Source organism: Chenopodium album, chromosome 6 (genome assembly GCF_948465745.1).
Source record: "Chenopodium album chromosome 6, dcCheAlbu1.1, whole genome shotgun sequence".
Taxonomy (NCBI): Eukaryota; Viridiplantae; Streptophyta; class Magnoliopsida; order Caryophyllales; family Amaranthaceae; genus Chenopodium; species Chenopodium album.
This window is the reverse complement of record NC_137839.1, coordinates 64,729,304-64,801,392: the sequence shown is the minus strand read 5'-3', so window position 1 is coordinate 64,801,392 and position 72,089 is coordinate 64,729,304. Positions and strand designations below refer to the sequence as shown.

General features: G+C 37.4%; 1 protein-coding gene across 1 annotated transcript; it reads left to right on the top strand.

Annotated features, from left to right (window-relative positions):
- Window positions 1-29,859: 29,859 nt before the first annotated feature.
- Window positions 29,860-32,781, top strand: LOC145637060 (uncharacterized). The gene has a single exon (XM_081688574.1). The coding sequence runs from the start codon at window positions 29,860-29,862 to the stop codon at window positions 32,779-32,781; it is 2,922 nt and encodes a 973-aa protein (XP_081544700.1).
- The last annotated feature ends 39,308 nt before the right edge of the window (window positions 32,782-72,089 follow it).

Here is a 72,089-nt window from a genome sequence, read left to right as displayed (position 1 = left end):
CCCTCTGGACAACATTGAGAAGTATACTCCCAATTGCTTCGTGAGGAGGAAGAATCGCTTCCCTAAAATTGGGCGCCATGGGTGGAGAAAGGTCTTCGAATCTCGCGATTTTGCTATCAAGTGGGTCGTCCCATGGTGGAAAATAGAAAGGATGGTTGGTGTCAACAAGCAACCTTTCTATTTTCCAAGTTTGTCTCGTATGACTTATTATTACCCCTGCAAGGTAAAAAGACAATACGGCTTGCTTAAGAATATTCCTTCTGGGGATCTTCGTCCTCCCTATGAGTACCCTGTTTCCCAGGAAGTAGACAGATTTGATGCTTACTGGAGTGCTAGACCTTTATGGGAAGTGATTACTCAAAAGGTTCCTCCTTCTTTGCCCAATGATGTGAAGAAGTGGTTGTTGAAGAAGCCTTCAAAGGATTCGAAGAAAGATCAGGGTAAAACTGATGAGAAGAGTCATTTAGGTGACAGGGTGATTCTTGCCAAGGAACGCTTAGGTGCAAGAGTTGAATTCAAAACACCTGCAATGCCTAGGAAGAAAAGTGCTACAAAAGATAAAGGGAAAAAGAAAGCTGACACCACAGATAAAAAGGCTTGGGTGGAAAAGAAACATGGAGTACTAGCTGAAGGGGAGACTATCTACTCTAAGATTGAATGTAGGTCCTCTAAAGGATGCCTACTAGCTAAAGTTATGGATGAGGAGGAGGAGGTAGACAAAAACTGGAAAAGGGCTAGGAAAGAAAAGAAAGATTAGGAGCATTGCTTAATTCCAAATTATTAGACTTAGTTTAAAATTTTTTAAAGTTAATTTATTTCAGCTTTATTTAAATTCCATCAATAATGTAATTTTATTTTATTAATGAAATTTCAGCTTTTAATTAAATTATGAACTTTAAATTTGTTTTATTAAAGCAATGAAAACCGAAAAAAATTAATTTTCCAGAAGTTCTTTGAGTACAAAAGTCGAAAATTTTCCGAAAAACACCGAAATTTGCCCAGAATTTATTTGCAAATTGACGCCGCTTATTTGCAATTGGCGCCTGCTAGGGAAGTCTAGCGCCAGGCGCCAATTTCATCGGCTGGCGCTAATGGTTGTTGGCTGGCGCCAGAGCTTATTCTGCGACGCCAATATTTCGCCGATCTTCTGTCGAATTTCTAACTAATTCTGGGACGCGGGGATGTCAAAAAATAAGGTGGTCGCACCCGTAAATGGTTGCCTACGTATCCTTTCATAAGGAATCAGGCCAAACGTATCTCTCTTGAGTATCTTACTCAAGTAATTATGGGTAGTATTTCTTAAGTTGGTAAAGATTTGTCATGTTAGAGAAATCATTGCCATCCATATTAGTTAGTTTTACTGCACCTCCTGACAGGATTGTTTTGACAATGTAGGGTCCAGACCAATTAGGTCTAAATTATCCCCTTGGATCTAAAACATTTTTTCTTAGTGCTTTTAACACCAAGTCTCCTACTTTGATGTTTCTTGTCTTGACCTTCTTATTAAAATGCCTAGCCATACGAGTTTGATAACACTGAGTGTGATGTAGAGTTTCTAGTCGTTTCTCATCGAGTAGAATTAATTCTTCATATCTTGCCCTAGTCCATTCAACTTCATCGAGTTTACTCTCTAACGTAATGCGTAGAGATGGTATTTCTAGTTCGACCGGTTGTACGACATCCATTCCATATACCAAGGAAAATGGCGTATTTCTTGTTGATGTGCGAATTGACGTGCGGTAACCCCACAATGCGAAGTGAAGTTTGTCAGGCCAATCCTTATAATTCTCCGTCATTTTCTCGATGATAGCCTTTAGGTTTTTATTAGTTGCCTCAACTACTCCATTTGCTTAGGGCCTATGAGGGGAGGAATGATGATGTTGGATGCCGTATTTTTGTAGCAATTCTTCACATTCGGCTTGAAAGTGAGTTCCATTGTCACTTATCATTTCATGTGGGACTCCGTATCGACAAATAATATTTCTCTCGATAAAGAGTGCTACATGTTTTGAAGTGAGTTTAGCGTATGATTGCGCTTCGACCCACTTTGTGAAGTAATTGATTGCCACTAAGATATATTCGTGGCCTCCTGTTCCTGGGGGAGTGATTTTGCCGATTATGTCAATTCCCTATGTAGAGAATGGCCATGGTGATGTGTAGGTGTAGAGCAAGGATGGAGGGATATGTTGTAAATTTGCATAAATTTGGCACTTGGGGCATCTTTTTACGTATTGATGGCAATACCTATTCATTGTAGTCCAATAATATCCTTCTCGCATTATCTTTTGGACTAACATTTTGCCATTTATATGAGTGCCACAAATTCCTTCATGGACTATTCTCATTGCTCTTTGTGCATCCTTCTTTCCTACACATAAGAGAGCTCGACCCTTAGGTACCCTTTTATGTAGCTCGTTGTCTATGAGTACATATTGGGAAGCCAAAAGCCTTAATGCTCGTTTTGCTCGTTTGTCAGCATGAGGAGGGTATTCTCCTTTGGTAACATAATTGAGTATGTCTGTGTACCACAGTTCTTCTTCTTCTTGCCAAGGCGTGGGAATCCTAACCATTGAGGCTAATCTTGCCAAGGCGTCAGCAAATTGATTTTCCTCTCTAGGTAGATATGTGTATTCAACCTTCTCTATTTGATCGGTAAGAGTTTCCACATAGGTTTGGTAAGGGGCTAGACTTTCGCTCCTTACTTTCCACCTTTTAGATATCTGATTGATAATCAAAGAAGAGTCTCTGAATATCCTTAACTTTTTTACTCCCAATGCCAAAGCTGTTTCAAGGCCTACCCCGCATGCTTCATATTCAGCAGCATTGTTGGTAACGTCGAAATCAAGCTTTATGGAGATTGGAACATGCTCTTCTTTAGGTGATACTAGTAACACTCCAACGCCACATCCCTTTTGGTTTGAGGCTCCGTCGAAATATAAGGTCCAAGTATCATCTTCAGTAACCATTAGGTCTTCATTGTCTTGTATTGGCGTCGAGTCTTCTATTGGAAAATCTGCTAGAAAGTCTGACACCACGGATCCTTTGATAGCTTTTTGTAGCATGAACCTTACATCAAACTGGGCTAGATTGACTATCCATCTTGATATGCTTCCATTGAGTGTAGATTTCTCAAATAGATACTTGAGTGGATCTAATCGTGAGACTACGAAGACGGTATGCACTAGCATGTAATGTCTTAACTTGGTTGTGGCCCATACCAGGGCGAGGCACAACTTCTCGAGCGGTGTATAGCGTGCTTCGTATTCGAGCATCTTCTTTCTTAGGTAGTAGATTGCATTCTCTTTGCCTTCTACTTCTTGTGCTAGCATAGCTCCCATCGTCTCTTTGGTAACCGTCAAATATAACCTAAGAGGTATTCCGGGAAGTGCTGGTGCTAATACGGGAGGATTTGCGAGATAGGCTTTGATCTTTTCAAAGGCTTTTTGATACTCGTCATCCCATATTACTGGTACATTCTTCTTGAGTTTTTTGAAGATTGGTTCACATATTGTCGTCAATTTTGATATGAACCTACTTATGTATTGCAACCGGACAATAAATCCTCGAATCTGTTTCTCAGTCTTGAGCGGTGGCATTGACATGATTGCTTTGATCTTGGTTGGGTCTACCTCTATTACTCTAGAGCTTATGATGTAACCCAAAAGCTTGCATGAGGTGACTCCAAAAGCACACTTAGCTGGATTCAGCCTCATATTATATTTTCTTAGCCTTTCGAAAAATTTCCTTAAGGCTATTTGATGGCCTGGACAGTCTTTTGATTTTACAATCATGTCGTCGATATATACCTCGACTTATTTATGCATTATGTCATGGAGTAAGGCAGTTGCTGCACGTTGGTAAGTAGCGCCCGCATTTTTCAACCCGAATGGCATTACCGTGTAGCAGTATGTGCCCCACGGTGTTATAAAAGTTGTTTTCTCCATGTCTTCTTTTGCCATGAGAATCTGGTTGTAACTTGCATACCTATCCATGAACGAGAGAACCACGTTATTTGCCGTGTTATCTACCAGAATATCGATGTGTGGCAAAGGGAAGTCGTCCTTTGGACTTGCCTTATTTAGATCTCGATAGTCGACACACATTCTTACCCTTCCGTCTTTCTTCGGAACTAGGACGACGTTGGTGACCCATTCGTGGTATTTGGATACTTTGATGAAACCTGCAGTTATTTTTTTTTTAACTTCTTCTTTTATTTTGAGAGCTACGTCGGGTTTCATTCGACGTAACTTTTGTTTACGGGTTTCATTCCTGGAATTAGTGGTATAGTGTGTTGAGCTATTTCTCTATTAATGCCTGGCATATCTTCATATGACCAAGCAAATACATCGATAAATTATTTAAGTAAGTTAATTAAATCGGTTCTTTCTTGTTTATTCAGTGTTAATTCGATTTTAACTTCTCTTTTATGGGTTGAATCATTTGAGATATCAACTGTTTCAGTTTCTTCAATTACCGTTGTTTTCTTTTTGAGTGTTTCCATTGCTTTAATAATTTCTTTGTCTTTTTCATTGTTAGTTAAGCAATGCTCGTCATCTTGGGTTAGAGAAGAACATGAGAAGTAAGGAGAATGAGAAATATTATTATACTCTGAGATCATTACATCAAAGAGTGATATGTCCTCATGGACTGGATCACTAACTATTCTAGGAGAAGAAATAGGAGGGGGAGGTGCTATTACTAAAGATTTAGAAGACTCTAGGGGGAGAGACTCCGACTCAGACTCTGACTTAGACGACTCTTTAAACATCGGTCCTTGCCCTATCGTGATGGATATCTTCCTTCCGCTTGGAGTAGTCACCTTGATAGTCTTGCGCCACCCTTGTAGTGATCCTTCAGCTGGAGTGATTAGCTTCGAGGGATCGAAGCTTTCACTTTGTAGGACTGTTTTAATGAGCGAGGATTTATCCTCTTTATAAGTTGGCTCATTCTTTTCTCGCCCAACCAGTAATCCCATGACGTTAAAGTCAAAGCATGGGGGTGCTTTCTCCTTGTAGACAGGAGTTAGGATTTCATCAGTGAAGTAGCAATCCAAGAAAATCTCGAATCTCGAAAATCTCGATGGGGGTGCCGTTTACAACAAATGGCTCAGGAAATTCATGGCATGGATAATCCTCTCCTTCTTTTATAAATTGACCATTAAGCGTAAGAGGGTACTGATCCATTGGGATTGCTTTCTTTTGAATGCGAGCATCCCTACGTGCCTTTGACTTTTCCTGGGCTCGCTTGAGATCTTTCCGAGTCGGTTCAAAACCAAGTTCGAAAGTGTCTAACTTAGGGAGGCTAGGTGACTCTAGCGGTTTTGCCATTCCTTTCTTCTTTCCTAGGGTCATCCCAGGAAAATGTCCTTGTTTCTTCAGCATGGCAATTACAATCATGTTAGAATGGGGGTCATGAAAAATAGGGGTCCTTTCATCCTCCTGGATTAAGGAGACTTCTTCGTTAAAGCCCCATAAATCTTCATCATCCTCGTCGTGCTCCACATTAATGAACGGATTCTCTATAGATTTGATCCTCATAGGCGAAGCATCGATGGTGATTGGAATTCCCCCAACTATAGCTTTTACTTGTTGGTGGAGAGATGAAGGGACGACCTTTAGATCATGAAGCCAAGGGCGTCCCAACAACAAATTGAACGAAGCTTTAATGTCTACTACTTGGAAAGTAGTAGCATGTTCTATTGCTCATGTCGTTACATTAAGGGTAATTTTGCCAAGAGCTTGACGACGAGTGTTATCATAGGCCCTTATTCCTTGTGTAGACGGAGTTAAATGTTCGTCCCTTATGCCAAGCATCCTCACAGTTCTAAGTGGACAAACGTTGATGGCCGATCCATTATCTACAAGAGTCATAGGAACATTCATCCTCTTGCAAACTACTGTGAGGTTTAATGCCTTGTAATGTTTGTCACCTTCTGGGGGTAAATCTTTGTCAGAAAAAGTGATCAAATTAATTGGACTAGGAAGATCACTTGTGAGGAAGTTGGCTAATCCCTCAGGAGTAGTGTCAGAATCTATCCCAATTTTTTCCAAGGCATTCATTACAGCCAACCTATGTTCTCGAGATGTTGCAAAAAGTTTCCATATATTCATCTCAACTTTTGTTTTCTTAAACTGCTTAACAATATCATTGTCTTCAATGATAGGTATGGGAACTTGTTGTGTGGTTGGCATAGGTTGTGTTGAAACGAGAGGTTGCATTCTCCCGGACCTTGTGAGGACGTCTATTGATGGATCTTCTTTAACCCAAAAATCATCCATGGCATATGACACCAAAGGTGGAGGCCCTACCATGTCTTTTAAGTAGACGTCTTCTTCATCGCTGTCCCAAACTCCATTAATAGTTGCATCGTCTTCTTGTGGAACTTGGACTAGTTTCTTTTCATCAATCATTTTCTGAACCAAATCCTTGAATTTGAAACAGTTTTCTATAGTGTGACCCCCTGATTGATGATACTGACAGTAATATCTACCTTTTCTTTTCAATGATTTGAATGGTCTTGGTTCGAGAGGTTTGATCTCGCCACTCTCGGAGAGCATTTCGAACATTTGTGCATATGGGATCCCAATTGGAGTGTAAATTTTGTTACTCTTCTTGGGTTATTCAGTGACTTGTAAAGGAAAATGCTTTGCCTCATAAGTCGTTCTCACTGGTGTGAATTCCCTTTTAGGTTCATCTTTCGGAAGTGGAACCTCATCATATTTCTTTTGGGGTTCCTTTATAGCCTTGAGAGCTTCACGTAGTAGATGCGATACCTCCATCATAGACAGTGTGAGCAATTGTATTGCTTCGATCTAGGACTGTTTTCGGTGTTATTAGTCAATTGGGGTATGCCTAAAGTCGTACTAGGTCAATTCCGATTAAAATATTAGACTTTATTGACTCAAATTAATTAATTAATTAGGCAAAGTTTTTTAAGTCATTAATTTATTTAATCTCAATAAAAGTCAAAAAACGGTTAAGAGAAACATAGAATATATGCACAACAAATAATGCACAATTAGTCAAGTAGGCACAATATGATGCAATGAGTTTGCAACCTAACCATGGCTCTAGTTCTCTAAAGTTCGGGATATGGTTTAGTCAATAGAGGGTCCATGGTTAATTGTCCGGATGCACCGCGCGGAAGCCTAACCGTGAAGGGTTGGCGCGAGTGGATGGGACACAACGAGTTTTAGAAAAAAAATCGCTTCCATGGTTTGGTGAATTCAACCTCTCGGATGTACCCTTTATTGCACGGAGCGTTCAATCGGGTAGATGGAGCATGAATTCCCAGAGGGTTATGTCCATATGTAGAACACATATAGGTTTCGGAAAAGTGAGAAAAAAAAATTCAATCAGGAAGTAGGATCGAGCAAACAATACGAAAAACCAGTCGAAATTAGAATGCATATTTCTGGCTCGGTATTGGGGGAGATTGGCGCCATCAATTAGAGACTGGCGCCAGCTTTTAACTGTAGCGCCTGGAGCCAATACTGGAGTCTGGCGCTACGGCTAAAATGCTGGTGCCAAGCTCTGGCCCCTGGCGCTACTTCCCACATGCCTCAGCAGCTGTCTGTGCACGATAAAATTTTCCGGTTTCACACGGTGTTATTTCGGTCCTAGTTGTGAAAGATATTTCTCAAATTTCCTACGTGTAAAATCCTATGTTTTTAACTTATTACGGATGGTCTTTCCAATGAGATCTTTTTTTTTATGCATATGACAATAATGTTAATCAAAATTACGCACATGAAATACTTAGAACGTTTTGAGTCTCATCCACTCATTTTAAATCATTGCCGAAACAAATTCAGGAATTAAAATAGAAATCCTCCCTAATGAAGTCGCCAAAATCTGTAGGGAATAATTTCAAGCGTTAAACCCTTGCTTGAACTCCACTGTGATCATACACTAAAGTACGGTGGCGTCCAAAAGGGAAGAAGATAGAGGAAAAGAGTCGCCAACAAGTTTTAGGAACTTGTAAACCGATCACGAGGTGAAGGTTACACCCCTTAACGATCCAAGAGATCGTCAACTTCATAAGGTTTAGAACCAAATAAGGGTTCGGGGATGAAGGTTTAAATCCAACCTAAAAGAGATTGAACATGCCCTAATAATAGGCCTCTACTTTATTATGATCGTATTCATGTGCGCTTTCTAACTAACATGCAATCAATAGGATTAACCCTAAACCTGTTTATCTATGTTGATTGAATATTAATGCACAAACAAATATATTATTGGCGATCACTTGAAATTATAATCAAATTAACCCTAAACAAGATTATTAAATATCTTATTAAGCGTGCATAATCAATAATAATGAATAATCAATAAAAGGTGTGATCAAGCAATAAAAAAAAATATCAAGCAACATAATGAATAATCAATAATAATAATAATAATAATAATAATAATAATAATAATAATAATAATAATAATAATAATAATAATAATAATAATAATAATAATATTCATAATCATCATAAATTATAACAATTATAATCATAATCATGTTCATGTTAATATTAAAGCATAATAAAAATAGCAAAATCCTAGGCATGATACTAACAAGATTAATAACAAACCCTAGCCTGTCACTAAGCAATAAAAATCAAAGCTTTAACCCTAACATGATACTAACAATCATAAATATTAGGAAGAACATAGGAAACATCGCAGGAATCATAATAAGCATATTTGATATTATAACCTTTTCCCTAAACATGATACTAGTAATCATAATAACAATTTAAACATGATTTCTACATCATAATATAATTTAAAACCATTAAAGTACTTACTTTGATGCTTCGTACCTCTTTCTAATAACAATATACACACGTTAGTAACTTCAAGGAAAATAATAAAACAAACAATTAAATTAAATAATTGAAATAGAGATTTGGGACCAAACCCTCAGAAATTAAACCTTTCACGTCTAGGGCGAAGGCAACTTCGAATATGGTTAGGTGTTTCTAGATCTAGCGAATGCGGAATTTTCTATGTAAAAAGCAATTTTTAGAAAAAGGGAAAGAGAGAGAGATGGATGAATGATTAAGGAAATCTTGATGAGAATTAGCGAATGATTAAAGAGAATGAGAGAGAATTGAAAACTGATTGTAGGTGAATAAAAACGGAGTTTTTACGTCGTTATTTATAGAGAAAATCAGCCAAAAAGATAAAATTAACAAAGCAGAGTATTGGCGCAACCGAAATAGAGCTGGCGCCAACCCTGGCTAACTGGCACCAGGCACCAACACTAGCTCCAGGCGCCAGGCCTAGCTCCAGGCGCCAATGCCTGGAGTCAGGCGCCAAGCTTGTTTTTGACGCGCTTTCTCAAATCAGATAAGTTTTGCCGTACAGGAGGATAAAATCGTATATTTTCCTCAAAAATGCTATTTGATTTTAATTAAAACTCTAAAAAGTCAACAAAAGTCAATTTATCAATGCTAATTGAATTAGGAATGAAAAGAACCTTCTAGAAGAATCTAGAAGACTAAAACCATTCCTAATTGCATTAGGAATGATAAATCATATTAGGCCCTCCCCTAGATCATTGGGCCGCATATAAGGCTCAAATCGGGCACAGTTTAGTAAATTGGCCATAACTTCCTCAATATTCATCGGAATTGGGCTTATAATATATCGTTGGTAAGGTCTTTACAAACCCATCCAACTACACTACTATTGGACCCCTATCATGGACCAACCAAACTGGATTGGCTGTTTTCTTAAGAGAAGTTTTCAAAAACAGAGAGAAGAGAAAAGAAATTAAAAATATCCGCAACACTAAACTTTCCACACTTTCGCTTCATTCGATTGTGATTCGACGTGAAAGGTACTCATCACCGAGTTTGGTTTTAGGGAGACACAAATGAGTGTCTACAGTTAGCATTTGGGAACTCCTAAGTATTTCTAAACCACATAGGAATTCTCTTATGAATGCTTTAATGACTTTGTCTGTAAGCACAAACACAACCCCTCTGGATCTCGTTAGCTTGCTTACTAGCGAGAAATTCGACAAATCAATCATTTTCACTAATGATGACTTGCCTTCAAAAGACACTACCCATAACAATGCATATATAATACCTAACTGTGAGGTGCAAGGGATACAATATCCTTCTTACTTTGGTATACAATGTGCCAGCTGTAAACGTGTGCCCATTACGAACAGCAAAATATTTAGGCCTTAATCTAGAAAAAGATTTTCATTCAACAACACAAAGCATTAGGGCCTACGACAACTCGAGAATATCGGTGTGTGGAACTGTTAAGCTACCAGTCACCACAGGCCCAATTCAAAAGACGGTTGAATTCCATGTCATGGGTATTAAACCTACATAACCTTCTACTTGGATGTCCTTGGATACATGAGCTTATTGCAATACCATCCTCTCTTCATCAAATGATTAGGTTAAACTATCATGGCCTTCCTATGACTATACATGCTTCTCCACTCAATATAGCTATAAATGACCAATCACTTTTGGAAATAAACCATGATAATGATGAAGAGGACAGGTGGGGATTTCCCGCGGAGCCAATCTACACAATCAAAATGGAAGAGAGCCTTGAAGAATCATTCAATCTTGATCCATACTCCACTCGACGGATAGTAAAAAACATCTTGTTTAAGAGTAGTTACTTTATTGAGATGCCTTTGTGAATAGGAATGAATAAATCTCTTTTACTCCCTGTCCTAAAGAAAAGTCTCGCCTTTGGATTGGGATACAAACCAACCAAGTATGAACTAGAGTCTCATGATGCTAAAAACAAAGCACGTAGAGACAACAATAAAAAGGGGATAATCACTTTGCACTCATCTTACCAACAAACCCTTAATAGAAAATTAATTGGGGAAGGAGAAGATTACCCTTGCTATGACTTTCAAGAACCACTAGTTCTGGAAGTAATCAAGAAGCCTGGCGTAGACACCCATTTGTGTCTCCCCAAAACCAAACCCAGTGATGAGTACCTTTCACGTCGAATCATAATAGAATGAAGTGAAAGTGTGGAAAGTTTAGTGTTGCGGATAGTTTTAATTTCTTTTCTTTTCTCTCTGTTTTTGAAAACCTATTTTAAGAAAACAGCCAATCCAGTTTGGTTGGTCCATGATCTGGGTCCAATAGTAGTGTAGTTGGATAGGGCTTGAAAAGAGCTTTCCAACGATATATTATAAGCCCAATTCCAATGAATATTGAGGAAGTTATGGCCAAATTACTGAACTGGGCCTGGTTTGAGCCTTATATGCGGCCCAATGATCTAGACGAGGGCCTAATATAGATTTATCATTCCTAATACAATTAGGAATGGTTTTAGTCTTCTAGATTCTTCTAGAAGGTTCTTTTCATTCCTAATTCAATTAGCATTGATAAATTGACCTTTTGTTGACTTTTTAGAGTTTTAATCAGAATAAAAGAATGTTTTTGAGGAAAATACAATTTTATCCTCCTGTACGGCAATTTCTATCTGATTTTAGAAAACGCATCAATATTTTAGTCAGCGCCAAATGCAAAAATTAGCGCTTAACGCTAAGCTTGGCGCCTGACGCTAATGTCAGCGTCTGGCGCTAACCCTTGTTTTACGCTTCAGAACTCTGTTTTGATTTTTTATCTTTTTGGCTGATTTTCTCTATAAATAGCCCTCTAAAAACTTCGTTTTCATTCACCAATTCTCACCAACTCTCATCAACATTTTCTTGATTACTCTCTCTCTCTCTCTTCTAAACTAGCCTTTTCTCAAATACAAAATTCCGCATTCGCAAGACTTAGATACACCTAGCATAATTCGAAGTTGCCTTCGCCCTAGACGTGAAAGGTTTTAATTTCTGAGGGTTTGGTCCCAAATCTCTCTTTCAATTATTATTTAATTTAATTGTTTTATATTTTCCTTGAAGTTACTAACGTGTGTATTTTGTTATTAGAAAGAGGTACGAGGCATCCAAGTAAGTGCTTTTAATTGATTTATTTATATCATGATATAGAAATCATGTCTAGGTTGTTATTATGATTCCTAGTGTCATGTTAGGGCGTTTTGATCTTCCGAGTATCATGTTTAGGGTAACAACTATAATTTCTAATATCAACTATGCTTATTATGATTCCTGCGATGCTTTCTATTTTCTTTCCTATAGCATGTTAGTATCATGTTAGGGTTAAAGCTTTGATCTTTATTGCTTAGTAACATGCTAGGGTTTGTTATAAATCTTGTTAGTATCATACCTAGGATCTTGCTATTATTATGCTTTAACATGATTCATGATTATTTTTATAATTGTTTTTGATTATAATTATTATTATGATTATTTTTATAATTTTTTATAATAATTATTATGATGATTATTATTATGTTGCTTGATATTTATTGTTATTGCTTGATCACACCTTTTATGCATGTTTAAAGGGAATTATTACTTGTAATCACGCTTAATAAGATAATTAATAATCTTGTTCAGGGTTAATATGATTATAATTCAAGTGATCGCCAATAATAGATTTATTTGTGCATTAATATTCAACCAACATAGATAAACAGGTTTAGGGGTAATCCTCTTGATTGCATGTTAGTCAGAAAGCGAACATGAATACGATCAGAATAAAGTAGAGGCCTATTATTAGGGCAGGTTCAATCTTTTTTAGGTTGGATTTGTACCTTCATCCCCGAACTACCAGTCATGGTTCCGGACCTATTGGAGTTGACGATCTCCTGGATTGTTAAGGGGTGTAACCTTCACCTCTTGAACGGTTTAGAAGCTCCTAAAACTTGTTGGCGACTCTTTTGCTCTATCTTCTTTCCCTTTCGACGCCATCGTACTTTTGTGTATGATCATAGTGGGGTTCAAGTTTATGATAATGCTTGAAATATTCCCTACAGTTTTTTGGCGACTCCACTGGGGAGGATTTCTATTTTAATTCCTAAAATTTATTTCGGCAATGATTAAGAATGAGTTGATGAGACTCGTAAATGTTCTAAGTATTTCATGTGCGTAATTTGATTAATATTATTGTCTTATTCATAAAAAAGATCTCATTGGAAAGACCATCCGTAATGAGTTAAAAACATAGGATTTTTACACATAGGAAATTTGAGGAATATCTTTTACAACTAGAACCGAAATAACACTGCGCGAAACTGGAAAATTTTATCGAGCATAGAAAGTTGCTGAGGCATGTAGGAATTAGCGTCAGCGAACAGAAGTTAGCGCCAGCATTTTGACTTTAGCGCCAGACGATAGCTCTGTTGCCAGGCGCTAAAGCCAAAAGTTGGCGCCAACCTCTGTTTGCTGGCGCAAAATTCTTCTAATACCGAGCCCGAAATATGCGTTCTAATTTCGACCAGTTTTTAGCACTGTTTGCTCGATCCTACTTCCTGATTGAGTTTTTCTCACTTTTCTGAAACCCATATGTGTTCTACATATGGACATAACCCTCTGGGAATTCATGCTCCATCTACCTGATAGAACGCTCTGAGCAACAAAGTGTACATCCGAGAATGTTGAATTCACCAAACCATGGAAGCAAGTTTTTCTAAACTTCCGGTGTCCTATCCACTCGCGCCAACCCTTCACGGTTAGGCTTTTGCGCGGTGCATCCGGACAATTAACCATGGACCCTCTTTGACTAACCCATATCGCGAAATTTAGAGAACTAGAGCCGTGGTTAGGTTGCAAATTCATTGCATCATGTTATGACTACTTGACTACTTGTGCATACTTATTATGTGACTAAACTAACTGTTTGGTTTGACTTGTTCTTAAGCCTATATAAAATAATTAATGACTAAAGGACTTTGTTTAATTAATTAATTAATTAATTAATTGGAGCTAATAAATATGTCTAAAATCGAGTCATAGTCCCTTTAAGTCAACCTGGTTTTTTTATTCCCATATACTGCACAAGCGTCAACTTGTTTTGGTCATAGCCGGAGTTTTAGGAAGAACTACGAGGCATACAACATATGGTTCTGTAGCTCCGAGTGTTATCTTTAATTTGGCGTTGGTTTCATCCCAATCATAGTCACAGATCAAAAGTTATGACTTAAATACCACAGCCACATGGTCATGAAACGAGTCTTAAAATGTCACCTACACTCACTAGTCTTAGCACACACTTTGAGTATATATCACCATGACCATGTCTTAGGTTTATGCATGAGTCGGTTTTTTCCGTCATTTGAGTTGGGGGTACATTCTATTCCTAATTTTCCACATCTCTCCATCTACATGCTTTCTCCATGTCACCACCCTCATTTTTCTACCTTCTTCTATCCATTGCATGTTGAATAGACTTGAGTCAAATAATAAACAATGAATATCCCTAATTTCCCTTTCCACAGTACTTGGTCAAGGAGAGAAGGGCGATTAATCAAGGACAACATCTTTATTCAAGTCTTATTTTTTGATAAACCGATTCATCAAAAGAGGAAGGCTAAAAAGATAATGACAACTCAAGAGGAAGTTAATGAACTTAGGAGTCAATTGACTGACGTGACTGAGGTGTTAAAGGCTTTAACCCTCAAAATTGATGACCCTGTAAAGCAACAACAAATGAACCTCATGCATGAAAGCTTGAGCAAGCTATCTAGTGACTATAAATTTCAGGGCATTAGTTCACAAGGGGTCTTGGCGGACAAAGAACTTCTTCCGCATAAGTTCAATGCCAAAGACATCCCAAAATTCAAGGCAACAGCTAATCCTTACCTTCACTTAAGAGCCTTTGAAACTATGATTAACATTAAGGGGATTTATAAGAAAGTCTTTCGTCATTCCTTGTTTTCCTTATCTCTTGAAACCGTATGTCAACAATGGTTCTTCTCCTTGGACAAAGAGAAAACCTCTACCTGAGAATTGATGGTAAACGCTTTCATTGATAGGTACAAGTGCAATATTCAAGTTGAAACCGATTATAGACAACTTGAGATGCTAAGACAAAAAGAGAATGAAGGCTTTACTTCTTTCTTTAATAAATGGAGGGAAACTTCCGCTAAGATGATTGAGGTCCCCGCCGAAAAAGAGTCTGTGAGGATGTTTATCAAGAATCTCCAAGAAAAGTATTCAAAGCACTTAAAATATCAACACAACTTGAATACTTTTAGAGCCGTCTATGACATAGGTATCGAGATCGAAGACGACATCGCAAAGCAAAAAGCTACTAACAATAGTAACCACAATGGCTGGAAAAGAAAGAAGAACGACAATCCTTCTTCTTCCTAACACGCCCACTCTAGTAATAATGTTAGTACCTTTGACCATAATGGTGTCTTAGCCATGGACAATCAAGGATCTAAAAGGAAACCCAGGAGAGAGTTCACACCCATTGGAATGACCTATGATGCTGCTTTCGACCGTCTCTATGATCGAGGGTTAATCAACCCTATTGGCCCTACCGAGGATCCAACGCCAGAAAATCGATCTTCGAGATGGAATCCCAACTCTTATTGCAAGTCCCATCGAGGACGCGGTCATACTATTGATGAATGCTACAGGTTTCAAAATCTCATTCAAGATCTCATAAAAGCAAATAAGATCCCATTGCCTCTAGCTAACGAGAAGACTGGGTGATGATGAAGCAAATGACACAAGACAAGAGGCGAGCTTCAACGAAAAGATTTCGTGACCTCTTTTTACTATTTCTTTTTTATTTACCCTTTCCCCAAAAAGTCTAGCATAGACACCTTCTTATTCCCCTTAGACTAATTTTTTAGATTCTTTCTTTTTTCCTTTTAATAAAATAAGCATTTATTTTCTCGCATGTGATCATTTCATTACATTGCATTAAAAAAAAAAAAAATCATTGTCGAATTAAGTACAAGGTATACCAATGATTTGAGGCACCCCTTGTAGCCACATCATATCACCTTTCACCCTTCAAACATACTATCCTTTTTTGATAAACCACTTTAAGCCTCGTCTAACGATAGACCTTTCATTTTTCCACCCATATCTACCTAACCTTGGGATGGGATGGTGCGCAACTTATGCAATTTTCAATTTCATAAAAGCTTGAGTGATTTCAAAAAATAAATAAGATAAGCAAAAAATAAATAAATAAAAGTGTACAAAAGGGAAAGTGTTCCAATGTCTTTGACATAAACATGTCTTTGATATGAACACGTCTCAGATTGCGTCTCTTACCAAGTGAGTGATAGACCGCATAATCGGGATTGCCCACACTTATTAAAATAAAATAAATGCTAAGGAAAAAAAGAGCTAAAAAAGAGTAGAAACTCAAGCAAAAAAAAAAAATACAAAGATTCAAAAGCGAGGTTGCACACCTTGGGGGCTTATCGAGGGTCTTTAGCCTTTATCCCTTTCTTCTTCAAGCCTTTAGCCTAACCACGTTACAACCATTAAAAAGACCTTTTTGAGGTATACATACACTTGTGCGAGGTTCGACTAGAGCTTCGTTCGGCCTGATTCCTAACGGATACGTAGGCTACCTCACATCGAGGTGCGACCGTAATAAAATTGCATTCATATTCACATTCACACACTCACAACGTGATCATATCGAGGAATTTCCTATGCTCATCCCTATCTATTTAGAGCTAGACTTGGGGGCTTGATCCTTATATCATTAGCTTACCCAGCCTAAGAGTCACCATTATTTGACTCTTTTCAATATATTTCCACACACTTAGCCCTTGCGGCCTAACTTTAGTGTCACTATCACACACTGCACAGATATATGACCAAATATACCTTCCCTTAGGAACCCTTTTTCATGGAATCTTAACACAACATTGAATCATGCCTTGTCATATCAACATAAATCATTAATCATAATCATCATTACATATCGAAGTATGAAGTGCTTAGCCTCTGTGCCTAAGTTACCTACATACTTTCACTATTCAGTCAATTGAGATAGCCTAGGATGAATTAATCCTTGCACTTTGAGAAATAGTAACAAACAACATTTGATTAAGCTCATTCAACATGCATCTTCAAAAACTTCACTTTGATTCTTTTTCGTGTCTTTCTTTTTCGGGAGAAAGTCGGTACCCTCCACAAAAATGACGGAAAATTTTTATTTATTTATTTTTTTTTCCATTTTCGAGTCCCACAATTACAATACAATACACACACGAGTCAGGTACACATTGAGTCATGTCATGATATCACCTTGATTTGAGTCTAACACATGTGTCAAACACTTTGAGTCGAGTTAGCCTCGAGTCATCATTAAGTCAAGTTCATACCTTGAGTCACGACAAGTCAATGAGTCAAGCAACACTAAGTCTTAGGTCAACCCTAAAGAAATATAAGCAAAATCCTTTAGTCAAAGATTAAATGCAGGTGCATCCCAGCAAGCAAGAACATACCCGGATTTTTTTGAAAAAAACCACGAATATAATACATGAGATTCTTCCAAGATGAGAGGAGTTTGAGCAAAATTACATGGATCAGTAAATTAGAGATGAAGAGCTTTAATTTACAAAATATTTGAGCGGATTTGGCTGAAAGGAAACGACCAAGCTCAAAGTTCGGAGCAAAACCAAGCAACAACGGCAGCAAGAGCAGAATAAGGAAGACCCGACTCCAGCGCCAGACAACAACATCTGGCGTTTAGCAATAGAGTTCAGCGCCTGGCGCTAGATCCCAGCGTCTGGTGACAGAGCCAATTCTTGACGCCAGAGATATTCCAGCAGCGACAGAGCTCGAAGCCTCTTGGAATGGTTATTTCGACCTCATACAACAACTTCGGGTTCCTTGGTACGCCAGTTAGCCCCTATAAGCAAATTGACATGATTAGTAGTCGGTTCGATTACAATCGTAGTAAGTGATTGACCTGAAAAAAAATCGTCTCACTTAGCTTAAGCGCCTAAAACATTGGCTCATTACAAGCACCAACATATCAGTTTAAAAAACAAGCACTTAAACGACAATATTTCCAAATACGGATTGTCGCGCATTCTTCTTAAACAACAATATTTCCAAATATGGATTGTCGCGCGTTCTTCTTAAACGACAATTTTCCCAAAAATTGGATTTTCATCCCCAACTGACATTATTTCCAAAAATGGATTGTCGTGCAGCTACTTCAACGACAATTTTTCCAAGATTGGATTGTCATCTCTAGCAAAGTTTCCAAGCGTGGATTGTCATGCTCCTTCTCTATTTGGCAATTTTTTCCAAGTTTGGATTGTCATCGCTGGCAAGTTTTCCGAGATTGGATTGTCATACACCCAGTTACCTATGGAAAAATTTCCCAAAGGATTGTTGTAGGACTCTATTCATCATAAATTTCGGCAAAGGTTTCTCAATGTGGATTGTCATTCATTTCAGTAAGTGGCAAATTTTCCCGAAGTGGATTGTTGATCGACTTTTTTTTGGCAAATGTTCCAAGACGCAGATTGACAATAGTGGCAATAATTTCCTAAAAGGATTGTCGCATAGCGTTGGCAAATTTCCAAGGTGGATTGCTTTCAAGAGTTATATTCCAAGATGTGGATTGTCAATCGTAGCAAAATTCTTATGACAGACTGTTTAGAAGCATTGGCAACTTTTCCCAAAAATTGGTTTTTGGCAAATTTTCCGAGATACGGATGGTCGCTTCATTGTGGCAACATTTCCAAGGATGGATTGTTACATAGCATTGACAACTTTCCCTAAATCGGATTGTCATACATCATACAAGAGTTGTGTTGGCAACTATCCCAAAGAAATGAGGATTGTTATCACAGCAAAAGCACCGACATACTGGTTCACAAGAGGCAAAGCGCTGACGTACTGGCATAACAACATTAAGGATCAACAAGCAGTGGTCTTTTCGAAGACTATCACAGCGGAAATTGGAGGTAGTTACAGGCGTAGCAGTCTTCAAGCGATATCCCCTAGCTTGAGGAAGATCATCAAAGCTCTTTGTTCAGAGACGCGTTAACATATCCAGAAAAGCTCCATTGTTCAGAGATGAGTGAACTTCAAAACAGCAAGATGGCGTTCCCTAGCTTGTGGAAAGTTGTCACGACAGCAAATGCAGTAAAAATCGGTTACTTCCAAAGACGTGTGCTCGACGGTGCAAGATATGCGTTTCATAACACTCTTATTTATTTTAACTAATGCTAGTTTTGCAGGTATTGGCGTTACAAGAATGACTTAGGAGCCTGGTTTGAGCCTTATATGCAGCCCAATGATCTAGAGGAGGGCCTAATATAGATTTATCATTCCTAATACAATTAGGAATGGTTTTAGTCTTCTAGATTCTTCTAGAAGGTTCTTTTCATTCCTAATTCAATTAGCATTGATAAATTGACCTTTTGTTGACTTTTTAGAGTTTTAATCAGAATAAAAGAATGTTTTTGAAGAAAATACAATTTTACCCTCCTGTACGGAAATTTCTATCTGATTTTAGAAAACGCGTCAATATTTTAGTCAGTACCAAATGCCAGAATTAGCGCCTGACGCTAAGCTTGGCGTCTGGCGCTAGTGTTAGCGACTGGCGCTAATGTCAGCGTCTGGCGCTAACCCTCGTTTTACGCGTCAGAACTCTGTTTTGATTTTTTATCTTTTTGGCTGATTTTCTCTATAAATAGTCCTCTAAAAACTCCGTTTTCATTCACCAATTCTCACCAACTCTCATCAATATTTTCTTGATTACTCTCTCTCTCTCTCTCTTCTAAACTAGCCTTTTCTCAAATACAAAATTCCGCATTCGCAAGACTTAGATACACATAGCATAATTCAAAGTTGCCTTCGCCCTAGACGTGAAAGGTTTTAATTTCTGAGGGTTTGGTCCCAAATCTTTCTTTCAATTATTATTTAATTTAATTGTTTTATATTTTCCTTGAAGTTACTAACGTGTGTGTTTTGTTATTAGAAAGAGGTACGAGGCATCCAAGTAAGTGCTTTTAATTGATTTATTGATATTATGAAATAGAAATCATGCGAGTATCATGTTTAGGGTAACAACTATAATTTCTAATATCAAATATGCTTATTATGATTCATGCGATGCTTCTTATTTTCTTTCCTATAGCATGTTAGTATCATGTTAGGGTTAAAGCTTTGATCTTTATTGCTTAGTGACATGCTAGGGTTTGTTATTATTCTTGTTAGTATCATGCCTAGGATCTTGCTATTATTATGCTTTAACATGATTCATGATTATTTTTATAATTGTTTTGATTGTAATTATTATTATGATTATTTTTATAATTGTTATAATTATTATTATGATGATTATTATGTTGCTAGACATTTATTGTTATTGCTTGATCACACATTTTATGCATGTTTAAAGGGAATTAGTACTTGTAATCACACTTAATAAGATAATTAATAATCTTGTTTAGGGTTAATATGTTTATAATTCAAGTGATCGCCAATAATAGATTTATTTGTGCATTAATATTCAACCAACATAGATAAATAGGTTTAGGGGTAAACCTATTGATTGCATGTTAGTCAGAAAGCGCACATGAATACGATCAGAATAAAGTAGAGGCCTATTATTAGGGTAGGTTCAATCTCTTTTAGGTTAGATTTGTACCTTCATCCCCGAACTACCAGTCATGGTTCCAGTCCTATTGGAGTTGACAATCTCCTGGATCGTCAAGGGGTGTAACCTTCACCTCGTGAACGGTTTACAAGTTCCTAAAACTTGTTGGCGACTCTTTTTTTCTAACTTCTTTCCCTTTCACTAGTAGAAAATACATAATGGGAAGCGGTTCAAACCCCCTAATGGCAAGCGGTTCTAAACCGCATGCCTTTAGGGGGCTTGCCAATTGGCCTTTAAAATGGCAAGCGGTTCAGAACTGCTTGCCAATTGTAAAGAAAGGGCAGCGGTTTTTGCGCCAAACCACTGCCCATTAAGGCTATTAAAAATAATTTTTTTTTTTTTTTTTGGTTTTTTTCAATTAAATTGATACATGATCAATCCAAATGTAAAAACATTAATATTTTTATTAATTAATTGTTATAATATCATTTAATTTACACCACCAGCCACCACCCACAACAACAGCCACCAAACACCACCAGCCACCACCCACAACAACAACAGCCACCAACCACCACCCCACACCACCAACAACAAAAAAAAATACGACCAGCCACCAAACACCACCAACCACCACCCACAATAACAACAGCCACCAACCACCACCCCACACCACCAACAACAAAAAAAAAATACGACCAGCCACCAACCACCACCCCACACCACCAACAACAAAAAAAAAATACGACCAGCCACCAAACACCACCAGCCACCACCCACAACAACAACAACCACTAACCACCACCCCACACCACCAACAACTAAAAAAAAAAACGACCAGCCACCAAACACCACCAGCCACCACCCACAACAACAACAGCCATCAACCACCACCCCACACCACCAACAACAAAAAAAAATACGACCAGCCACCAAACACCACCAGCCACCACCCACAACAACAGCCACCACAACACTAGTAGAAAAGAAGACCCCCACCCACGACAAGACCCCCACCCAAACCCAATCCCAAACCACAACCCCTACCCACCACGACCCTAACCCAAACCACAACCCCCGCCCACCACGACCCTAACCCAAACCACAACCCCCGCCCACCAAGACCACACCCCCACCCAAACGACGACTAGAAAACGCTGCTTTGGACAAAAAAAATTCGACCAACCTTAAAAAACATACCATCTAACCACAACGACCAACAAAAAACCGATTTGGGGTTGAAATTATGGTTTTAAAGGTCAAATTCGACCATAAAAACTCTAGATCTAGGGTTTTCATGGTCGAATTTGACCTAAAAAACTTGAACACCAACACATGCACAAATTTGCTCGATCTTGTTCGAAATTTGCTCGATTTTGCTCGAATTTACCTTGTTTTAGCTCGAATTTAAGGAGATGAGAAAGAACAAAGAGAAAGTGAAAGAGAAGAAAGGGGCGAATTAGGGAAGAGAAGAGGAGAGAGAGGAAAAACGGGAGTAAAAATGAAGGAGGAGAAAGATGAACTCGGCGGAAATGAAAGAGGAGAGAGAGAGAGCTGAGCTCGAGAAATAAAAGAAGGGGATGAAGGTGATGCGCTTTTAGGGTTTATTTTTTTAAATGGCAAGCGGTTTGGGGTTGAACCGCTTGCCAATATATCTAATGGCAAGCGGTTCAACCCCAAACCGCTTGCCATTATATATTGGCAAGCGGTTCGCGCCAAAACCGCTTGCCATTTAAAATTACAGGATTTAAAAAAAAAAAAGTGAATGGCAAGCGGATTTTAAAAACCGCTTGCCATTTGGGGCTTCTCATCAATTATTTTCTACTAGTGTTTGGACGCCACCATACTTAAGTGTATGATCACAATGGGGTTCAAGTTTGGGATAATGCTTGAAATATTCCCTACACCTGGATTCGAAATATTTCATGATTGCTACTTTTTGAATGACGATCTTAAAATCGTTAAATCAAAACACCTATCTCCAGGGTGCTATGATGGGCAAGCATTCAACTTGCTATTTGGACTAGAGAAAAATCATGTCGTTACAATGACTAATCAAAATGCCATTCAAGATGAAGCTTTTGGCCCAACCTCGTTGATTACCCCTTCTAATGAAACCTTTGAGCATGGATGGAAGAAGTCTTTTAAATGGACCAATCACAAAGGCGATAAGTTTAAAATCGTCACAGGCGAAGGGAAGATGTTTGAAGAATCAGACGACGAATCTAGTATAGACTCTAGGGAAGGTGAAAATTTAGGTCTTGTGGCCATTACTGAATCTTTTTTTTCTAGTTCTAAGGTCAAAGATTCCAAAAAGGATTCTTCTCTTGATGTACTCTCTTTTAAATTCAATAATATGAGCTCTATTTCCGAGTATATGCCTTCTCTTGAGTCTTTTGAATGCTACAACAATCAATCTAATGAAGATGATAATATTAATAAATTGATTGAACTAATGAATGAACGAGAACAAAAGAATCCTATAATTGAAGAAACCGAAACTGTCAATATAGGAACTAATGAAAACAAAAGAGAAGTCAAATTTGGCTTATCTTTAAATCTGGAAGAGCGATCGACCCTCATATCGACGCTCAAAGAATTGAAAGACGTGTTCGCTTGTTCATACAAGGACATGCCTAGAATAGATAGGGAAATTGTGGAACATACCATTCCCTTGAACCCTACCTCTAAACCATTAAAACAAAAACTTTGATGAATGAAACCTGATGTCACTCTAAAAATAAAAAAAGAAGTACAAAAGCAATTAGACACAGGTTTCATTCGCATATGTAATTATCCAAAATGGGTAGCGAACATCGTCCTAGTCCCTAAAAAGGATGGACAAGTTTGCATGTGTGTCCACTTTAGGGACCTTTATAAGGCTAGCCCTAAAGACGATTTTCCTCTACCACATATTGATATATTGGTAGATAACACGGCTGAACATGCAATGTTATCCTTTATGGATGGATACACAGGTTACAACCAAATTTTAATGGCAAAAGAAGGCGAAGAAAAGACATTCTTTATCACCCCTTGGGGTACATATTGCTACACATTCATGCCATTTTGTTTAAAAAATGCAGGAGCTACTGTTGGGAATATTTCAAGCATTACCCCAAGCTTGAACCCCACTGTGATCATACACTAAAGTACGGTGGCGTCCAAAGGGAAAGAAGACAGAGCAAAAGAGTCGCCCACAAGTTTTAGGAACTTGTAAACCATTCACGAGGTGAAGGTTACACCCCTTAACGAACAAGGAGATCGTTAACTCCAATAGGTCTGGAACCATGACTGGTAGTTCGGGGATTAAGGTACAAATCCAACATAAAAGAGATTGAACCTGCCCTAATAATAGGCCTCTACTTTATTCTGATCGTATTCATGTGCGCTTTCTGACTAACATGCAATCAATAGGATTACCCTAAACCTGTTTATCTATGTTGGTTGAATATTAATGCACAAATAAAACTATTATTGGCGATCACTTAAGTTATAATCAAATTAACCCTAAACAAGATTATTAATTATCTTATTAAGCATGATTACAAGTACCAATTCCCCTTAAACATGCATAAAAGGTGTGATCAAGCAATAACAATATATATTAAGCAACATAATAATCATAATAATTATTATAACAATTATAATCATAATAATAATATTTAAAATAATCATAATTATTATAATAATCATTATTAAAATAATCATATTAAAGCATAATATTAATAACAAGATCCTAGGCATGATACTCACAAGATTAATAACAAACCCTAGCATGTCACTAAACATTAAAAATCAGAGTTTTATCCCTAACATGATACTAACATGAATATTATGAAAGAATACAAAAGGCATCATACTTTTAATCATACTTGATATTAGAGTTACCCTAGACATGACACTAGGAAGATCAAAACACCCTAACATAACATTAGGAATCATAACAACAACCTAGACATGATTTCTACATCATAATAACAATGTAAACAATTAAAGCACTTACTTGGATGCCTCGTACTTCTTTCTAATAACAAAATACACACGTTAGTAACTTCAAGAAAAATAATAAATCAAACAATTAAATTAAGTAATTGAAAGAGAGATTTGGGACCAAACCCACAGAAATATCAAACCTTTCACGTCTAGGGCGAAGGCAACTTCGAACTATGCTAGGTATTTCTAGGTCTTGTGAATGCGGAATTTTGTATAAAGGGTTGGTTTAGAAAAGAAAGAGAAAGAAAGCTTTAGCTTCGAGAGAGAAGAGAATTAGAGAATAGGTGATTAGATATGATTGTAGATGATTGAAAATGGAGTTTTTAGGAGACTATTTATAGAGAAAATCAACCAAAAAGATAGAAAAACGAATCAGAGTTTTGACGTGAAAAAAACGAAATTAGCGCCAGGCGCTAACGCTAGCGCTAGGCGCCAGGCGCTAACGCTAGCGCTAGGCGCCAGGCGCTAATGCTGGCGTTAGGCGCTAATCATATTTTTTTACGCGTTTTTTAAAACCAGATAAAATTTGACTGTACAGGAGGATAAAAACGTGTTTTCCTTAAAAACACTCTTTTATTCTGATTAAAACTCCAAAAAGTCAATTTATCAATGCTAATTGAATTAGGAATGAAGAGAACCTTCTAGAAGAATCTAGAAAACTAAAACCATTCCTATTTGCATTAGGAATGATAAATCCATACTAGGCCCTCCCCTAGATCATTGGGCCGCACATAAGGCTCAAACCGGACCCAGTTTAGTAATTTGGCCATAACTTCCTCAATATTTATCGGAATTGGGCTTATAATATATCGTTGGAAAGATCTTTTCAAGCCCCATACAACTATACTATTATTGGACCCATATCATGGACCAACCAAACTAGATTTGCTGTTTTCTTAAAATAGGTTTTCAAAAATAGGGAGAAAATAAAAGAAATTAAAATTATCCGCAACACTAGATTTTCCACACTTTCACTTCATTCGATTATGATTCAACGTGAAAGGTACTCATCACCGGGTTTGGTTTTGGGGAGACACAAATGGGTGTCTACAGCTACGAACCAAAAAACGGCTACGACTCTCTTGCATGATATGATGCATAAAGAAATAAAAGTGTATGTGGATTATATGATCGTAAAGTCCAAAGATAGAATGGGACATATAAAAGCTTTACGCAAATTTTTCACTCGCATAAAAGAATACAAAATGCGATTGAATCCACAAAAATGCGCCTTCGGAGTAACTTCCGGCAAGTTACTCGGATACGTAGTAAGAACACGTGGTATTGAGATCGATCCCTCTAAAATAAAGGCAATCGTTGATATGCCTCCCCCTCAAAAAAAAAACGAAATTAGGGGTTCCTTGGCAAACTACAGTACATTAGTCGGTTTATCAACAAATTGACTATGACTTGTGAGCCAATATTTAAAAAGTTGAAAAAAGAAGAAAAACATGAATGGGACGATCAATACCAAAAGGCCTTTGAGAAAATCAAATATTATCTTAAAAGTCCACCAATTTTCACACCAGTACCCAAACTACCTCTTAGGCTATACATCACAATTACAGACACGGCCACAGGCGCCATGTTAGCATAAGAGGTAGAAAAAGTCGAGCGTGCAATATATTACATAAGCAAAAAATTCATTCAATATGAAACAAAATACATCACCTTGGAAAAAACAAGTTTAGCATTAGTGTGGGAAACTAAAAAACTACGACATTATATGCTACCACACACTAATCATGTGATTTCTCAACAAAATCCAAAAAAGTATTTGTTTGAACAATCACCTATACAAGGAAGTGTATCCAAGTGGTCGGTAATGTTGGCTGAATTTGAGCTAAAATATATTCCTGAAAAATCAATAAAAGGAAAAGTAATTTCAGACTTTCTGGCACAACATCCAATTCAAACAAGTCATGCAGAAACTACTCATGTTCCGGATGAAGAAATTCTCATGACACAAGATAACAATGGGTAATGTACTTCGATGGTGCGTCCAATCAAAAAGGATGTGGTGTAGGAGTGTTACTCTTAAGTCCTGAGGGAGCACATACTCCAATCTCTACCAAACTAGACTTCGAGGTTACTAATAATGTCGCAGAACGTGAAGCGTGCATTATTGGATTAGAAGCAGCATCTAGCATAGCTGTGCAATAATTAGAGGTAAATGGAGATTCAAGTTTGATTATAAATCATATACTAAAAAAAATGGAAAATAAAGAACTCCACAATGATCTTTTACCAAGCACACCTAGAGCAATTCATCGAGCATTTTGAACATATTGATTTTAAATATCTCCCAAGGAATGATAATCAATTTGCCGATGCGCTAGCAAAATTAGCCTCAATGATCAACATTCGAGATCACTTCAATATGATGCCATTATGCGTTGACAGAAGAGAAGAACCAGCATATTGTAACGCAATAGAGGAAATAAATGACATTGAAGGAGAAAATCCTTGGTATGATCATATCCTCTAATATATTACCCATGCCAAATATCCTGAAAATACTTCATTGAAAGACCAACGAGCTTTGAGAACACTTGCGGCCCAATACGGTCTATAAATTAAATGGTCAATTATGCAAAAAAGGACCTAATGGTCAAATTTTATTGTGTATAGACCAACCTTAAACCACATGCCTTATGGAGAATACTCACAAAGGTGTTTGTGGACCTCACATGAGTGGTAAAATGCTTTCAAAAATTATTTCATGACAAGGGTACTATTGGTCCACAATGGAACATGATTGCATACAATATGTTAAAAAATGTCTAGAGTACCAAATGTTCGCTAATTTACAACACCTTCCACCATCCGAACTATACAATCTCACTTCCCCTTGGCCTTTTTCAACTTGGGGAATTGACATAATTGGTAAAATTTCTCAACCGAAAGAAGGAGGACACGAGTACGTATTAGTAGCCATCGATTACTTTACCAAGTGGATTGAGGTTGCTTCTTACGTAAATATTACTTCTAAACATGTCGCAAAGTTTCTCGAAGGAAGCATATTTTGTAGATATGGAGTTCCACATGAACCAATTAATGATCAAGGATCTCAATTCAAATATGAAGTTGAGACCCTCTTAACTCATTATAAAGTAAAACATCATCACTCATCTCCATATAGACATCAAATGAATGCAGCTGTAGAATTGGCAAATAAAAACATAACAATCATCATTAAAAAAATGCCAAAAAATTATAAAGACTGGCTGAATAAACCACTAGTAGAAAAATCTACATTTCCGTCGCCATATTTGCGTCACTCATTCTAACGAAGCAAATTTTTATTTTTACCATCCTTTAAAGTTATTTGCGTCGCATATTATTCAAGAAGCGAAGCACATTTCAAGTGTATTTCAGCTTTTTATCATTTGCGTCGCTCTTATTTATTGAAGCGACGCAATTAATAATCTTATTTGCGTCACTCATTTGTTAACAAGCGACGCAAATAAGTGAGTGAGTAAATTGCGTCACTCTTTTACTAAACGAGCAACGCATATGACAAATTTACAGCATTATAGATTTTGTTATTTGCGTCGCATTTTTATAATTATGTGACGCAAATAACTCTTTTGCATTTAGGTTATTTTACGTTTTTTTACCTTAGCTTTTCACGTACGCCTACATTTCACTAAACAAAAAGAAAAAAAACAATAGTTGCTTCGAATCCAGTGAATTTCTACAGCAAAACACCCACAAATTCGTCCCTGAAATCCAACAAATTCGGCCAAAAAACTGCGATTCCCCAGCAAATTCAACATCCAAAATCGCAATCAAGTTGAAGACCCATAATCGGCAGCAAATCCGAGCAATTTTGAGCAAAAATTTAGACCAAAAACCCTAAGAAATTCGAACCCTTAAACCCAGAAAAATTGATTGTTTCCGACCAAAAATCCCCCATTTCGAGCAAAAAATCTACTCAAAACCATACAAATTCGAACTCTAGAAACCCCAAAAAATTCAATTAAAAATCCTGGCGAAAATATTCGAGCAATGACTTAAATTTTTGAGTGGAAAAATCGATTAATTTTGCTCCAAAAAACCCGAGGAAGTTCTAGCAAATTACAGCAACAATAATTAAAGTTCGATTTCGGCTCGACGTTGTTGAATTTATGAAGTCAATTTCACCTAAGGTAAGATTGCTTCTATTTATGTTCGATCTTTTCATGGTAGATAGAATGTAGCATTTAACTTGAACAATGACTTAGTTTAATTTCAGGTTTAGTGTTAGTTCATTAATTAGAAAATATATGGCAGATTTAGTTGAATATATATAATTTCAGTCATTGAATTTTCATTGAGACTCATAAAGTTCAAAGCTTTAATATATTCACCTGAATGTTTTCAGCTAGTACATTTAGTCTGTAGATTTTTACAGCTGCTGGTTTACAATATATTACTGGTTTCAAATATATAACTGGTTGCATCTTTGAGCTGCTGATTTTTACAGCATTTAACTTTGATGGCAATAAACCTTAGCTTTGCAGCAATTATAAGGTTGTTTATTCATTGGACTTTGATGGCAATATAACTTTGATGGCAATAAAGACATGGATTAGTATAAGATCTAAATACTTGCGGATGGCTTAACACTCGTTTCAGGTCTTCAAGTTCTACACCATGATTGGCTAATAAGCAATGCCGAAAAACAACTTTTATTTCACATGGCAGATTAAGTTGAACCAACTATGTTGGTTTAATATATGTAATTTTTTATGGCAGATTCTTAATTATGCGGAAGTGAATTCCACAAGTTGCTCAAGGTTCTGGTTGTGGACAAACGATTAAGGCGGTAGTACGCATATGAGATTGTCTTCACTTGTGGTATATATATCTGAACCATTATTTGCAATATTAACTTATTTGTTCTGGTTGGTATAATGGTTGTGAATTGTATGAGATTTTTAATTGTGATATAATTGATTGGAATTGCAATAATACTTGCATCATTGGATTAGATACCCGTTCAGGGCTTACTCATTAGGAGTAAGTCTTGAATAGTCTCCGGTTTGGGACTGTTCTTGAAGGTTCTATCTCATTTAGGTGATAACTACTTGAACTGTTTTTGGGTCTGAGAAGATCATGGCTCACTATTTCCCGATTGTTCTCTGGGTACATAAGCCGATTATCTACATTGTGTGCTTGGAGAACTATAGGGAAATGCTGCCGGATTTTCTTTAGAACCAAACTTTACAAGTAGTTATTAGTGAGATAGGACATTCAAGAATGGGTTAGGTTGGAGTGATAAGGACCTTATTGGATCATGTCGTTTCATTTACATGAGATAAACTTTGAATGAAAATGTTTGATGCCTTATATTCTTGTTTATGGTTAAGGAGCTATATATGTTAGAAAATATACACATTATCTTAAAATTAATTTTGTTATTTAGTGGTAGAAAATGGATCGAAGTTGGATGTATGGTAAACGAAATTGTACAAGTTTTTTACGAGGAATTGAAGACTTTAGCACTGTTGCCTTAAAACACCAAACAGAGAATAAATCAAAGATTATTTTTTTTCCATGTTGTGACTATAATAATTCAAGGGGATATCGTGATATAGTTGTTATTAAAGATCATCTAATTCGTCTTAGGTTTAAAGAAAACTACACAAGGTGGACATGGCATGGTGAGAGCATATATATTAAGGCAAGTTCTAGCTATTATCCAAGGGAAGATGAGAATCATTGTGATGATGATAATGAACACCAAGGTGAGGATATCGATACAGCTGATATTGGTGTTGAAAGTGAGAGTGAAGTAGAGAAGGACAGGATAGATGAAATGATGCATGATGTTGAAGACCATTTCACAGAGTGTCCCCAGACATATGATAGTATTTTGAGAGCTGCAAAAACCCCGTTATATCCTGGTTGTACAAAGTTCACTAAACTTGGTGCTATTATGAAGTTATTCAACTTAAAGGCGAGCAATTGTTGGACCGACAAGGGTTTTACGCAGTTGTTAGAAGCCTTAGTAGAAATGTTCCCTGAAGGGAATGAACTTTCAAACTCCACCTATGAGGCCAAGAAACTTATGTGCCCCTTGGGTATGGAGTATGAGAAGATACATGCTTGTCCCAATGACTGTGTGTTGTATCAAAATGAGTATGCTGATTTGTATGAGTGTCCAAGGTGTGGAGTTTCTTGTTACAAGATGAATGATACTAGTGAGTTGTGTAAGAAAGGGTCTCCGGCTAAGGTATTATGGTATCTTCCAATTATACCGAGATTTAGGAGACTCTTCTCGGATGAAAAAACTGCAAAATTATTGAGGTGGCATGCTGATGGGAGGAAGAAAGATGGGTTAATGAGGCATCCTGCTGATTCCCCGCAGTGGAGGAACATTGATGGAAAGTTCAAGGACTTTGGTGAAGAAGATCGAAATCTTAGGCTTGGTCTTAGTACATATCGAATGAACCCATTTGGGACACTAACTACCCAATATAGCACCTGGCCGGTTCTTCTAACTATCTACAATTTGCCTCCTTGGTTATACATGAAGTCTAGATACATTATATTATCCCTTCTAATATCTAGGCCTAAACAACTTGGAAATGACATTGATGTGTATCTAGCGCCTCTCATTGAAGATTTGAAATTGTTGTGGAATGAAGGTGTCCAAATGTTTGATGCATATAGAAAAACTAATTTCACTTTATGTGCCATGATTTTTTGTAAGATAAATGACTTCCCAGCTTATGGGAATTTGTCGGGGTACACTATGAAGGGAACAACTCCTTGCCCCATTTGTGAAGATGATTTGGAGGCATTACTCCTAGACAATTGTGGGAAGCATGTATACATGGAAAATCGCAGACATCTTCTTGAAGACCACCCTTTTCAATTCAATAAGGATGCTTTTAATGGAAAAGTGGAGTTGAGAGAAGCTCGTGGCCCTTTACGTGCAAGTGAGGTTTATCAGCGGGTCAAAGACATTGAGAATGAGTTTAGTAAGCCTTACAAAAGCAAATCAACTGGGGGTTACAAGAAGTCTGAGCTATGGTCTCTTCCATATTGGAGACATTTTGAAGTTAGACATTGTCTAGATGTAATGCATATTGAGAAAAATGTCTGTGATGCCATTGTGGGAACTTTATTAAATATGCCAGGAAAGACAAAGGATGGAGTTAAAGTAATAAAAGACATGGCTGCTATGGGTCGTTCAGAGTTGGCACCCGAATCTCGAGGAAAACCCTGGTATCTTCCCCCAGCTTGCTTTACCTTGTTTAAAAAGGAAAAAACTAGCTTCTGTGAGTCATTGCATGGTTTAAAGGTCCCGGCTGGATTTTCTTCTAATTTTCGTAGACTTGTGTTAATGTCTGACTTGAAATTGGGTGGCATGAAATCTCATGATTGTCATGTCTTGATGCAACAATTATTACCAGTTGCCATTCGAGAAATTTTGCCACCTCAAGTGAGGTATACGATTACAAGATTATGTGTCTTTTTTAACACTATCTGTAGCAAGGTCATAAATCCAAGTATTTTAGATGACTTGCAAGCATATGTACTTGAGACAATGTGTCGATTTGAAATGTATTTTCCCCCATCTTTTTTTGACATGATGCCTCATTTGGTTATTCATCTTGTACGTGAAATTAAACTTTGTGGACCAGTGTGTATGAGATACATGTATCCTTTTGAACGAGAAATGGGTGACTTAAAGGGAAAAGTCATGAGTCCAGCCAAACCTGAAGCTAGTATTGTACAACGAACAGTTGATGAGGAAGTGGCAGCATGGGTTACTCAATATCTTGCACGTTCACAGAAAATTGGGTTGCCAAAGTCTCGACACGATGGGAGGCTTGGAGGTCAAGGTACTATTGGTAGGAAAAGGATATCCATGGGCTTTGAAATGAAAAATAAGGCCGAGCTTTTTGTGTTGCAAAATCTTAGTGAGGTTAATCCTTACTTGGACGAGCACATGCTTTTTCTTAAAAATAAATATCCTTCCAAAAGTGATCTTCAGCTGATAAAGGAGCATAATTGTTCATTTGTTACATGGTTCAAGGAACGAGTGATGTCCCAACTATCCACCACACCTAACGATATATCTGACACGTTGAGATGGTTGGCATATGGTGCTAAATGTCAAGTCATGTCATATGAGGGATACGACATCAATGGGTATTCTTTTTACACTAGCCGACAAGATGACAAGTCAACAATGCAAAACAGTGGTGTTAAAGTAATAGGTTTGTCATCTGAGTATGTTAGTGCACATGATAAAACACTTGTGGATAAGAAGAAATTTTATTATGGAATCATTGAAGAAATAATAGAGCTGGATTATGTTGATTTCAAGATTCCTCTATTTTGATGTAAGTGGGATGATAGTAGCCGTGGTGTAAAAAAAGATGAACAAGAGAACTTGACCCTTGTAAATCTTGGTCGACGAGGGCATCTAGCTGATCCACTTATATTAGCTTCACAAGCAAAACAAGTTTTTTACATGGCTAACCCAGCTGATTGTAAATGGTTCAGTTATTTTAGAAGGTAAAAGAAGAATACTTGGCGTTAAAGATGTGGTGGACGAGGAAGAATATGATGAGCAATTTAATGAGTCACCACCTTCCGTTTGGAGCATCCCTCCAATAGTCGATGATTTTGGCACAACGTTGAAACTAAAAGATCATAATGAAGGATTTTATGTCGCAAAAGAGAAGAATGAAGTAGGTATGAATTCTGTGATTTTTTTTTTCCAATATGTGTTACTAATTGCATAAATTGCTTATTATTGTTATGTGTACAAGTTTATAATTTAAAAATGATACAAATCGATGTCTTAATTTATTTATGTCTTTTTTTTTCAGGTAAGTAATAATGGAGGATGAAGATATGCATAATCGTTCCATGTCTTCGCAAGGTGAGGAAGATGAGCCATACAATCAATCACAATCAGAGCAACAAACAACCGACTCTCAAAAGAAGAAAAGAAAACCAAGTGGTCCTTCAAAGGGCCTGAAATCCATGCGTGGGGTTCCTAGAGTTCTTGAATGGGATGAATTGTGTCGACCCATTGGAAAGTGGGCAAAAGCATACAAAACTCATCTTGGTGAAATAAGCCGTGCAAAAGTGTCTATATTGTATAAAGATTGGAATCAAGTTCCACAAGGAATAAAAGACACTTTGTGGGAAGATGTTAAGGTAATATTCACTATTAAATGTTAAATGTTATACTATTATATGATCATTTTGACATTATTTTAATATGATGAAAACAATTTATTTGAATATGATGAAATTATTTATTATCTTTTTTTTTTTAATTTTTTTTTGTAGAGAGTTATTCAAATTAAAGAAGATGAAGACAAGAAAAAAAAAGGTCCTACATACTTGTGATAAAACTTGTAGAGATTTTCAAACAAAATTGGTCAGTGGTTGGATCACATGTACCAGGAATATGCCGAAGGAGAAAAGAATGTCGTATGTACTCTATGATTTCATATCTAAAGATATGTGGAAAACATTTGTTGAAGAGCATAGTATAGATGATTTTAAGGTTTGTGTGTATTAATATCAATGATCATGCAGGTTATTAATTCTTTGTTATGTACTAAGGATTCTTATGTACTAATCTTAATTTATGCTCGTGAAAATAGGAAATCAGTGAGAAGGCAAGACAAAGCCAGTCTTTCAACGAATACCCTCACCATTTAGGAGCCAAATCATATGGTGAAATGAATATTGTATGGCGTAGAAAGGGGTATATTCCCACAGCATCTTCAGCATCCAGTACTTCATCTTGTTCTTTAGTTGTGTCTAGTTTGCCGGATAGGACATATGCTTGGCTTCTAGCAAGATCAATAGAAGATGACAAGGGAAATCCTTATTTGCCGGATGAGAAAACAAGAGAGGTGAAAGAATCCATTGTAAGTATATAATAAGTCTTTATTTCAATTTTGAATATATTTTGTTAACTTTATGTATTGCAACCAAAGTTTTCTAACTTAAAGTCTTTTTGTAGGATAATTGGAGAAAGCAACAAGCTGATGGAAAATTTGTTCCTAATCGGCATGATGATATCTTATCTCGTGCCCTTGGGAAAAAAGATTGTAATGGTCGGGCAATAACATTTGGCAGTGGAATTGGCATTAAAGCTATATGGGGATCCGGAGAGAGGCGTAGTGGCTGACGGGATAGGGAATTCGGAGATGCTGAGCTGGAAGAATTAGAGGCAAGAGTAGCCCGGAGGGTATGAGAGGAGACTATGCAAGAGATGGATTCTAAAATGGATTCCACGGTTCAAGAGAAGTTTATGTTATTTGCTAAACAGATTGGTATTCAAATTCCAACTGAATAGATGGAAATGAATAACATAGGCCGGACAACTCGACAAAATCCTAGTAGTTGCCAATCAGTGGGTGATGATCCATTTGTAAACATACAGGTATCCAAAACTTTGTTATTTTATATTTTTTATCTTTTTTTTTTTTTGTAATGATTTATGACTGCGACATGCTTTTAACTTTGTAACTCATTTTTCTTTTTTTTTAATAATGATTTTTTTCTATCTTTGTAAGGAACCGGTTCCATGTCGGCTATCATTGTTGAAAAATTACTCTGAGAAAGTCATTATCAGTGAAGGTACATATCACCCAGAGTTAATCCTTCATCATCATAGTAACCTCCTTCCAGATCACGTGAGGGTAAGTGTTGATGATTTTTTTGACGAGTTCAAAGAATTCTCAGTTCCAGTTCCTTCTTCAGTCATCAAGAAACTTAAGCATGCTCACGATACATTTACCCAATGGCCAAAAGACTTGGTTTCACTCATGCATGACAAGAAAAATTATTTTTGTAACAATTTACATATAGTTTTGAAAGGAATGGTGTCCTTCGAACAAGTGTACTATTCCGTTAGTGGGTTCAGAATTATTAGAAAGCTAATATATTCAGTGAGGTCAAGTGATCAGAATGCCTGGGTGGAGGCCGCTTCCGATTAGTAATATTAATGAATAATTAATATTACAGCTTAATCTTGACTGACCCCTTCGGGTCACACCCAAGCATTCAACAAACCGAACCGACGAATTAATTCGGAAGGAATTAATGAGTCGACCGAGTAATATTTATTTAGACGTCGGAAATTCGAGCTTAGAGCGTCGAAACCGAGCGTCGGAAGTCGAGTCGAAATATAGTGAAAGACGAGACGAGAAATAGTAATAAATCAACAAAAGACCAAAATACCCCTAGCTTCAGAATGCCCAAGCAAACCGAGTGCTAAGGGCGTATGGCCTAGCATGGTGGCTAGCATGCGCACCAAGCCGAGCCTAGGCTGGCTGGTGCGTGCTAGCGCACTCATGCTAGCATCGCAAGGCTAGGCGCTGCCTAGTGCGTGCTAGCATGCTAGGCGCAGCCTTGTGCGCGCAATGGCTAGCAAGCCATGCCGCAACAAGCTGCAGCAGCTAGGACGCTAGGCGCGCCAGCTCGCCACAGCTAGCAGCAGCATGGCTAGGTCATTGCTTGCTGCCTAGCAATGCTGGGCAAGGCACAAGGCCAGTAGCAGCCCGCACAAGCATGCTGGGCTTGCTGGCCAGCAGCGCCTGGCAGCCCGCATGCGAGTGCTGGGCCTGTTGGGCTTGCTGGGGGTGGCTGCCACGGACAGCAGCACATGGCAGCCCACCTTGGCTGCCTTGGTGCCCAAGGGTGGGTGCCATGTGGTTTGTGGTCCTTGAGTGTGTGTGGAGTGAGGTGGCCGGTTATGGGAGAGGGAGTGGGGAGCAAGTTTGGTCCCCCCCTTCTCCAAGTGGTCCTCACCTATCCACTCACATGAGCTTGCCACTTGTTGATTTATTACTAGCTTGATTATTAATTTTATTTTAGCTTTAAAATAAAATGGAAAAATCATACTATCCCACATTGATGGGAGAGTAAATGATACTCCCATCATTTCCTATAAATACCCAAGTATGGGCATTGGGAATGATGCTTGAGTAAGAGTTGGAAAAGGCATCACAATTAGTGAAAACCTTTGAACTCAATATAATTACTCGGGTTTTATTGGTCGGGTCTTGCTAACCCCAAGACATTGGACCTAGTCGTTTTTGTTGGTGCGGGTGGACTTCGTTGGAGGTCTCCGTGTGAGCGGGACTTGAATCTTTCAAGTAAGAGCTCATTTTGGAGCGAAGCACGCGTCAAAGGTAATTAGCTTATCTTAATCTTGTGATTAATTTAATTATGTTTATGGTTTTATTTATTGCGAGTGCGGTCTTATTTTTGGGTTTGTTTCCGCGGTGAGTCGGACTCACCAAACCCCAACAGTGGTATCAGAACCTTGCTCGTTTATTTTTAAAATCATAATATTTTCAAGGTGTTTTTATGGCTTAATTTTTCTGGTTTTAAGTTGCTAATTAGATTAGTAACTCGTTTTTCCAATTTTTACCTCGTATTAGAGCTGTCAGAGCTGTCTTCAGCTCCCGAACCCAGATTTCGACCCGAAAATAGTGAATTTTGGGCGGAAAAGACGTTCTGGAAATGGTTTTACCCTTCTAGGACTCGGTTTTTAGCCAAAAAACGACCAGAAATGCATTTTTCGAGGGATTTTTCGTTTTGACGAAAAATTTTAAGTCCTTCTAACCTTGAAAATTGATTGCATATTTATGGTGGTTATGAATTTGGTTCTTTCCTTTATTTATATGCAATTTTAGACCACTTTAAGCATGATTACATGGTAGTAATTGGTGCTTGAAAGTTTGGTTTTAATTTTTCACATAATCGCAAATTAATTGCATTAAGTGTGAAATTGTTGTTCTTTGTTGCTTCCAAGTACTAAAGATTCAATCTTTATTTATGATAAGTGATTGAAACTTTGAGTTACTAAATTCCATGAATTTTGGTTAAACTTTGTTGATTTAATAATTTTTTTGGTTAATTGGAATCATAAAGTTTAAAACTTGTGATTGAAATTGGTTTATCTTCATATTGGAAGATATAATTTTTCATGGAGTCACAAGTATTAAAGTTGGAGTCTTTATTGAACTTATGTTCAATTTTTCCAACTCCCTTTTATTTTGTCAAAATCTAAAGATTAATTTAAAGTAATTAAATTAATAGTGAGAATTGCCCTAATTTATTTCATTACACCAAGTTAAACCAGTTTTATTAAAGAATGGTTCTTGGAAATAAATTTGGTTAATTGCTTTTGGATGAATTATTTAAGTTGGACTTGTAATTTTTCATTTTTCCTCAAAATTAATTCTAAAATTAATTTAGAATTGATTTATAATGTCACACACAAAAATCGATAATTTTCGAAGCATTAGCACGCAACACGAGGCCTAAGAGCCCCGAGCTAGCTCTCGGCCAGCTGGGCTGCTCACGCAACCCATATGTGGCTGTCGAGGCAGCTGGGCGCTTCGTTCTTAGGTGCGTGGTGCTGTGCGTCTGTGTGTGCGAGGAAGGGCGTGGGCTGCTGCTCGCTACCAATAGCATAGCGCGGCAGCCAGCAGCAGCATGGCGCAGCAGCAGCATAAGGCTGTGCGCGCTGTGCGTGCTGCTACGCTTGGCTGGGCTGGGCGTAGCGCATGCGAGCACAAGCAGCCCACATGCATGCTTGGTGTTGCGGGGGTGCGCATGGGCATACTACGTGCTTGTTGTACGGTACGTACAATCCCATAATTGGCACAATAACCCCGGGTTATTAAGGCGATGCTATTTTAAAGTTAATTTTAGCGCTGCTTAATATGTAAATAAGGGTATTTTTTTATTTTTTGGACTCCAAGTCTTAGTGCTAGGCACTTAGACATTTTGAAATACGTATTTTGCTTAAATTGTCGTTTTAATTATTTAAATTATTTTGTTTATTTAATTAAAAATTTTGGAGGCTAGGCCTCGGGTTTTGAGCGACATTTGCAAAATTAATTTTGGCAAATATTTGGGTTCACCAACTTAATTAATTGGATTAGTTAAGTTGGATGCGGAATTTAGTGGGAGCGTCTCTAAGTTATTACCATAACCGGTTAAAACAACTTTGACTAGTTTAATTAGGCGTGTTAATTGGATTAACCACCTAGATTATTTACTAGTTCTCGCGCGTTTTATGCATTGTTACTTGTTTATCGTTGTAAAATGCATGGGCCATTCACAGATAGTGAATGGATAAATGGAATGTAAAATTCTCTCATAGGTTTTATGAAATGGCAACTAGTGGGGCCCGATTAGGATAGAAAATACGGACAGTGATCCGTGATGTATTTTTGTAAATCTAAATACGGTCTGCGAACCGTTGAGTATTTTTGTACCTTAATATTTAGATTAGTCCTAATCGTAGATACTAGCAATTGTAATATTTTGGTTAAGTCTTGAAGACGGGGTTCTTAGATGACAAAGCCATGAAGTTGCAAATGAAGACCTTTTGAAGACTTGAAGATCTCAAGGGGTCATGTTAGTTGCCAAATGCATCTCTATTTATGTTTTCGATATGTATTTATGTTTATATATATATGAATTATATGTTAGATGCATGTTTAGGATTTCGAATGTTGAGATGATTAATTAAGTTCACTTAAATCAACCAACATAGAAACCCTAGGTCCCTAAAATATTGAGTAAAACTTGCCTTTCCAAAACACACTTACCAACCGAACGAGGGTAGTGGTGGGCTACGCCAAAGCGAGGCATCACTACTTCTCCAAGGAACGTAAGGCATACCGGGTATGCAAGGTGGTTTTGGTTATACTCAACGATATGAGTGATGGAGTCCTAACATGTCGTGGCAAAGTGAATAAATTGTTTAGACAGCATTGGATGCGACGATTTATTCAACCAAGAGTGGCTTGGAGCCATTAGCAAAGCGTTGCTTACCTTAAGAGATTGAGTGTTAAGACTAGCCAAAGCATGCTTAACCACTTTTTGTTTCTTTGGATCTTGGAATCGACTTATTCTCACCTAAAATGGGGACAATCTTTAATGTGTGAATAAGACGTTTTAAATAAGTTTGATTAAAATACATGAATTCAATCTTATTTAAGTATAATGAATGGTTTTTCATTTCAAATTCTTTCAATTGTAGAATCATGTCTTCAAATAACACAAACAACCAATTCTCGTTACGCTCAATTCTCGACAAGGAGAAGCTGCGTGGGACAAATTTTCTTGATTGGCAAAGGAACTTGCGAATTGTTCTCATGCAAGAGCAAAAGGAATATTTCCTTGATGAGGAAATGCCCGAGGCTCCCAATGAGGAGGTGACTCAAGCTGCCCTAAATCGTTGGCAAAGTGCCAATCGAGATGTCAAATGCATCATGTTGGCCACAATGTCTCCTGAGCTTCAAAAGACTTTCTTTGAAAAAGAGACGACTTTTGAGATCATTTATGAATTGCAGAATATGTTCCAAGAGCAGGCCCGAACTGAAAGGTTTGAAACCCACAGGAAGATCCTTGAGAGCAAGCTCAAGAAAGGAGAGCCAGTCAGCCCACATGTACTCAAAATGATTGGATTGTTTGAAAACATGGGAAGGCTTGATGCGGGGTATTCAACCGAGATGGCAATTGACATCATTCTCCACTCGCTGCACAAAGGCTATGATCAGTTCAAGATGAACTATAATATGCACAGCATGGAGAAAACCCTCACCGAGCTTCATGGTATGTTGAAGCAAGCTGAGCAAACTCTCAAGGATGAGGGAAAGCATGATATGCTCATGATTAAAAAGGGCAAGCCGTTCAAATTTTCGGGCAAGAAGAAGAAAGGCTTTAAGGGGAAAGGTAAGAAGAAAACTTTTCTGCCTAAGTCTAAAGCTACCAAGGATAAGAAGTTAGCGTCTTCTACATCTGATTCCGAATGTTTCTACTGTAAGAAGAAGGGACATTAGAAGAGAGATTGCCTCAAGTTCAAGGAAGATAAGAAGAACGGAACCGTTGCTTCTAAATCAGGTATATTCGTTATAGACTTTAACTTCACTAGATTAACATCATGGGTATTAGATACTGGATGTGGCTCACACCTTTGTTCCAATTCTCAGGGACTAAGGAACGCTAGAAAGCTAGAGAAGGGAGAGATTGAACTCCGGGTCGACAATGGAGCCAGAATTGGTGCCGTATCCGTAGGAACTCTCAGTTTGTCTTTGCCCACCGGGCTAGTTTTGGAACTCGATAATGTTTATTATGTTCCTAACATTACCAAAAACATTATTTCAATTTCAGCGTTGGACGCCAAAGGTTTTGAATTTCGAGTAAAGGACAAAGAATGTTCGTTTTATCTCGATAATGTTTTATATGGTATTGCACATTCTTAAAATGGCCTTTATGTGCTTTCTTTAGACAAACAAGTTTATAATGTGAGTAATGATACCAAAAGAGCTAAGACCATAGAGTCAAATCAGACTTACTTGTGGCATTGTCGTCTTGGCCACATCAACATCAAACGCATCAAGAAACTTCTACAAGAAGGTGTTCTTGACTCTTTCGATTTAGAATCGTTTGAGAATTGCGAGGGATGTCTATTAGGCAAGATGATTAAACAACCATTCTCCAAGTTGGGAGAAAGGGCAAGTGACTTATTGGGTCTTATACATACCGATGTATGTGGACCAATGAGGTCAACCACAAGAAATGGACATCGATATTTCATCACTTTCACAGACGACTATAGTAGATATGGCTATGTCTACCTCATGTCGCATAAATCTGAATCATTTAAAAAGTTCAAAGAATTTCAGAGTGAAGTTGAAAATCAGCTTGGCAAGAAAATCAAAGCCCTTCGATCGGATCGAGGTGGTGAATACTTGAGCCAAGAATTCGATGACCATTTGAAACAAAAGGGTATACTTTTAGAATTCACACCTCCAAGAACTCCACAATGGAACGGAGTATCCGAAAGGAGAAATCGAACCTTGTTAGACATGGTACGATCAACAATGGGTCTTAGTGATCTTCCTATCTCTTTCTGGGGACACGCACTTCTAACTGTGGCACTAACACTGAACCGTGCTCCATCAAAAGATGTAGAAAAGACTTCATATGAATTATGGACGAAGAAACCTCCTAGGTTATCTTTTCTAAAGATATGGGGATGCGAAGCATATGTCAAGAAATTGATTTCTGACAAACTTCATCCCAAATCTGACAAGGTTTACTTTGTGGGCTACCCAAAAGAAACCAAAGGGTATTACTTCTACAACAAATCGGAGAACAAAATGTTTGTTGCTCGCGATGGTGTCTTTTTGGAGAAGGAGCACCTTTCCAAAATGACAAGTGGGAGGAAAATCGAACTTGACGAAGTTCGTGAGGATGATCAACAAAATCATAATGACAGTCAAAGTGCTCAAACAGCATCTGTTGACACAGGTCAAAATGATCAAAATGTGCAAAGTCGAACCGACAATGCAAATGCTCAATCCATTACCCTACGTAGGTCTCAGAGGCTGAGATCTCAACTTGATAGATATCTTGGTTTAGTATTAACCGAGAATCAGGACATCCTAATTATGGATGGAGATGAACCGACAACCTACAAGCAAGCGATGGCAAGCACCGACTCTGCTAAATGGCAAGAGGCCATGAGATCTGAAATGGATTCCATGTTTGAAAATCAAGTCTGGGACTTGGTTGACTTACCCGAAGGTTATACACCTATCGGATGTAAGTGGATTTTCAACTTGAAAACCGACAAAGATGGAAATGTATTCATTTACAAAGATAGATTGGTGGCAAAAGGTTACAAACAAGTTCATGGTATTGATTACGATGAAACCTTTTCACCAGTCGCAATGCTTAAATCCGTTCGGAACCTCCTAGCGATTGCTGCATACTACAATTATGAAATATGGCAGATGGACGTCAAAACCGCCTTCCTTAATGGTTATTTGGAAGAAACTGTGTATATGACACAGCCTGAAGGTTTTGTCGACCAAAACAATGCTAGGAAAGTTTGTAAGCTTAAGAAGTCCATTTATGGACTAAAGCAAGCAAGCAGAAGTTGGAATCTGCGATTCGATGAAGCCATCAGTAAGTTTGGGTTTATCAAGAATCCAGATGAATCTTGTGTTTACAAGAAGGTTAGTGGGAGTGACATCGCCTTCCTAGTCTTATATGTCAATGACATATTTCTCATTGGAAACAACATTCCGTTGTTAGAGTCTGTAAAGGTCTGGCTTGGAAAGTGCTTCTCAATGAAAGACTTGGGAGAGGCTCAGTACATACTAGGCATCAAGATCTATAGGGATAAATCGAAAAGGATGATTGGATTGAGTCAGAGTACTTATATTGATAAGGTACTTGCTCGATTTGGCATGGAGGAGGCCAAGAGAGGTCACCTGCCAATGTCACATGGCATAACCCTAAGCAAGAAGCAGTGTCCACTGACACCTGATGAGCGGGTAAGAATGAATCAGATTCCATATGCTTCGCTTATTGGATCGATCATGTATGCCATGATATGTACTAGGCCAGATGTATCGTATGCCTTGAGTGCTACAAGCCGTTACCAATCAGACCCAGGAGAGGCGCATGGACTGCGGCCAAAAATATCCTAAAGTACCTGAAAAGGAACAAGGATAAATTCCTGGTGTATGGTGGTGCAGAGGATTTAGTTGTGGAAGGTTATACCGACGCAAGATTCCAGACAGACATAGATGATTTCAAATCGTAATCTGGATATATGTTCTGTCTAAATGGAGGGGCGTTTAGTTGGAAGAGCGCAAAGCAGAGTACAACTGCAAATTCTACAACTGAACCAGAATACTTAGCAGCTGCTGAAGCAGCTAAGGAGGCTGTTTGGATTCGTAAGTTCGTTGGTGAACTTGATGTTGTACCCTCTATGAAGGGTCCAATAGCCCTCTATTGTGACAACAATGGAGCTATTGCTCAGGCCAGAGAGCCTAGGGAACATCAGAAGGTCAAACATGTTAAGCGGCGATTTAACATGATTCGAGAATGGAAATCAGAGGGTGAAATCAGAATTTGCAAAGTTGGAACGGATGACAATGTAGCCGTTCCACTTACTAAACCTTTGCCTTAAGTGGAGCACAACAAGCACGTTGAGGCAATGGGAATCAAGCATGTAGGAGACTGGCTTTGATTTCCTTGTTTAGTGTTTTAGTTAATTTTGAGAAAAATTAATGTAAGACGCTAAGGAAAACCATTCATGTTTTGGAGTAATGTAAAATTTCATGCAATATTTTATTACTCCGTTATGCTATTTAATTGTGGTTTAGGATTAAATAATGAGTCCATTCGATTCTGAGAATATTCAAAATAGGGTATCTAGGCCAGTCTTGGTAAGGAAACACCTATTAAGTGAACATTGAATATTATAATAAAAAATTATCCCTAATCAAGGTCATTTAAACGATGGACGATTAATGACCAATTGATATTAGTGTGTAGTCTGATTTATAGCACCGTTTCATGTGCTACAAGGACATGATTGTCATAAATCATTTGCACAGGTATTGGTTTAGAACCATACTGGATCGACCTATGAGAATACTTTAAGAAATTAAAAATTTGTCATAAGTATACTTCTCATTATGGCTATCGGAACCTATTTCTTCGACCATGAGTATTGTGAGTTCTCTTGTTTGAGTACTAGTTCGCTTTGATGTTGTCAAACGTCTGCCATAATAGGGGATTATAACGGCAACACTCGGGCGACTAGGTCCTCTTAGTAAGAGGAGCTACATTACAAGACTGGGAATGTCCCCCTACTAAAATAGGGAAGATGTCTTTGTTGTATACAAGGCCTCTCGTAGAGCGAGACTGTAAAATGCATGGCCGTGCTCGGATGGATTTTAGAAATCATCTGTTTATTGACAGTCAAACTCGGAATCGAGAAACACTTCTGGACGTAATAAGGATGACAAAACAAATCTTACATTATAGTTCATGAAGAGACATTAAGCGACATAGGAAAAAGGCTGTACACAAAATGCGCATTTGTCCGGAAGGACAAGTGGGAGATTGAAAGGAATGGTGTCCTTCGAACAAGTGTACTATTCCGTTAGTGGGTTCATAATTATTAGAAAGCTAATATATTCAGTGAGGTCAAGTGATCGGAATGCCTGGGTGGAGGTCGCTTCCGATCAGTAATATTATAGAATAATTAATATTACAGATTAATCTTGACTGAACCCTTCGGGTCACACCCAAGCATTCAACAAACCGAACCGACGAATTAATTCGGAAGGAATTAATGAGTCGACCGAATAATATTTATTTAGACGTCGGAAATTCGAGCTTAGAGCGTCGAAACCGAGCGTCAGAAGTCGAGTCGAAAAATAGTGAAAGACGAGACGAGAAATAGTAATAAATCAACAAAAGACCAAAATACCCCTAGCATTGGAATGCCCAAGCAAACCGAGTGCTAAGGGCGTATGGCGTAGCATGGTGGCTAGCATGCGCACCAAGCTGAGCCTAGGCTGGCTGGTGCGTGCAAGCGCACCCATGCTAGCATCGCAAGGCTAGGCGCTGCCTAGTGCGTGCTAGCATGCTAGGCGCAGCCTTGTGCGCGCAATGGCTAGCAAGCCATGCCGCAACAAGCTGCAGCAGCTAGCACGCTAGGCGCGCCAGCTCGCCACAACTAGCAGCAGCATGGCTAGGCCATTGCTTACTGCCTAGCAATGCTGGGCAAGGCACAAGGCCAGCAGCAGCCCGCACAAGCATGCTGGGCTTGCTGGCCAGCAGCGCCTGGCAGCCTGCATGCGAGTGCTGGGCCTGCTGGGCTTGCTTGGGGTGGCTGCCACGGACAGCAGCACATGGCAGCCCACCTTGGCTGCCTTGGTGCCCAGGGGTGGGTGCCATGTGGCTTGTGGTCCTTGAGTGTGTGTGTAGTGAGGTGGTCGGTTATGGGAGAGGGAGTGGGGAGTTAATTTGGTCCCCCCCTTTTCCAAGTGGTCCTCACCTATCCACTCACATGAGCTTGCCACTTGTTGATTTATTACTAGCTTGATTATTAATTTTATTTTAGCTTTAAAATAAAATGGAAAAATCATACTATCCCACATTGATGGGAGAGTAAATGATACTCCCATCATTTCCTATAAATACCCAAGTATGGGCATTGGGAATGATGCTTGAGTAAGAGTTGGAAAAGGCATCACAATTAGTGAAAACCTTTGAACTCAATATAATTACTCGGGTTTTATTGGTCGGGTCTTGCTAACCCCAAGACATTGGACCTAGTCGTTTTTGTTGGTGCGGGTGGACTTCGTTGGAGGTCTCCGTGTGAGCGGGACTTGAAGCTTTCAAGTAAGAGCTCATTTTGGAGCGAAGCACGCGTCAAAGGTAATTAGCTTATCTTAATCTTGTGATTAATTTAATTATGTTTATGGTTTTATTTATTGCGAGTGCGGTCTTGTTTTTGGGTTTGTTTCCGCGGTGAGTCGGACTCACCAAACCCCAACAAGTTTGTCATACAAAATATAGCATTTTGTTGAATAGATTTTCCTTACTAGTGATCAGTAATTAATATCAAATAAGTACGATGATAACAACAAAGAGGCCAAAGAAAACATGCAAGACAATGTGAAATTAGTTTAAAGTGGTCACGAAACAAAAGAGTCCAACACCAATCCAAAAAAAGTTTTTCTTATGGATTATGCTTTGGAAAACTTGTCTCACAAGTGTGGGTCTTTTAATAGTTTGTTATCTTCATTACCCGAAGGTGAAACTATTAAGGTAAAGGTTGATGCTTTGACCTTTAGTTATGAAGATAGTAAGGACATCATTATCAGACGTGATGATGTCAATCAACTTCTCACGGGAGCTTGGCTGAATATTTCAATTTTGCAAGTTTTTATGATTTAAGATATTCAAATTTCACTCTTCCAAAATATACTTATTTATTACCATTTATAATGTTATTACATGATATATATTTACGGCCTTGAGTGACATACTCGATACGGTGGATGCGGCTTCCATTGGATTCATGTGTCCGGAAATGATTTCAGAAACCTATTTGCATAGTGATGCAGATCGTATCGTAATATACATGACACATGTGATGGAAAAACAAAAATCTAAGCAGTTCATCTTATGCCCATACCACGAAAAGTATAAACTTTGAACTTGTATTTATTTGAACTTTGTAAATTGTTGATATTATTTTACTCTTTTACAAATGTGTGTCTAATTTATTACGTAGGAATCATTGGGTTCTTTTGGTTTTATGCATGGCTAAGCGTGAAGTCATCATCTTTGATTCTTTAAGGCAGAAGCGAAATTTAGCAATTAAGTTTGCAATGACAAAGTAAGTCTAGTTTGTTATTAATGTCATGATTTTATGTGTGTAAGGATAATAAATATGTTCACTACTAGAAATAGACCTATTTCCGACGGACTGGTTCCGACGGACACGTAAATCCGTCGCAAAAATAGAGATTTACGACGGGAAAAAAATCCGTTGGAAATTTCCGACGGATTTTCAAAATCCGTCGTAAATTTCCGACGGAATATAAATCCGTCGGAATATATGGGCTTTTCGACGGAAAATTCCGTCGGAAATTAAACTTTTCGACGGAATTAAAATCCGTTGGAAATTTCCGACGGAATATTCCATCGGAATTTTTATATTTTTTTTTAAAATACACCGAAACCCTAACATTCAACCCTCTTTTATTTCATTGAGCCGCAACTCCTCCCCCTTTTTATTCAGTTTCTCGCTTCCCCTTCTCTCTCCTCTCTTACTCTTCAATTTCTCGATCTTCCCCTGTCTTCTCTTTCTCTCTCAACTCCTCCTCCCTCCTCCCTCCTCGGTCTCCTTCTCCCTCCACTTTCTCTTATCTCACGGTATCCTCTCTCCCCTTAACTTTTGTATTTTCTCCTCCTCTTCTTTCCTCATTCTCTTTCTCAATTTGAACTGAACTATTTTCTCAAGATAAGGGTTCTCACGGTCGCCGCCAATGGTTCTCTTTCTACTTCATACATATTAATGGTTTATACGGCCAAATTCGACCATGAAATCTATAGATCTTGAGGTTTCAGGGTCGAATTTAGCCGTATTAAACCAAATTCGGGTGGAAATTCGAAGCTTTGGTCGTTAAGGTATGTTTTCTTGTTTTAGGTTTTGTTTCTTTTTTGTTTTTTTTTTGTTGTTACTCTGGCTTTTGGCGGTGGTGGTGGTTTTTGGATGGGTGTTGGTAGTATTAGGGTTGTAGATCTGGGTTTGTCTTGGTGGTAGATGTTGATTTGGATGGGTTAGGGTGGTGAAAATGGTCGTTTCGAGTTAGTGGGTAGTCTGGTTTGGGTTAGTGGGTGGGTCTGGTTTGGTTTATGGTGGGTGGATCTGGTTCGGTTAAAGAGGGGATAGTTTAGATCTGGGCTAGAGTGGCGGTGGGTGAGGGGTAGAGGCTGGTTGTGGGTGATGTGGGGATAGTGGTGGTGGTGGTCTGCTGTTGGGGCTAGGGTGGTGACACGTCGTGCCCTTGGGTGGTGCGGCGTGTTTTATTTTATTTTAATTGAAATACTTTCCGACGGAAATTCCGTCGGAATATGCCGTTTTTCCTACAAAGGGTTTTCCGACAACCAGTTCCGACGGAATTCCGTCGGAAAGGGCTTTTCCGACGGATTTAAGGGTGTTTCCGACGGAAAAATTCCGTCGGAAATGGCTTGTTTTCTAGTAGTGGTTATTTGTTTCAAATGTGTAGTGCTTTTCGAAATTTCAAGGCATTAAGTGGACAATCTAGGGGAAGTAAATAGACATGGCATTTGGGACAAGTTACCTTAATTTCTTACCCTAACTTTTAGTTTGTTAATAATTTAAGTATAGCAATTTAATTCAACTTATAAATAGATTACATGTAGTGTCCTCAACAATTGGGTGGAAGTGAGTGTGGCTACTACGTCATGCATTATATGTACGAAATACTTGAACATCACCATAGCAGTCAGGACTTATTTAGGTATGAGTTGTCAAATATTTCATTTTTGTTTGATAAATACAATTTTATGTTAGCTACAATCTTGAATTAAAACTTTCCTCTTGTATATTTGTTGTGTTAATAGGATTTTTCAAGAACTACAGCGTACACCGAGGAGGAGATAAATGAGATTCGAGATATTTGGGCAGAGTATTTTATATGTAATGTTGAACTTTAGATTTACACTTAGCGCATGTTGGACTCTTGTTTTGGATTATAGGCTTGACATGAATGATTTTGGTTAATTGGTGTTGGGATGATGAGTATAATGTCTATGATATTGAGATGTAAATTATTGGACAGGTTGTTAATATAATGTCGTCATTCCCAATTTTATGGGTAGGCCAAAATACAAAGGAGAATCTGCCGAAATTTACATTTGCATTCAATAATATTGCATTTTAATTTCAATTATTAGCGTTAGCATATTACTTTATACCACTAGCAAGGAAAACAGGTACTACAAACATATACAAGCAATTATTATAATTAAAAAAAAATTCACCTTATTTGCGTCACTCATTAAACAAACAAGTGACGCAAATAAAGCAATTTGGTATTGTCTAGTAAGTCATTTGCGTCACTCCTATATAAACAAGTGAAGCAAATAACAAACAAGAAGTTGATCAGACCAGCTATTTGCGTCACTCCTTTATAAAGGAGTGACGCAAATGACTTTTAAATCATTTGCGTCGCGAGCAGTTGCGTCGCTCATAGAAGCGACGCAAATACACTATAAATGAGTGACGCAAATGAGCCTTTTTCTACTAGTGAACTACACTTCGCAATATGGGGTTATAGAACGTCCATACGAACATCAATAGAAGTAACTCCATACTCCTTAGTTTTTAGAATGGACGCAGTTCAACCAGTCGAACTGGAAATACCATCCCTACGCATCGTACTCGAAAGTAAGCTACCGAAAGCTAAATGGGTGAGAGCGAGGTATGAAGAGCTTTTATTCCTCGATGAACGACGATTAAGAACTTTGCATCATGCACAAGTCTACCAATGACCCATTGTGCGTCATTTTAACAAAAGGGTACAACCCAGAAATATCAAAGAAGGTGACTTTGTACTAAAGGAAGTTAGGGGTCCACCAACCGGTCTAAGTGGGAAATTCAAGCCTAATTGGATAGGTCCATACCCCGTAATTGAAATCCTATCAGGAGGAGTTGTTAGATTAATGGATATTGGAGGTGATGAATTTCGCCAATTAATAAACATTGATCGACTTAAAAAATATTACATATGAAATCTGGATAAACTCGTTCATTCATTAAACAAATCATTTTTAGAATTCAATTGAAAGATTCTAAGTGTTATGCACTTTACCGAATAACACGGTAAAATACATAACACTTGGGGGGGGGGGTAATTTAAAAATAATAGACCATTCTAAGTGTTCAGATTTTTTCGAACATCACGAAAAACTCTTCACACTTAGGGGGTTTATAATGCAGAAAATATATATAAAAAAAACCATTTTTGTTAGGGTCTCCTCTAAGGCGATTCAAGCATAGAACGGTTTTCGCCAAAGCCAACGGATTGGGTGAATGACATCCCTCTATTTGCTCTACTATGGACACCATGGAATAATCTCCATACTCTTTACCTGTCCTAAGTAGACAATTAACAACAAGACAATAACATAAAGCATGAATTTTAAAGCGTTGTTTAGTCATGTTGTCACAAGGGGCGACGAAGTGTTCAATAAATGGGATCAAATTCACGCCTTCTTCAGTTCCAATGTTAGTCATATCGTTGTAATTCAAATCAAAAAATCTTTGGAATATAGGTTTGGGATCCGATAAGGTAGGCGCATAGGTCACAGGGAGAGTATTTGTAGGGAAGCCTAGCAAGGCCTCAAACTTACCAGGTAGTGGGACAATTTCGTCCCCTTTAAACAAGAAAAGATGGTGGGTGGAGTCCCAATGATTGACGACGGCATGAAGAAAATCAAAATTAATCACGAGTTGCATGTAATTCAATTGAGGGTCTAGGTGGTAAATTTTGAAAGTTAATTTGTCCTTGGATCAGAGGGTAGTGACCCATTGCATCAAACGTTGTTCAAAAGTTTTCACCATTGTTCAATTAAAAAAAAAAAAAAAAAAAAAAAAAAAAAAAAAAAAAAAAAAAAAAACAAGAAGAGAGAATTTAGAGAGATTAATTCTTTTTAGTTTCTTATGATATCACTAAGAGAATGAATGCGAGATGATCAAAAGCCTACACGAAACCACGTTTAAATAGACCCAAGAAGGGAAAAATTTCAGCAATTTTCGCTTAAAGGAAAGATCACCAGCAGGTGGCGCGCGTAACTCATGTGTTGCGCGCACCATCCGCACGCAAGCAATTTACATGTGCGCAACAGCCGCGCGCAACTCATCCAGTTGCGCTCGTCTGGTCTGTCGCAGCATGAAAATTAGATTTATTTCCATATTTTAGATTACATAATGACGGAATCTTGACGAAATCTTAAGACTAATTATACGCTTGCCTTTTGCTAACTCTTGTGTCTCTTTTTTCTCTTTATTTATTTATTTCTTGCTTATTTTTCTTTTTATTTTATTTTATTTTTATTTTTATTCTCTTTTTTCCCTTTCTCTTTCCTCTTCGCTTTCTTTTTTTTTTGTGTCTCTTTTTGTTTTTTTTTTCGAGGGGGGTAAGTAGAAAACCCTTCTCTCCCTCGGAAATTTTTTTAAAATTTTTTATTAAAAAAAAAATAAAAAAAAGTACGCATGGAAACAAAAGAAAATAATGATGACATGTATATACAAAAAATGTGTCATATGTACTACAAAAAAATAATAAAAATGTACATCTGTTTCCTAATAAAAAAAAATATAATAATAATGTGTACAAAGGAGGTCAGGATGCTCAGCGACTCCCAAACGGCTACTGCACATTCAACGAAATCCAAACGAAGATTAATACATAAAATGTGTGATAACTTTGTTTAAAGAAAAAAATTTAATTAACTTACCACGACCATCTGGATGATCACATCATGGCAAAGTGATGAGAGCTCTTCGATAAGCAGCTCGGAAAGCGCGCTAAGTCCTCACCATACCGTTCACGGTCTTTCGCGAAACCTGTTCCACAATACTAGGACAGTTAGCAAAAAAATGTATACGAAAAAAAATATAAATACATATACAAAAGGAACATACCAACTCGATCGTCTCAGGAACAAATGGTATCCCCTCCTCATCCTCCGCTACTGGAAGGATCTCACGAAATACCGACGCAATAGCATCGGTATACGTGATCTCCGCCGTAGAAGGCACCCAACCACCAAGCTCGACCCAATAAAAATACAATAAAAGTGTCAAGGTTCCGAAAAAATAAATATAAAGAACAATAGAGAGTTAAGGTACAAATCGGAACAAAAGCTGGGAAAGGAGTCAGCTTGGATCCAATGAAAGTCGGATAAGATGCATCCGGCAACACCGGTTGCTCTGCTGGATAACCTAGGATCGCCTGAGCTCGATCCTCGATAGACAGCAAGTCCGGACGTAACATCCGGATTGAAGGATCCACAGGAAACCTGGGCTCCTCGAATGCAGACTGCCAGAGAACACGCTTGCCTAAAAACCAAGCGTCTGTCCTCTGGAGGACAGGAAGTCCCTGATAAAGGGCCTGGAAACGAAAACGAATCATGCCAGACCAGACAGCCTCAAGGACTACAACAATCAAACTCTAAGGGCGGAGGTCGATCTATAAACACAGCCACATGAAAAATCATCAGAAAATAAACAAAAAAATCATCAAAAGAAGCACATGTGGTCGAAATACTCATCGACGCACGAGTCGCCGAAAGGATCCTCTGGCGACAGTCGCCGACTAAAGTGGCTCGTCTCTTCTTAATCGTGACCAGTTGATGGCCGATAGGAAAACGAGCAGCCCCACGCATCCTGGGGGCTAAGAAAGGCAGGTACGAGTATCCCCAAGCCTAAAAGAAAACCAAAAAATGATAAGCTTAAAGAGGAAATGCAAAAAAAATGATTGAAAGAAACTTAAAGTACGTACCTCAAGGATACGACCGTGCCACGTAAGGGAGATTCGACGTACCTCGGTAGCTGCTGCAGAATCCATCATCCGGGTCGCCTTGCCCATAGTTGTAAGCATACGGGCATACGACACCTCCGCCCAACTCAGGTTACTTACTTGCCCCAAATCACTAAGGCAAATAAGTAACCCGATAGCAAAACGTTCTCCCTGATCACTCAAGATAGTGAAGGAAAGAACGTGAACAATTTATATCCGAGCCAGCTGCTCAGGTGTACACTACCGATCAAGCTCATCACCGAGAACTCATCGGCAAGAACCGAGTACGGATAAGACTGCGCCTACACGTGAAAGGCCGCCGCGAGACGGTCCCCTACGAGGTCACGCAGTCTCTCGTCTAAGCCCTTAACGATATCTATGGCTACGGGCTTCCCTCCAAAAGGAAAACCCGTAATCATAGAAAAATCGAAAGGGGTAACCGTCATCTCTCCCCATGGAAAGTAGAAAGTGGTTGTGGAATCCCACCAAAACTCTAGTAATCCACGGTGGAAAGCTGACGATGCAAGCTGACTTGATAAAAAAACAAAAAAAAGAAAACGAAGGCGCAAAGAACTCACGATGCTGCGCCACCCTCTGATCAAGACATGATGGTATGGGTCCCACTTAAGGACCCTAGGGTCCCAGTGGGATGATCCTCCCAAACCACATCCTCCTAGCGACATCGATCGGCTGCAACGCGTCGCTCCCGAACATTATCACGAGGACGAGTCACCCTCTTTCGGAGAAGGATCGCCACGTTAGGACCCTCTAGAATCTCCTCAACATCGACGAATGGAGGCGAGCCCATACTATGATTGGATAAGGTTTCTTTATTAGTTTATTTTCTTTCTAAAAGTAAGCTAATATACGTGTTCTAGACCCAATTCTGCAGCATAACGAATGCTGATAGGGCAAAACACAAAATTCGAATGACACCCGTACTTGGGGACTATGATACCTATAGTTAAACTTAGTAAATGGGGGCTTCTGACACCCACAAAGGCATCCTATACCAGTTTCAACTAAGCGTTCAAGGGATTGCATTTCAAAATCTTAAAGAATCAACTACTCCTAGACGAATAATAGTAATACAAACATGATACTACAAAAAAAATGAGAATAGGCAACACTTAAGATTGCAACACTTACATAAATGTTACTCTTAATAATCTAACGCAACAATACTTATTTGTTACCTTGAACTAAAGTAACAGGAAAAAAATGTTGCTCTAGACTATATAAGAAAACAGTCGCTTAAAGTGTTACCTTTTTCTTGTCTAAGACAACAAATATAATAATTGTTGCATGAAAAGATAACAATAACAAAACTATTGTTTGAAAAATGTAACATTAATATCTATGTTGCCATCTATAGCAACATTTATATTAAAATGACAACATATATATATATATATATATATATATATATATATATATATATATATATGAGCAAGTTTGGTAGAGTTGGTGGGGAACTCACCTTGTGACTCTAAGGTCACAAGTTCGAGCCCTACCAACTACTAAATGCTTGGGAGTGACAACATTTTTAAATTATCTTCTTATAGGCAACATTTTTCATTTGTTGTCTTTGTTAAATTGTTGCCTTATGTATCATTTTACCTAACCTTTCAAAATTGTTGTCTTTGAATAACAATGTGTTGCCTTATGAATAGACAACGGGGGCATAAATTACGCCTCACATGTGTTATCTTAGCTACAAGGCAACACTTTTTTTATATTAGGCAATGATTTTGCATTGTTACCTTTGCTTTATTTTGTTGTAGTGATCGTCTACCAAACAATTTTGAGGTTTAAACATGGAAAAAACGAGCTAAGAGTATACTTTACGCCATTTTTCAATTTCAAAATTTACAAAATGTTAATTATGAAAGTAATACTACTTACACTACTATAATATACTTCATAATCAGCAAATGTAACCAAAATTAGCAAGAAAAAGCAACAGATTCAGGCAAAATTCGAAGAAAAAGAGCAAGAACGAACTTAAACAAAGAAATGCTCATATAAGGTTCAATACTTAACCATTTTTCATGAAATTTGTTGCAAAAAACTCCTTAAACATGGCATAAAAACATAAACAAACAATTTTATGAAAGATAGACCGACTCAAAAACCCCCATATTCAAAATTTGGGGTTTAATGATTCGAAAATTGCCAAAATTCAGCCAAAAACGAACAAAATTTAGTAAAAAACTTACATTGGATTATGGAAAATATGAATAAGGGACAAGATCTATTTCCTTTGACTTCAAAAATCGTAAAAAACCAAGCTTTATAGAGAGAGAAAGAGACGAAAATGGTGAAGGAAGAAGAATGAATACGAACTGAAAATCGCGCTCAGCAATTTCTTTTTGCTGATTTAAATATCGCGCCCAACTGAATCAGTTGCGCGTGTGTAGACACCCATTTGTGTCTCCCCAAAACCAAACCCAGTGATGAGTACCTTTCGCGTTGAATCATAATCGAATGAAGTGAAAGTGTGGAAAGTCTGGTGTTGCGGATAATTTTAATTTCTCTTCTCTTCTCTCTGTTTTTGAAAACTTATTTTAAGAAAATAGCCAATCCAGTTTGGTTGGTCCATGATATGGGTCCAATAGTATTGTAGTTGTATGGGGCTTGACAAGAGCTTTCCAACGATATATTATAAGCCCAATTCAGATGAATATTGAGGAAGTTATGGCCAAATTACTAAACCGGGCCCGGTTTGAGCCTTATATGCGGCCCAATGATCTAGGGGAGGGCCTAATAGATTTATGATTCCTAATGCAATTAGGAATGGTTTTAGTCTTCTAGTTTCTTCTAGAAGGTTCTTTTCATTCCTAATTCAATTAACATTGATAAATTGACTTTTGTTGACTTTTCAAGAGTTTTAATTAAAATCAAAGAACGTTTTTTGAGGAAGATACGATTTTATCCTCCTATACGACAATTTCTATCTAATTTTAAGAAAACGCGTGAATTTCTTAATCAGCGGCAAACGCCAGCTGTAGCGCCTGGCGCTACGCTTGGCGCTAGCAATGGCGCCTGGCGCTAATGTTAGCGTCTGGCGCCAATAGCCAGCGTTGGCGCCAACATCGTTTTATGTGCGCCAGAACTCTGTTTTGATATTTTATCTTTTTGGATGATTTTCTCTATAAATAACGTGCTAAAAACTCCGTTTTCGATAACCAATTTTCATTCATCTACAATCTACCAACTCTCATCAAGATTTCCTTGATCTCTCTCTCTCTCTCTCTTTTTCTAAACTTTCCTTCTCACAAATATCAAAATTCCGCATTCATTAGATCTAGAAACACCTAGCCATGTTCGAAGTTGCCTTCGCCCTAGACGTGAAAGGTTTAATTTATGAGGGTTTGGTCCCGAATCTCTCTTTCCATTATTTAATTACTGTTTTGCTTATTATTTTCCTTGAAGTTACTAACGTGTGTATTTTGTTGTTAGAAAGAGGTACGAGGCATCAAAGTAAGTATTTTAATGATTTTTATTGATGTTATGATGTAGAAATCATGTTTAGGTTGTTATTATGATATTCCTAGTATCATGTCTAGGGTGACTTTAATACTAAGTATGATCGTTATCCATTATTTAATTATTGTTTTACTTATTATTTTCCTTGAAGTTACTAACGTGTGTATTTTGTTGTTAGAAAAAGGTACGAGGCATCAAAGTAAGTATTTTAATGATTTTTATTGATGTTATGATGTAGAAATCATGTTTAGGTTGTTATTATGATATTCCTAGTATCATGTCTAGGGTGACTTTAATACTAAGTATGATCGTTATGATGCCTTTTATGTTCTTCCTAATATTTATGATTGTTAGTATCATGTTAGGGTTAAAGCTTTGATTTTTATTGTTTAGTGACATGCTAGGGTTTGTTATTATTCTTGTTAGTATCATGCATAGGATCTTACTATTATTATTCTTTATTTTCAACATGATTATTTTAATTATAATTATTATTATTATTATTATTATTATTATTATTATTATTATTATTATTATTATTATTATTATTATTATTATTATGTTGCTTGATATTTATTTTTATTGCTTGATCACACCTTTTTATGCATGTTTAAAGGGAATTTGTACTTGTAATCACGCTAAATACGATATTTAATAATCTTGTTTAGGGTTAATTTGATTATAATTCAAGTGATCGCCAATAATAGATTTATTTGTGCATTAATATTCAACTGACATAGATAAACAGGTTTAGGGTTAAACCTATTGCTTGTATGTTAGTCAGAAAGCGCACATGAATACAATCAGAATAAAGTAGAGGCCTATTATTAGGGCATGTTTAATCTCTTTTAGGTTGGATTTGTACCTTCATCTCCGAACCCTATTTGGTTCAAGACCTTAAGGAGTTGACGATCTCTTGGATCGTTAAGGGGTGTAACCTTCATCTCGTGAACGGTTTACAAGTTCCTAAAAAAGTTGTTGGCGACTCTTTTGCTCTATCTTATTTCCTTTTGGACGCCACCGTACTTTAGTGTATGATCACAGTGGGGTTCAAGCTAGGGGTTAACGCTTGAAATATTCCCTACAGTTTTGGCGACTCCGCTGGGGAAGATTTCTATTTTAATTCCTGAATTTGTTTCGGCAATGATTTAGAATGAGTGGATGAGACTCGAAACGTTCTAAGTATTTCATGTGCGTAATTTTGATTAACATTATTGTCATATGCATAAAAAAGTTCTCATTGGAAAGACCATCCGTAATGAGTTAAAAACATAGGATTTTTACATGTAGGAAATTTGAGAAATATCTTTCACAGCTAGGACCGAAATAACACATCGCGAAACAGAAAAATTTTATCGAGCACAGAAAGCTCCTGAGGCATGTAGGAATTAGCGTCAGCGAACAGAAGCTAGTGCCAGACATTTAACTGTAGCGCCAAACGATAGCTCTGTCTTCAGGCGCTACAGCTAAATCCTGGCGCCAACCTCTGTTTGCTGGCGCCAAAATCTTCCAATACCGAGCCAGAAATATGCGTTCTAATTTCGACCAGTTTTCGCATTGTTTGCTCGATCCTACTTCCTGATTGAGTTTTTCTCACTTTTCTGAAACCCATATGTGTTCTACATATGGACATAACCCTCTGGGAATTCATGCTCCATCTACCTGATTGAACGCTCAGAGCAACAAAGGGTACATCCGAGAATGTTGAATTCACCAAACCATGGAAGCGAGTTTTTCTAAAACTCGCAATGTCCCATCCACTCGCGCCAACCCTTCACGGTTAGGCTTCCGCGCGGTGCATCCGGAAAATTAACCATGGACCCTTTATTGACTAAACTATATCCCGAACTTTAGAGAACTAGAGCCATGGTTAGGTTGCATACTCATTGCATCATATTGTGCCTACTTGACTAATTGTGCATTAATTGTTGTGCATATATTTTATGTTTCTGTGCATATATTGTGCCAACCCTTCACTTTTGTGCCTAAATGACTTAAAGAACATTGCCTAATTAATTAATTAATTTGAGTCAATAAAGTCTAATTTTTTTTAATCAGAATTGACCTATTACGACCTTAGGCATACCCCTGTTAATTAATAACACCGAAAACAGTCTCAGATTGAAGCTCCAGTATTGGCGCCAAAATATGAGTTGTAGCGCCACTTTGTGGAGTGTGGCGCCTGGCAATAACTCTGTCGTCTGGTGCTACACTACACAGTGCGACGCCAGTCCCGTCATCTTGGCGACAGTTTGGTTTATAACTCGAGTCATCACCTAGTGTCTAATTAACTAGTTTGCTAAATAATTCGGTGAAATTTCGATGTCAATAACACTTTGTTAAGTCATTAATTGAGTCTAGTCACATAGTCTAGCCACATGGTCATGACACGAGTCTTAACATGTCACCTACATATCACCATGACTATGTCTTAGGTTCATGCATGAGTCGGTTTTTTCCGTCATTTAAGTTGGGGGTACAGCCTATTCCTAATTCTTCATATCCCTCCATCTACATCATTTTTCTTCACATTCTATTCCAATCTTTCTTCAGTTCCTCCATCCATTGCATGTTGAATAAAGTTTGAGCCAAATAATTAACAATAGATATCCCCAAATTCCTTTTCCACAGTACTTGGTCGAGGAGAGGAGGGCGATTAATCAAGGACAACCTCTTTATTCAAGTTTCGCTTTTTGATAAACCATTTCGTCAAAAAAGGAAGGCTAAAAAGATAATGGCAAGTCTAGAAGAGGTCAATGAACTTAGGAATCAATTGAATGACGTGACTGAGGTGTTAAAGGCTTTAACCCTCAAAATTAATGACCCTGTGAAGCAACAACAAATGAATCTTATGCAAGAAAGATTGAGCAAGCTATCTAGTGACTATAAATTTCAGGGCATTAGTTCACAAGGGGTCTCGCTGGACAAGGAACTTCTTCCGCATAAGTTCAACGCCACTGACATCTCTAAATTCAAGGCAACATATAACCCTTACTTTCATCTAAGAGTTTTTGAAACTATAATGAGCATTAAGGGTATCGATAAGAAGGTTTTCCCCTCTCTGTTCCCACTATTTCTCGAGACCGTTTGCCAGCAATGGTTCTTTTCTCTTGAGAAAGAAAAAACCTCCACCTGGGTGTCCATAGAAAAAGCTTTCATAGATAGATATAAGTGTAACATTCAAGACGAGACAGACCACAGACAACTTAAGATGTTAAAACAAAAAGAAAACGAATGGTTCACTTCTTTCTTCAACAAATGGAAGGAAACTTCCGCTAATATGGTCAAGGCTCCTATCGAAAAAGAATCTGTGAGGATTTTTATCAAGAATCTCCAAGGGAAGTATTCAAGGCACTTAAAGTACCAACACAACTTGAATACTTTCAAGGCTGTCTATAATATAAGCATTGACATCGAAGATGACCTTCTGAAAGATAATAGTGCGAGAGGAAAGAAGAACGACCATCTTTCTTCTTCCTCTCCCATTAATGAGGTACGTACCACGAACGCCTCTATATAACGAATCCAAATATCAAAAAGGGTGTTCACTCCACTTGGTATGAGTTAAGAAACAGATTTCAAGAAGCTACATCACAAAGGACTAGTCATGCCCATAGGGCCTATCAAAGATCCAGTTCCAGAAGCCAGGCCACCCAAGTGGGACCCCAATAAGCACTACAAATATCACCAAGGAAAGGGTCACGACACTAAAGAGTGTTGGAAACTCAAAGAAACTATTCAAGATCTGATCGATAACAATGAAACTTCTGAGATTCTAGCCATCGAAGATGACCAAGCATCCTTCGATCCATCACTTCTTATCACACCTGTAGGAGAGGCCATGATCGAGACAGCTTATATGACCTCTCTCGATGAAGTGGCCATGTTTAGGGAGGATGAAAGTCTTTTCTTAGATAATACCAGGGAAGACTCGTCAAGTCTAAAAGAGGACGTTCGGAAATTATAAGATGTCATTGCCATGCTCTTGAACGTGGTAGAAGGATTAGCAAATCGGGTGATGGTCATCGAACAAAATTCTCGCCAAGAGTTTAATGAAGAACTCAATGCTCCTAAGCCACGGGCAAAATGAACCATTGAAGAATACACACCAATAGGAACGACTTACAATGATTCTTTTGACTGTCTTCATGATCAAGGTCATATTCACTCCATTGGTCCCAGTCAAGACCCTCCATCTGAAAAATGTTTTCTCAATTGGGATCCAAATTCCTATTGTCGATACCATAGAGGTCGCGGTCACACTACAGAAAAGTGTTTCGCCCTCAAGGATCGTGATCAAGACTTCATTGATTCAAATCCCCTTCATGTTCCTCCGCGCGACAAGAAGGCCAAGATTAGTAACGATAGTAACAATGGCTGTGAAGGGAAGAAGGACGACTATCCTTCTTCTTCCGAAAACACCTACTCTAGTAACAGTATTGGTACTTTCGACCTTAATGAGATCTTAGCCAAGGATAATCGAGGATTTAGAAAGCAACAAAAAAGGGATTTTACCCCTATTAGAATTAGCTACGATGATGCTTTCGATCGACTCCATGCCAAGGGACTCATTACTCCTATTGGACATCTTCAAGATCCCCCGCTTGAGAAGAGATTGCCTAGTTGGAATCCAAATGTGCGCTGCAAGTACCATCAAGGTAGGGGTCATGCTACTGAGAGCTGTTGGAAGCTAAAGGAGGGTATCCAACAGTTGATTGATAATAACAAGCTTCCCATACCTCTAGTTAACAAGAAAAGCGAGTGATGATAAATCAAACAACACAAGACAAGAGGCGAGCTTCAACGACGAGATTTCATGACATTTTTTTTCTTTTTCTCTATTTACCCTTTCCCCAATAAGTCTAGCATAGGCACCTTTCTTTTCCCTTAGATTAATTTTTTAGATTTTTTATTTTCCTTTAATAAAATGAGCATTTATTTCTTACATATGATCATTTCATTATATTGCATCAAAAAAAAAATATATCCATGTCGAATTATGCACAAGGTATACCAATGATTTGAGGTACCCCTTGTAGCCACTTCATATCTCCTTTCACCTTTCAAATATGCAATCCTTTTTTTGATAAACCACTTTGAACCACGTCTAACGATAGACCCTTCATTTTTTCAACTCATATCTACCTAACCTTGGGATGGGATGGTGTGTAACTTATGCAATTTCAAAAAGGCTTGAGTGAATTCAAAAAATTAAAATAGCAAAAATAAGCAAAAGCAAAAAATAAATACAAGTGTACAAAAGGGCAAGTGTTCCAATGTCATTGACATAAACATGTCTTTGATATGAACACGTCTCAGGTTGCGTCTCTGTCGAGTGCTCGGTACCGTGCCTGAGAAACATGAATGCCAAGTGAGTGATAGACCACATGATCGGGATTGCCCACACTTATTAAAATAATTAAATAAAGCAAAAAAAAAAAAAAAAAAAAAAAAAAAAAAAAAAAAAAAAGAAGAGCTAAAAAAGAGTAGAAACTCAAGCATAAAAATATAAAGATTCAAAAGCGAGGTTGCACACCTTGGGGGCTTATCTAGGATCTTGAGCCTTTATCCCCTTCTTCTATAAACTTTAGCCTAACCACGTTACAACCCTTAAAAAGACCTTTTTGAGGTATACATACTTGTGCGAGGTTCGGCTAGAGCTACGTTTGGCCTGATTCCTAACGGATACGTAGGCAACCTCACATCAAGGTGCGGCCGTAATAAACATGCATTCATATTCACATTTACACACTTACACCATGATCATGTCAAGGGATCTCCTATGCTCATCCCTATTCATTTAGAGCTAGACTTGGGGGTTTGATCCCTACATCATTAGCCTACCTAGCCTAAGAGTCACCATTATTTGACTCTTCTAAAAATAATATCTTTCCACACACTTAGCCTTTGCGGCTTAACTTTAGAATCACTATCACACACCGCACAGATACGTGACCAAATATACTTTCCCTTAGGAACCCTTTGTCATGAAGTCTTAACATAACGATAAAGCATGTATTATCATGTCAAAATCGCTTATCAATCATCATTGCATCACAAAGTATGAAGTGCTTAGCCTCCGCGCCTAAGTTACCCAAATAATTTCATCATTGAGTCAACCATTGAGATAGCCTAGGATGAATTAATCCTTGCACCTTGAGAGATAGTATCAAATGACATTTGACTAAGCTCATTCAACATGCACCTTCAAAAACTTCGCTTCTTTCTTTTTCGTGTCTTTCCTTTTCGGGAGAAAGTCGGTACCCTCCACAAAAATGACGGAAAATTTTTGCTTTTTTTGCATTTTCGACTTGCACAATCATAATACAATGCACACACGGGTCACGAGTCAAGCGACGTTAAACCTTAGGTCAACCCTAAGATAATTAAAGAGATTAGCAAAGTTCTATAGTCAAAAATAAATACAGGTGCAGCAGAATAGGGAAGACCCTACTCCAGCGCCAAGCGAAAACATCTAGCGTCTAGCAATAGTTTTTAGCGCCTTGCGCTAGAACTCAGCGTCTAGCGGCAGAGTCAATTCTTGGCGCCAGAGATATTTCAGCAGCGACAGAGCTCGAAGCTTCTCAGAAAGGTGATTTCGACCTAATACAGCAATTTTAGGTTCCTTGGTACGCCAGTTAGCCCCTATAAGCAATTTGACATGATTAAGTAGTCGGTTTGATTACAATCGTAATAAGTGATCGACCTGACGAAAGATCGTCTCACTTAGCTTAAAGCGCCTAAGAGTTGGCTTACCACGGACATAATGGCTCACAAGCAGCAAACCGCCGACATACTGGCATAACGGAAGCAAAGTTTAAGCGAGCTTTAGAGATTGACAAACGTTGGTCTTCGAAATTTTTCTTCGGAATATTATCATCGAAGCTCTTTTGTTCAGAGACGCGTGGACAATCCTTTCAAGCTCTTTTGCTCCAGAGACGCGTGGGCATCCAATTATCAAGCTCTTTTGTTCAGAGACGCATGGACATTTCTTTCAAGCTCTTTTGTTCAGAGACGCGTGGACATATCATCGAAGCTCTTTGCTCCAGAGACGCGTGGACATATTAATCCAAGCTCTTTTGCTCAGAGACGCGTGGGCATCCTATTTTCAAGCTCTATTGTTTAGAGACGCGTGAACATTTCCATCAAGCGCTTTAGCTCTACAGTCGCTTGGACATATCCAAAAAAAGAAGCTCTTTATTCAGAGACGAGTGAACATCGAAACAGCAAGATGGCGTTCCCTAGATTGTGGAGAGTTGTCATAAACAACTAAAGGTAATTTCAAGCGAAGTTGTCTTCGATCATGTTCCCTTAGACGTGGAAGATGGTTATAAAGCGAAAGAGGATTGTTTCAAGCGAAGCAATCTTCAATATTGGAAGCAGTTACAAGCGTAGCGGTTTTCAAGCGGGATGGCATTCTCTTGGCACGAGGTCATCAAAACAACAGTAAAGCGGCAGCAAATCGGTTACTTCAGAGACGTGTGCTCGACGGTGCAAGATACACGTTTCATAACTCTTTTATCTGTTTAACTAACGCTAGTTTGCAGGTATCGGCGTTACAAGAGTGATTTAGGATCGTAGGACGTTCTGAATCATTCTCCGTCCCTATCGATACTTTGACTTTTGTTTTCGAAACTTGCGTTTCTCCAAACTCAGTCAAAGTGGGGGCTTCTGTAGACACCCATTTGTGTCTCCCCAAAACCAAACCCAGTGATGAGTACCTTTTGCGTCGAATCATAATCGAATGAAGTGAAAGTATGGAAAGTCTGGTGTTGCGGATAGTTTTAATTTCTCTTCTCTTCTCTCTGTTTTTGAAAACTTATTTTAAGAAAATAGCCAATCCAGTTTGGTTGGTATATGATATGGGTCCAATAGTAGTGTAGTTGGATGGGTCTTGACAAGAGTTTTCCAACGATATATTATAAGCCCAATTCCGATGAATATTGAGGAAGTTATGGCCAAATTACTAAACTGGGCCCGGTTTGCGCCTTATATGCGGCCCAATGATCTAGGGGAGGGCCTAATAGATTTATGATTCCTAATGCAATTAGGAATGGTTTTAGTCTTCTAGATTCTTATAGAAGGTTCTTTTCATTCCTAATTCAATTAGCATTGATAAATTGACTTTTGTTGACTTTTCAAGAGTTTTAATGAAAATCAAAAAACGTTTTTTGAGGAAGATACGATTTTATCCTCTTGTACGGCAATTTCTATCTGATTTTAAGAAAATGCGTGAATTTCTGAATCAGCGCCAAACGCCAGCTGTAGCGCCTGCCACTACGCTTGGCGCCTGGCGCTAATGTTGGCGTCTGGCACCAATAGCCAGCGTTGGCGCCAACATCGTTTTATTATGTGCGCCAGAACTCTGTTTTGATATTTTATCTTTTTGGCTGATTTTCTCTATAAATAACGTGCTAAAAACTCCGTTTTCGATAACCAATTTTCATTCATCTACAATCTACCAACTCTCATCAAGATTTCCTTGATCTCTCTCTCTATCTCTCTCTCATTTTCTAAACTAGCCTTCTCACAAATATCAAAATTCCGCATTCATTAGATCTAGAAACACCTAGCCATATTCGAAGTTGCCTTCGCCGTAGACGTGAAAGGTTTAATTTATGAGGGTTTGGTCCCGAATTTCTCTTTCCATTAATTAATTATTGTTTTGCTTATTATTTTCCTTGAAGTTACTAACGTGTGTATTTTTTTGTTAGAAAGACGTACGAGGCATCAAAGTAAGTATTTTAATGATTTTTATTGATGTTATGATGTAGAAATCATGTTTAGGTTGTTATTATGATATTCCTAATATCATGTCTAGGTAACTTTAATACTAAGTATGATCGTTATGATGCCTTTTATGTTCTTCCTAATATTTATGATTGTTAGTATCATGTTAGGGTTAAATCTTTGATTTTTATTGTTTAGTGACATGCTAGGGTTTGTTATTAATCTTGTTAGTATCATGCCTAGGATCTTACTATTATTATTCTTTATTTTTAACATGATTATTTTAATTATAATTATGATTGTTATTATGACATTATTATTATTATTATTATTATTATTATTATTATTATTATTATTATTATTATTATTATTATTATTATTATTATTATTATTATTATTATTATTATTATTATTATTATTATTATTATTATTATTATTATTATGTTGCTTGATATTTATTTTTATTGCTTGACCACACCTTTTTATGCATGTTTAAAGGGAATTTGTACTTGTAATCACGCTTAATAAGATATTTAATAATCTTGTTTAGGGTTAATTTGATTATAATTCAAGTGATCGCCAATAATAGATTTATTTGTGCATTAATATTCAACCAACATATATAAACAGGTTTAGGGTTAAACCTATTGCTTGTATGTTAGTCAGAAAGCGCACATGAATACGATCAGAATAAAGTAGAGGCCTATTATTAGGGCAGGTTCAATCTCTTTTAGGTTGGATTTGTACCTTCATCCCCGAACCCTATTTGGTTCAAGACCTTAAGGAGTTGACGATCTCTTGGATCGTTAATGGGTGTAACCTTCATCTCATGAACGGTTTACAAGTTCCTAAAAAACTTGTTGGCGATTCTTTTGCTTTATCTTCTTTCCCTTTGGACGCCACCGTACTTTAGTGTATGATCTCGTGAACCCCACTGTGATCATACACTAAAGTACGGTGGCGTCCAAAAGGGAAGAAGATAGAGCAAAAGAGTCGCCAACAAGTTTTTAAGGAACTTGTAAACCGTTCATAGGATGAAGGTTACACCCCTTAACGATCCAAGAGATCGTCAACTCCATAAGGTCATGAACCAAATAAGGGTTCGGGGATGAAGGTACAAATCCAACCTAAAAGAGATTGAACCTGCCCTAATAATAGGCCTCTACTTTATTCTGATCGTATTCATGTGCGCTTTCTGACTAACATACAATCAATAGGTTTAACCCTAAACCTGTTTATCTATGTTGGTTGAATATTAATGCACAAATAAATCTATTATTGGCGATCACTTGAATTATAATCATATTAACCCTAAACAAGATTATTAAATATCTTATTAAGCGTGATTACAAGTACAAATTCTCTTTAAACATGCATAAAAGGTGATCAAGCAATAAATATAAAACATCAAGCAACATAATAAATAATCAACATCATAAATAATAATAACATCAATCATAATCATAATCATAATCATGTTAAAGCATAGCAAGATCCTAGGCATGATACTAACAAGATTAATAACAAACCCTAGCATGTCACTAAGCAATAAAAATCAAATCTTTAACCCTAACATGAATAAATATTAGGAAGAGAATAAAAGGCATCATAACAATCATATTTAATATTAAAAATACCCTAGACATGATACTAGGAATCATAATAACAATATAAACATGATATCTACATCATAATATCAATAAATCAATTAAAGTACTTACTTTGATGCCTCGTACCTCTTTCTAATAACAAAATACACACGTTAGTAACTTCAAGGAAAAATAATAATCAAACAATTAAATTAAATAATCGAAAGAGAGATTTGGGACCAAACCCTCAGAAATTAAACCTTTCACGTCTAGGGCGAAGGCAACTTCGAATATGGCTAGGTGTTTCTAGATCTTGTGAATGCGGAATTTTGTATGAAAAACAAGAAAGAATGCTAAAGAATTAATGATTGTTGATGAATAACTTGCGAATGAGGAGAATTGGTGATTGAAAAAGGGGAGATATGACCTCTATTTATAGGAAAAAAGAGGGTCGAAGAATTAAGAAAAGAATCCAAATTCGAATCGAAATAAAACTCGTAGACAGCAGTTTTTGCGGATTTTGTTTTTATCATATCTTTTGATCCAGGAATCGGAATAATATGAATAAGATGTCGTTGGAAATATCTTGAAGTTTACTTTCTAACCCAATTAGAATCAGTTTAAAATATGTTGTAGAATAAAAGATATGAACGAAATAGTAAGACGGTGTCAGTTTTGGAAAAACTTTCATGTCTCATTCATATCTTTTTCGTTATAACTCGGATTTAATATTATAATATATCATTGGAAAGATAATTTCAAGATCTATCCAACCATATAAAATTTGGATAAATATTATGAGGCACGAAAATAATATCTGACTGTCTTTGAACATGTTTAAATCCGAATAGAATTAGGACTTTAAAAAAGGAAAGTTTATATTTAAATCAAATTCCTTAATCTTATCTTTTCAAAAAAGGATAATTAAGATATTTTAGAAACTTATAGAAGATTCTAATCAATCCTAATTAGTTTATGAATAGGATTAAACCTTTGGACCCTCCTCATGATCATTGGGTCGTAGGTAAAATCCGGTTTGGGCCCAGTTTAGTAAATTGGCCATAATTTCCTCAATATTCATCGGAATTGGGCTTATAATATATTGTTGGAAAGGTCTTTGCAAGCCCCATCCAACTACACTATTATTGGACCCATATCATGGACCAACCAAACTGGATTGGTTGTTTTCTTAAAATAAAGTTTTCAAAAACAGAGAGAAGAAAAGAATTACAAACTTTCCGCAACACTAGACCTTTCCACACTTTCGTTTCATTCGATTATGATTCGACATGAAAGGTACTCATCACTGGGTTTGGTTTTGGGGAGACACAAATGGGTGTCTACACATGCACACCGAGCTTTGTGCCTTCCCTAAGCATACATTTTGAATGTTTTTCATAAATGTGTCTTAAGACGTTCCGTAGTGGTGCTTTACATAAAAGCTCCCATAGACAAGTTTGTCATGTTACTGTACTGACTTTATAAATGTCCGACTTTTTTTCTTTTTTCACGTCCAAAGCAAAAAGGAAGGTGTCATCATGAAGCTTAAAAATGCAAGGCTTATCGTACAACGTAAAATTGTATGGCGTAGGTGTTACATAAAATTTCATTTCAGCCCAAGCTTTGCGAGATGTACCTCTCGGAACTAAAAGGGTAGAGAATTACTTTACTTTAGGCGTTAGCTCACGAGTCGACAGGCGCGCCGAACCATCAGGAACAGACACTTCTTGATTGGAATCAAATACGATAGTTAGTGAGCTTACTAGCTTGCCGGACAATAAGGGTATCCGTCCACCCCCTGTATAAAGAGCGACGAGATGATGTCGCACCTATGTAGTTACGTGCCCCCAGTCCTGCGACACGTGTACTCATCTTATGTACTCATCTCGCTCACTGGATTTGGATATATATGTGCCTCCAGTCCTGAGACATGTATTTCTACCTTGTGGACATCCGGTTCGAATTCCAAAACATTTAAGCTCGAATGCCGAAACATTTAGGCTCGAATGCCGAAACACTTAGGATTGAATGCCAAAAAATTGAGCTCGAATGCCGAAACATTTAGGCTTAAATGCCGAAAACGTCTAGGCTCGAATGCCGAAAACTCCTTTTTCATCTTTTTACTTTGTTAAAGTCAAGCTAAAATTTCAATGACATATCGAGGGACTATAGACCAACGATGACATGATTTAGAGGAAATCACCCCCCGTTTTTACTCTTTTTTAAACCGATCTCTTCTCATGATTTGACATCACCCAGAACACCTTTACTTGTAAAAGTGTTCTACAAAAGCAGAGGATCAATCTAGATTCTTTAGCGAGTTAAGACTAGAAATAACTTTTTCTGGCCTTAGTAGCTACTTGTTTCATACACATAGCGAATAAAGGATCGTTTCTACATCCTTAGCATTTCTGAAAGATTCTCTACTCTTTGAGAGCTTTGTAGAATCAGTCTCGGATTTATTTCCTTGACTACTTTGATCATCGTCTATTCTAGACTCGATCAAAGTGGGGGCTAACTGTAGACACCTACTTTTGGCCTCCAGTCCTGACAGGAAGTGCAATGACGATAAATAAAACCATTTTCGTGTTGAATCAAAGTGAAGAATGCTTATGGATAACTAGTTAAACCATAAAACACAAAAGACTAGCCCAAACCAAGAAACAAAGACAAATAAAGTCCAATTAATTAAATCCGATCATAATTAGACTTAAGCCCGCACTTAAAACCCAATAATGACGGATTTAGGAGCACTTAGGTCAAAAAAGCGCTGCCGCTAAAAATAACACTCGCATCTCAAAGAGTCGCACTAGGCTGGCGCGCGCAACTAATTCAGTTGCACGTGACATTCAGCGCAACTGCCAGAGTTGGGCTCGTGAAAGATTCAGAATTTCAGAAAATTGGAAAATCAAATCGTGCCATACAGCGGTGCGCAAGACATTTAGTTGCGTTGCCTATAGTAGTGCAACTCAATCACTTGCGCTAGGTGGCCGCGCGCAACTAATCCAATAACGCGCGACACCTGCTGCGCCAGAATGTTCAAAACCCTAAACCTACCCGTTCCCTATAAATAGAGGCTTAATCCGAGGCTTAAACAAACAGAAATTAACCCTAAACTCGGGCAAAAAACTTGTGAACTTGTGCTACCTAACCCTTTTTGCCCTAAACACTCACCCCTTTGATATTTTGTTACTACGGTGGAGGTTCCTGAACAAGGAGTCTATAAGTGTTCTAAATGGAGATCTAGCAAAGAGAATATGTAAATTCCCGAGCACTTAGATAAATTATTTTAATATTCTTGTTTAAAAGAACTTTAATTAATTAATTAGTGTTGCTTGATCACTTTAAAAGGTTTAATAAATCAATTCCTTATAGTATCTTGCGTTAAATAAGATTAGAATTGAATAATTAATTATTGGTTGATCACCTAAGCCAAGGCGAATATTGTTTATTTCTTGTCATATTCACGAATTTGATTAAATAAAGAATAACGACGTTGCAATGTAATTCTTACGTGAATTAATGTGTGTAAATAAAATAAACTAACTTAGTTTTAGGTATCGCGTTGCATATATTGTTTGGTGATAAAATTGTAAAAAAGGACACTAGTAGAAAAATAGCAATAGGCAGCGGTTCAAACCCGGTCTAAGGCACCGGTTTGAACCTGTTTCAATGTGGGGGGTGCCAATTACTCCCTTTTTTAGCACCGGCTCAAAACTGGTGCCCTAAACCGGTTTTGTCACCGGTTAACCGGTGCCTTTAATTATTTTGGCCACCGGTTAACAGGTGCCTTAAATAATCTCCCGCGTTATTTTTTTTTTTTGTGGCAGCTAGTTTTGTTACCGATTAACCGGTGCCTTTTTAATAAATATTTTTTTTCCCATTTTTCGTGCAATAATATTAAAAAATAAAAAAGACACCCTGTTTCCAGCAATAATAATAACCTGTAATTCTATCAATAATATTAAATATTATAATAAGATACAAATAATATTAAAAACACGAATTCATATATATATATATATATATATATATATATATATATATATATATATATATATAGATATATAGATATAAATATTCCCAAACGCAATACAATAAAAAAAAAGTGTTATATATATATACAAATGATAGTAAGTAAAGAATGAATAATAATATAGTTCAAAAGTTAACATAAATTTATAATTAATATGCCATTTACATGTTAAAGGTGATAAAAGACGCCAACATGTCACGAACTTCATTAAGTTCCTTGATTGTCAACGGACCATCCTTTTGGACCTTGCAAAACTTGAAATACAAAAAAATTATGTTAGAATTAATTAATTACGCAAAACAATATGTATTTTATCAAATATGACCTATATGACTTCTATTTAACCCATTTCCTACATTTCTAATCAAATGAACTATTTCTTTCTCATAACATGTCAATGTCACCTAGTTTTATGTGTTGTAGCCCTAAAATTGAATCAAAAAACATTTTGTTAAGGTTTAAGACGCTTTTTACTCAAAATGGCCCAAATATAGCCTATATGACTTTACTTTGCCCATTTCCAACATTTCTTATTAAATAAAATTTATTTATATCATAACATGTCAATATTATCTAGTTATAGGTGTATAAGGAAAGAAATCACATCAAAAGAGCATATTAACACAAAATAGCCCAAATATGGCCCATATGACTTCTATTCAGCCCATTTTCTACCTTTCTTGTCAAATGACCTTTTTATTTCTCATAACATGTCAATTTTGGGTAATATTAGGTGTCTAAGGCTAGAAATCATATCAATATAGCATTTAATTAGTGAACACTAGACCCTAGTGTAGGTACCACACCCTACACCCCCCTCTAAACGATGCATTTAACAACCTTCCTCATATACTCACTTTCTGCAATTGTACAGTAAAAATCAAATCATCATTGATCTTGTTTCACTTTCTCTCTCCTCACCCATTTTCTGCATTTTCTCTCTCTACACCCATTTTCTGCATTTTCTAATCCAAAATTTTCAACAAACTTTGTGACAAATTATCCAAAAAGTTGTTCAATTGCTACATAATTCAATAAATCAAGGTCGAAATTCAAAGGAGTAAGTGATTTTGTTCCTATTTAGTTCGAAAAAGAGTATAAACCCTAATTTTTATAATTTATTGTTGCAATTGTGTTACAGGAACATCATCGAATCATAAAACATGAAAAATGAGTATGAACCATTGCATTTTAGTAATTTTTACTATTTTTAGTTTTAAAACTAGTAATTTGAACAAGTACATTTTGAATTTTGAGTATGAAGTATTTCATTTTTTTTATTGCAATACGAAGGAAATAGTTTCAGAGTAGAACATCAAAAAAAATCTGGAGAAAAGTAAGCATTAATAAATCTGGAGAAGGAAATAGTTCGTAGTGTTTTTTTTTAAAAAAAAAATAAATGTTCATTTTCATTTTGATAAATGTTCATTTATATATTAGTATACAATCATTCACATGTTAATAGATGATTAATACAAATGTTTATTTATATATTACTACGTAGTCATTGTAAAAATCTCCTATTGTAGATCAAGAACTTTTAAAAGATATTAAAACTTATGGTATATATGTTAACATTTCTACAATTCTGAGGTAATATATGAACATATACTGAATTAAAAATGTTCATTTGTATATTTGAATTTATTTGAGTTTATATTTGACTTTATAAGCCAAAATAAAAAGTTCATTTTTATGATACGTTATGCACATTTATGAAATGCATAAATATTCATTCATGTGAGTAGAGAAACTGACTTATGCATACTATGAAATCGTTTGATCATATATAAAATTCATAATGTTCATTTACATATATAGTAATATTCATTTTTAAACATATGTTAATATTATGCATTAAAACTAATATCCTACA

What these genes read in the sequence shown, in the direction of transcription:
- LOC145637060 (XM_081688574.1), top strand. Translation starts at nt 29,860, where the DNA reads ATGGATCGAAGTTGGATGTATGGTAAACGAAATTGTACAAGTTTTTTA.